General features: G+C 39.4%; 2 protein-coding genes across 5 annotated transcripts; both read right to left on the bottom strand.

Moving 5' to 3' along the window:
* Nucleotides 1-1,266: 1,266 nt before the first annotated feature.
* mnd1 (meiotic nuclear divisions 1 homolog (S. cerevisiae)) lies at nucleotides 1,267-18,394 on the bottom strand. Its single transcript, XM_028591311.1, has 8 exons — nucleotides 18,212-18,394; nucleotides 17,425-17,490; nucleotides 15,695-15,752; nucleotides 12,811-12,959; nucleotides 11,584-11,658; nucleotides 11,334-11,448; nucleotides 6,885-6,929; nucleotides 1,267-2,039 (listed from the first exon to the last, which is right to left on the bottom strand). The coding sequence occupies exons 1-8, from the start codon at nucleotides 18,212-18,214 to the stop codon at nucleotides 1,933-1,935; spliced, it is 618 nt and encodes a 205-aa protein (XP_028447112.1). The 5' UTR covers nucleotides 18,215-18,394; the 3' UTR covers nucleotides 1,267-1,932.
* Nucleotides 18,395-19,078: 684 nt separating this feature from the next.
* trim2a (tripartite motif containing 2a) lies at nucleotides 19,079-55,985 on the bottom strand. 4 transcript variants are annotated; one of them, XM_028605181.1, is made up of 12 exons: nucleotides 55,535-55,985; nucleotides 33,865-34,043; nucleotides 31,831-32,068; nucleotides 30,695-30,846; nucleotides 30,330-30,510; nucleotides 28,042-28,765; nucleotides 26,672-26,775; nucleotides 25,260-25,427; nucleotides 22,254-22,434; nucleotides 21,746-21,816; nucleotides 20,934-21,074; nucleotides 19,079-20,680 (listed from the first exon to the last, which is right to left on the bottom strand). In XM_028605181.1, exons 2-12 carry the CDS (start codon nucleotides 33,996-33,998, stop codon nucleotides 20,528-20,530), a joined length of 2,247 nt encoding a protein of 748 aa, XP_028460982.1. In that variant the 5' UTR covers nucleotides 33,999-34,043; nucleotides 55,535-55,985; the 3' UTR covers nucleotides 19,079-20,527. The 4 variants fall into 4 exon arrangements, with proteins under 4 accessions (XP_028460982.1, XP_028460999.1, XP_028460990.1 ...); XM_028605198.1 differs by having other exon boundaries at nucleotides 22,266-22,434; nucleotides 55,535-55,984; XM_028605189.1 differs by lacking the exon at nucleotides 55,535-55,985 and adding an exon at nucleotides 47,383-47,518.
* Between the last annotated feature and the right edge of the window lie 1,820 nt (nucleotides 55,986-57,805).

The following is a 57,805-nucleotide window of genomic DNA, read 5'->3' as shown; positions in this document are numbered from 1 at the left end:
ACCTGCATTTTCCATGCTTCGCTACTTACTTCTATTCCACTACTTTCAGAGGGAAATATTGTACTTTTTACACCACATTTATTGTACACTTCAGTGGTGGAGGAAATACTCATATCTTTTAATCCCTTAAATAATAGCGTGTAGTTTTTTTATTACATAGTTGTATTGGTCCCTTTACTTTTAACTTACTATTAAATTAGTACAAATTTAATAAACAAATTTTGGCATCAGTGAAAAGGATTTTGGGTGATGAGTATTATATAAGCTTTTGGACTATACTTTGAGTTAAGTGAAAGTCTTTAATCGGCCTAATTATTGCATTGTTGATCTTGTGTGAGGACAAGACACGTTTTAACCAAAGAAGTCTTTAAGTGAGAGACAGTGAGATAAAACTATGCACGGCCCTCTAGGAAAACTTTGACATTCAGCATGTCAAACTCATGAATCATGAATAGGTTGGGCAGGTACGGACTTGAATCAGGTTACTCTTCTGTGGGTGTGTCAGCCCCACCTTACAAAACTGCAACTAGGCATTTAGATTTTTTTTTTTGCTGGATTCTAATAAGGAGCTTAGGGTTGTCAAAGTCTGCTCTTACAAAATGTTAAGAACAGACATTTGCATCTGCAAATTATTTAGGAACAGATTATCCTTATCATTTGAATAACTGAACGTATGCATTGGGAAACATTATAAACAGGAAACTGACAATACTTTTGATCAGTCTACAGTAGGTTTGCAAGGATTTGTAATGTTTCACATAGCATTTGTCTCTTAATACTATCATTTTCTTTTTTAATGGCTTGGAGATAAACATTTTTCTTTTTTTTTAAATAGCATGCATTAAGAAAAATAAGCAAGTCACGAAAAAAACAGAGAACAATATGTCTGCAATGCATTCATCTACTGGAAAGAAAAGTGATGAGTAAGACCAGGCGAGTACATTTGCAATTTAAATCAACAAACCCCCGACACATTGCTTGTCAACTAGGTCATTGAGTAAAATATGGAACACACAACTACCTGTTTTGCATCTGGTTTGACAGAGAAAAAGAGAGGAAAATAAGCAGGGCAATAGTCATTCTGGACATGTCATGACAACAATGTTACTTGTTTGTTCAGCTCTGAAAAAAAGTGATTTTGTGACAGATCTTGCAATGTTTCAGTGACAATTTCTAAAGTAATGAAAGCACAAAAGATAGAAGGCCTGGTGTAAATACATTTGTACATGGCACGCTAAATTTAATAATCCATAAAATTTCAAACAATGGCTTTTTAACTCAAAGGGACATTTTATTTGCAGCACGAGAAAAGAGCTTCTGCAATAAGTAAATTTACTTTAAATATTTACAGCACTTGTACACATAACAAATCCTAAACATGTCCTCTGTAATTCAATTCTCCCGTCAGTCCCAGTGCACTTTTTGTGAAAAATAGAGGACTAGATGTTGCTCAAAAGTTTTTTTTCTTTCAGCAAAAATAAAAGGTAGGAAAAAAAAGAGCACAAGCATTTGATTCCAAACCGTCTGTTTAAACCATATGCATTAGATCATTGGCTGCACAGATGTGTTAAGTGTTAATTCCTTTCCATCATCATTTTGGGGCTCTCAGTTTTCATGCAAACAGGTGTCCCAAAACTCAGGCTGCTAAGTTGTGTTCATCACAGAACCCCCTCACCCTTCACAGCAACTAGTGATTGCATTTCTTTTCTGGTTGCACCAATGCAACATATCGGCTGATAAATTCCATCTGCCACAGCAAAATTACTAAAATCTGGCCTTATTCAAAGCCTACACCAGACCATAGATATGCCTTTCACGTTACAACACTGAACATAAACTAGAACTGCTGAGACAAGGTATACTTGCCTCAAACTGAAAGCTTAAACACTTATTTTGCACTTTGACCATGAACTCTGGTAGAGAAGCTGGCAGTCAGTCCATGTAGTCAAAGTCTTCAGGAATCCCAAAGGCTTTATTAATGTGGCTGTCATCAAAAGAGAACTTCTTCTTTGTCCATGACTTTATGGCGAAAACATTGTCTGAAAACAGAAATCAAAATCTTTGTTTAACTAGCCAAAATACACTAACGCACATGCCCCTCCAGTGTTATATATAGTATTATAGATAGCAAAGTCAGTCTGGGATTATGAGAATATTTTGGTTATTTTGGCTGGAGATTTAATAATTACTTTCTGAAAACAGAACCTTTCATTCACTAGTGACTATGTCCCACATCTGAAGATAATTTGGGCAATTAAGGTGAATCTGGTCATAGGTCTTAACAAGAGTGGAGGCTTACTATGACAAAGCTCCAATGTGTGATGCAAGTGCACCAGTATTTTTGCATAAAAATCTTGCTAAGTGGTAGGTAGAGTTAGGTAGGTAGAACTGTGCGTGAGATGGAATATTAGTGTCTAGAAATGTCCCCGATTGTGGCCGGGTTAGCTCATGGTAGAGGGGTTCAATTCCGACTTGCGGCCCTTTGCTGCATGTCAGTCCCCTCTCTCTCCCCTTTCATGTCTTCATCTGTCCTGTGAAAATAAAGATCTAAAAATGCCCCCAAAAAATTATCTTTAAAAAAAAAAAAAAAATGTTCCTGATTGAGACATAAAATTGCATTTCTTGGCAACTTCCCTCAAATATTAAGTAAAAGTGGAATATTTGCAAAATCTTACTATTATAGGCCTTCCGTTTTTGACTATGACTTGGCCAATGAATTAGCTTTACTCTAATTTTTGCTAATTCTTTGATTCAATTAATATGTATGATGAATGCATGTAATCACCACAGTCTATTTGCATTTCACTCTTACTTGAAGGCACTGTGTTGACTGCAGTATAAACTGTAAAATATTTCTTGAATTTACCTTGATAGTGAAAACGAATGCGTGTGAAATATAGAATCTGAAAATACCTTTTTGTATACAAAAGTCATAAAAGTGTAGAATTTCAACACAAATACAATAAGTACATAACCAATACACAATCTGATTTTACTTCATTCACATATCGGCTTATTAATTCTACAAATAGGCTAGATAACCTTCACCATTGCTGTAATCAGAAATTACAATTACCTTCTATTGCTGTTTATTTTACAATCTAATCTATGACTAGAAGTAAAGTTTTTAGAAGTGATATACAAGACAAGCTGAAAACTGTGGATGTGTCACCCATTTAAAGAGTAAATCAAATAGCTTTCTGTAGAGTAATGCCTGTCTTATCAAAAGCTTACATCAATAAAATCTGAATCATGTTATCAGTAATGCCTTTCACGTGAGTCCTGTAGGATCACTGGACTCCAGTTTTTGAAATGCAAGTGATTAACTGTGTCCGGGCTTGTGAGTGAGCTTTTATGTGTGGGTGTGTCTCGGTGTGACAAGGCTACAGGTAAAAGCTGCAAAACATCGTTTTTGAAAAGTAAGCAATGATGGATCTGCTTTCACAGAACAAGTTGCAGACACAGGCAATTCAATACATTAAGTGGGGTTGTTACTGAAGCCTGCAGGAGTCTGTTGTTAGAAGCTGAAATAATGCCAGCTAGTGCATGTGAAAATGCAAGAAAGTAAAAACCAAAATAAATTTGCTGATTGGCAGAACTGACAAAATTGTGCTTTTAGATGTAACAGGATAGTTGTTAACATTACAGCTTGTACCGGTAGTACTGTGAGGAAACATTTTATGCATTAGTTTAGAAGTGTCCACCCCAGATGAGGTAAGTACAAGTTATGGAAGAGGCAGATATGACTCATGAGTATAATTATATGGAAGTAAAGCAAAAATGGGCCAACGAAAACTGACAACGCAACTTTGTTGACCAGTTACAGGCGATGTTGACCCTAAAGAGTCAAAACACCGCAGGTCCAGCTGGTTACCATGATGCCCTAAAGTCAGCGGTCTCCAAGGTTACCACTTAGGTCAATGAATGCACACAGAGAGTCTAAGTCTTGACTGCACAGAGATGACGTGTAAGAAATAAAAATAATCAGTAAAGCTGGCTATGCTTTATGAGGATACAAATCATAGTTGAATTAGTTGTGTGTTTAGTGGAAGAGCACTGTGACAGCTTAGTCATGCAAAATGAGAAAAGGATACTGTTGTACGTGCAGAAAGCAGCACTGTATGACGGTGGTCAGAAAGCAACAAGAGTGCAGCAACAAAGTTAATATCAGTTTGATATCAGTTTGACCATGAGAATAAGTTACTCCTCAACCTGTGACAGGCAACAGCAGCGCATTGTTCTCTCTGACCATCAGCATAGTTAAAGTCTGCCTAAGAACTGATGAAGAGGGCGTGTGCCAAAAGACTGGGACCAGTCTGTGCACCAACCAGGGGAGGCTAAGTCTAAACCACGGTACTCCTCCAACTTTTAATAAACAAATCAAAATGCTCTTAGAGACTGATATATGAATTCATGTATAAGCCAGAAAATTCAGTCTGATGAGAGAAGCCTGTGTGCCAGCTCAATTGGACCCGAGTACACGTTTATGCTCTTATGATTTTACTTAAATAAATACTTGTTAAACTTTTAAGTCCTCTTCTTGCCTACTTAGTGGATTTTGAGACATGACACATGCTGACCACAAAGTGCTCTTACAGCTTGAGTGAGAGACCTGCCACAGTTATTTGTGTACTGAATATTTAGAGGCAACTTTCCGGAGTAACTGTATTATTGATCTGGACTAAGGCTGCAACTAATGACTAGAGCTGAGAGGATCCTTAATTAATTAGCCAATCGACAAAAAATGGTTTTGGTTATTTCTTAAACACTAATGTTAAATGTTCACTGGTTCCACCTTCTGAAATGTGAGGATTTGATGGGTTTCCTTGTCATATATCATAATAAACTTTGGGTTTTCAACTGTTGATTGAATAAAACAAGCAATCTGAAAACACATGTATTTTCCACCATTTACTGACAGTCATATTTGATAGACCAAACAATTAATCACTTACATACACAAAGAAATAATCTGCAGATTAATTGACTATGTAAATAATAGTTAGTTGCAGCATTACTAATGATTTTTTTCAATATTGATTAATCTGCCTGAATATTTTCTTGATTAATCAACTGTTTGGTCTATAAAACATCAGAAAAAAGGCCAAGGGGATGTTATCCAATGTCTTCTTTTGTATGCAAGTATGTAGTTCAAAACCCTAAATGATTCAATTTACCAAATTAATTCTCACATTTGAAAAGCTGAAACCATCACGTAGATGGCCAATACGTTTCTGTGAACAATCATCGTTCATCAGCTCTTAACTTATGCACAGGGGTACCACAAGGATCGATACTTGGCCCGCTTCTGTTTAGTTTATATAATTATTTGCCGTTAGTTTGCCCAGATATCAAAACACTAATGTATGCCAAGACTGTAGGAATGTTTTTCACAAAAAGACACAGCAACATTGTGTCAAATATAACCATTTCAGGTCAAAACATTAGTATTGTGCCACAATTTAAGTATCTGGGCATTATTATTGATTCTAATCTTTCTTTCAAAGTACATGTTAAAGTGTGCAATAGGATCAAGTTTAGCCTAGCCATGCACTAACTTGTAATGCTGCTAAATTATTTATGGATGCCATGACTTATGGCACATCTAACGTATTGTCTGACAAGCTGGGGACAAACTAACAGCTCGTCACTAAAGTCACTAGCAACTCTTTACAAGAAAAGTTTTGGACCAGAAGCCTAACCGTTCACATTATTGTATTATCCTAAATAACTGTAACCTGCTGAGCTGGGAAGATGTCATCAAATACAAAAAAATCTGTCTGGTCTACAAAATTCTGCATAACACCGCTCCTCCTCCTTTTAACTCATTCATAATCCAATAACAGTAACAGCAGCAGTCAGATCACCAGAAGCACCACATGAGGGGACCTTCCATTCATGAAAAGCACATTTGGTCAATTATCATTTTCTGTTACGCCAATACAAAACTGGAATTCACTGCCCACCAATTTCAAAGATATACATACATATTCCACCTTTACAACTAGAGGTGTGAATCTTCACTGATCTCCCAATTCGATTACAATTATCATGTCAGCGATTCAATTCGATATCTCGATGCATCACGATGCGTCAAATAAATCTTTCTATTAAAGCCATGTAGGATATTTAATTCATAGCTTTTCAAAAACAAAATTCTGCAGTGCTCTAATACTAAATAAATTGGATACATAAAACTACAGCACTGAGCACATGGTAATTCCTGAATGTGAAAAACATAACAGAATATGTAAACAGAAATGTTGTTAGGTCTACATTAAATTGTAAACAGAAATAATCGATTATGAGCCTGCCGATTATCGATGCATCGATTATTTACAACACACCTTAAAACATTCCATCTCTGCTGCCTGCCTCCACGTTATGTCTTGTATGAGCTTTTATTGTGAATTCTGTGACTATTCTCCTTTCCCTTGTCTCCTTTGAATAGTTTTTACGGCATTAACTACTTTAATGCCTTTGCCATCATCTGTGCTTGCTTGTTTATGTGCCACTTGTTTGTATGCATTAATCACTTTTGCTTAGGCCTGCTTTCATTATACAGGTAATGTAATTTATTTTAATTTGCTAACCATTGTATTTTAGGATGCCGAATGTCAGCTGGCCTGGGACTACAGCTGAAAATTAGCCGCAGAGGCTAAAGCTGCTCCTTTTACTGTGCAGTTAATTAAAGGGAACTGTCCACGGCATTATAAACTAATAAACTAAACCAAAAGAACTTAAATGACTAACCGATTAGCAAAATACTGTAGTTGGCGATTCTTTTTCTGTTGATCAACTAATTAATTTAAATTCAACACATTTTTGCATCTCGATTCCAGACTTATTGAATATGTATATATTAAAAAGATTAGATGACTCACCTGTCCATCTGGAAACAGCTTCTTTTGCTACAACATTTGACTTTCCTGCAAAACAACAATTTGTGATCAGTTTGAATACATGCAATCAATTAAAATGTTCAGGGTTTGAGACATCAGCACAGATCTGTGATTAAAACTTAAAGACACCTACTGAACAGCAAAGCCATTTCAAAACCGTAAAATTAGAAGTTTTTCTTAATTATGCTGTGTATATCTGACTAACAAAGATAAGAGAAACAGAACATCATTGTCCTTTTGTGTTGCAAATCCATACCACGTGTATGTTTTTTGACCCATGCTTATAAGCAAGACTTGCATACTGTGCAAATGTAAAATAGGCCAAACAAATAGATGCCTAATGTGAAAGCCGAGATGACAGAGAGGGAAATGTTTTCTGCAACAAATATACTGCAAGTCTATTAAATAAAAACAAAACTGCCCCAAAACACTGAACACAAGACAGAAAACATAATGGGAAAGTGGACAAAAATGAAGGTCAGCAGCAAACAATATCCTTTATGGAGGAAAGTGTGGTCAGCGATGTGATTTGGATAGCTACAGTCATACTGTACGAACAAGAGGTGATTTACTATAAAATTCAAGTGGACAGTTTAGCCTACACCTTCCCTGCAGCTGTGGATAAAGTCCATCTAGAAACCTGGCATAGAACACAACAGAGTACTAACTGGATTGCTCTCAAGTTTAAAGTGACATAAAACCAGATTCTAAAACAACAGCAGGTAACATCTAACATTAGGTTGCTAGGCACCTGGAATAACCGGTTTATAAAATAACTACTAACTATAAACAGACCCTTATTTGGCTGCTGTGCTAAGACTGGGCTGTGGCATCCTAAAATCCCACCTGAAGAGCGAACTGGCCCAAAGACTTGATCAGTGGCAATGTCATTGACTGTCAGCAACGGTCATTTTGGCGTTTTATTGAGAGTGAAAACAAGCATATATCTACATTTGATATCAACAAAAAGAAATAGCAGCGGCAAATGGGAGGGACTGAATTGAATAACTTCTGACTCATGAAGCTGTAAATGAGCCTGCGTTAGACGAGATGACTAATTTAAAAAAAAATCTGTTGTCCCTTATTAATATATACACAACATAATAAATATCGTGCACAAAACAGTACACATGGACCTATAAATGATGTCACAGTGCAACACATGGTAGTTAGCTACAATCATACGTAACAAAAGGAAGTATAAGAAAGGAAAGATAATCACAAAAATTGTTTTTCTTTGGTAAACAAGTAATTTAAGAATTCTAAATAATTCCAAAACCATCAATACATGCGTTTACTGTTGTGGTTTCCCCTCAATATAATTGTAAATAAGATATGTAAATTCATGTCCAACTTTTAAACTCTGCCTGCTCATATATTGTCATACCTGCCATGCATATGCCTGTGGCTGTGACCTGTTCGAGGCGTTTTTTAACCCCATTTTGACCTGACAAATCCGACATCAATCAAAATATTTGTCCACCACCACTAATATTTAGAGTGATAATTACAGTGAACATGTGTCACTGTGCTTCTAACAGTTTTGTCTGATCAAATATGAGGAGTAACACTTGACACACTGACTACAATCCACAAATGTATTCCAATTTTGGTTTCATTTGGATTTGCTCAAATGTTTGGTTTGTCTAACAGTGTACCAAAGGCACAGCTTTTAGAAAGTAATGCACATATTTACCTTGGAGTATATTTCTAACTATTATTGTTGAGTGTTTATTATCCGTATTTTAAAATTATTATTTATTTTTCTAAATCCCATTCCTAAAAACAAAAGGCATTAATGGTTAAAATGTACGTGTCGTAATTTTGCAGCAGTGTCTCAACCAGTGGTGGAAGAATTACTCAGATCCTTTACTTAAAAGTAGTAATACTAAGGCTGCAACTAATGATTATTTTCATTGTCAATTAACCTGTCAATTTTTTCTTGATTAAACAATTAGTTGTTTGGTCTACAAAAGGTCAAAAAATAGGGGGAAATGTCTATGTGTTTCCCAAAGCCCAAGATGACAGCCTCAGGTGTCTTGCTTGTCCACTACTCAAAGATATTCAGTTTACTGTCAAAGAGAAGTGAAGAAACCAGAAAATATTCACATTTAAGAAGAAGGAATCAGAAAATATTGACTTTTTCTTCATTAAAAAATGACTCAAACCAATTAATCAATTATCAAAATAGTTTGCGATTAATTTAATAGTTGACAACTAATCGATAAATGTTTGCAGCTCTAAGTCTAAATGTACTTTAAGCCCTTTTAGCCCTGGTCTTAACAGACATTTGCTTTAAAGATGCTCTCGGAACCTCTGAATGAGAATCACATGTGCATGAACAGGTCTGAGCCCATTCTGCAAGTTCAGTCCAAGCCCCCTCAGCAGTAGACCTAACATAATGTCATACACTCTGTGCATCTTGATTGCTCTCAGAGCACGAATCAAGTTTCACTGCGGGAGATGGCTATCTGTATCAAAGCTGTGCCTGTGTGCATGTGGTGTAGTTTAAAAAAAGAGGAAATAATACCTGTAGGCAAGTGGAGACACAGTGATGAATGTGAAAACAAAGCGAAAGAGAAAGCTTATCCTTTCTCTTTCTCACTAACTAATGAGTGTGTCTATTAAATGTGGCTGTATTAATGATCTGTAGTACATAGTATAACTTTCACTATCATACACATACAAGTTGAAGCATAACAAACAGAGAGAGAGAGCATTAACTTACTGTGGAGAAAGAGGTCAGGTAAAAAATAGGAATAGGCTTTGGATCCCACATAAACCCCCTGGAAATAATGATAATCATCTAATATGTCTGCTCCATCAGCAAATAAGATCATATGACCAGTATGGCTTAACATTTAATACTTTAATGTGTTCTACTTAAATGTTTTATCTGCATTTCAATAGGAAAAAAGTTTTTATTTCTATTTGTAAAGCTGTAGAAAAAGAAAACCAAACTTTCCTAGGGTTAGGATTGGGAATCCAACAGCTGTTGCAGTGATTAAGCCTGGCAATAAGTTCATCACAGGCCCCAGAGGCTGAGTTTCTGCAGAGGGGCTAGCAATGTGATCATGAAGTCATTTCTCTGGGACCCAAATAAAAATGTTTAAAAGCATGTGACGGCATTTGAGATTTTAGCTTGTTGTGGCACCAATCTAATACAATTTATTTTGGGTATTTTTACATATCTACCATACAGCGTAGAGAATATTTAGTCGCTACGCATGTGGCTGCAGCTGTAGTAAAACAAATCAGATCCCATTGCCTTATATTCTTTTCTGGGTTACTTAAACTCTGCCTTAATCTAAATTCACTTTCCATTTACACTAGTAGACTATAACCTAGGTTTCAACTTATTTAAAAAAAAAATCAGTGATTATCAGTAAACAAGTCCATATTTGTGTCATGTTGGAGCGGAAAGAAACCTGCAGACGTGTGTGCAGACTAAATATATGCTTGATGTAACATTGGGAGGTGCAGGTAAACAGACCATATATTTTTTATGACACCACACATGTCACATGTGTACATAAGGTAACACACCCCCTTTACCGCAGGTCAGCGGTATCATGAACTCAAGGCAGTATAGGATTTTTGTAACACTAATAATAACTGTGTGCATTGTGTGGACATACTATAGAGTACACTATAGAGTGTGAATAAGTCACGACCAGTGGCCTTGCCTTAGCCATTTGAAAAGCTTTTAACTCTAAAACCCTTTGAGCTTAGAGGTTACACAAATCATTTAGACCGTCATTACAACTGACATGCACATCTTCAGTCTGCAAACTGTACCAAGGTCTTATTTTTATCACTCCTTTGTTTGGCAAATTGTGGGAGGCAGTGCTGAAGTAGTCCAGCTCCTAATGCACAGCTCATTATTGGGTTTGAAACCACTTATTCGTGGTAGTATGAGTCATATAGACACCCCTCAAGTGGTTTGTTTGTTGGACGTTGCCCTAGTCTCTTTTCGATAAGAGATCCTAACTGGATGCAAAAATAGCGCCACCTGTGCCTTGATGAGCGAGCTGACGTTGGGATCCAGTCTACATTTCTCTCTTTGGCATCACTTTTGGGAGAAAAAAAAAAAAAGTCGCTAACTACAAGATTACTGTCAGATGATTCTATCAATTGTCAAAACCTTACACAAAATACTTGTTATATAACACATATAAGCTTTTAAATACAGTGGCAACAATTGATTCAACATTGTTAGACATGCACAAGACAAATCAGAAAATCAACAAACTCCTTATAATTTGCCCAAATCCACTTTGTACTCGAGGTGCTTTTTAGCTGCATAGCCAACGCATGACACACTCGGATGCTCAGTGAACATGGAAGCTTTTCTGCAATGTAATGCAATCCAATACAGCCGCAATAAATATAAATGTTTTGAAAAAACAGTCATGTTGCATCTGTACTCACTCATCTCCTCAATGACTTCTGGATCACATTCCCTGTACTTGTCCAACTCGGCCTGCAGCTGAGTTCGCTCCTCTTTTAGAGCCTGCAGCTCCTTCAGCAGAGAGCTTCTCTCCTTCTGCACACGGACAGAGATTGATTTTATAAGTCTGATTAACACGGCTTTGTCAATCTTTTTTATTTTTATCACTTCTCATTCAAAATAGATATTTTTTTCTCTACAAAGTGTGGAAGCATGTGAAAAGATCCTTACTGTATCTTCACGTCCTACTTTCGCTTTTTCAACCGCTTTCTCCGCAGACACTTTCCGCTGCTTTGCTTCAGAAATCTGTCAGGTAAAACAGTCTAACATTAGCCATATTCAACACCAAACTGCTGCCAAAAAAAAACCCATAGATAATAGAGATTTCCTGTACTCAACCATACAAATAAACACTACTGTTCTTGACATACTTGTTTGAAGTTAAACATGGGGAAGCCGTTACTGAGTACAACCAATGATCACCGACAAGGCAATAAATCAACACCGGTTAGCAATCTTCTAACCGAGAGAAGACGCAAACTGTTATGTATACACCCTTAAAATCTAAATTGCTAATGACTGCTCACCAGTGCTAGAGACCAATGGTCTATTGATATATATTAATAGCCAATTACAGTGCTGTAAAGCATATTAATTTGGGTGAAATAAAAAGTAAGCTGTGTTGTAATTTGTATATTACACTTCCAACTTTTTCATACAGACTCTATAGAGCCGATAGTCATAACATTAAGCATACACATTTACATCGCTGTGTTAACAGATAAGACCTGTATATTGTAATGCATATGGTATAATCACACGTCATTATGTGGTGACAGATTGCTGCTCTACATCATTTGACTTCTGTCGCAGAAATCTGGTGGCCATCATTCTCTGAGGAGTCGCCACCCTCACACCATCTGTCTGCCATGAAACAGGAGAGGGAAGTGGGACGCAACAGACACCCAGAAATCCAAAGACGGGTTACTGCTACTGCAGTGTGATAACACCTCTCACAAAAGCCACCAAGACTGTGCAACATGGGAGATTTCTGATTCTCAGTTATGAATAGGGCTCATTATTTTGCTTTGTTTTTGTATTCGGGAATTCAATAATTAAACCACCACCACTTCCCATTTTTCTCTTTGCCTTGTTATTAACAGAAGCGCTTTCTGGCCCGTGCTCGTCATATGCTGACCTCATTTACTGTCAACTATAGAGTGCAGTGTCTACCAGAAAACACAACCTTTGGTGAAATGTGAAAATCTATCTTCTCCTTTCACAAAAATATAGGTATTTTTAATAGAAAAATCTATTATCAGCTCTGGAGAGATGCTTTACATCACAGTGTATGTGCTGTATAGAGCAAAGTGTTCTGTATTCATTGGGTTTTGTTAAGTAGCACCTGCAGATTTTGACATATGAGGTCGTTTTCAGACTAAAACGGAGTGTCCTCACCTGATTTTGCAGCTCCTCCAGTTTCTTCTTGCGAGCGTGGAGGGCTTTGCTGGGAAAGGCCCAGTAGTAGTTGGACGTACCCACTCTTTCACAGTCCACCATGTTGTCATCCACCAGGCTCTGCAGAACATCCTTCACAGACATGGGAGCTAAAAGCAGCAGAGAGAGAGGAAAGAACACCACCTACATCAAAAGGTCCAAAACCCTCTCCCTCCATTTTCTATTACTGCACTGCCTTCTAAGCAGTTGATGCCATGTGTGGATTATTGATTGTGGAGTAGAGGTATGATTGCTACAAGCATAGAACATATAAATAATGATGTGAAAATGTATCTGATGTTCGGTATAATATTGCATTCTACGAAGGATTTAAAAAAAGCACAAGTCAGCATCAGGTCTCATTTTTACTGTTGGCAAGGCATACCACTCACATGTTCACACAACTAAACCCACACATCTGCAGCCTCTGTGGCTGTTGTATGCTTATCTGAGAGAACATTGCATGAGAGGATGTAATGGAGCAGGAGTTCCATCTTGAACAGTGTCAGCGGTGAAATGCGATACTCCCACACATTTGCTCAGCCGGTCCACTGTAAAACAAAGAGCGTATCTGCTCAGGGCTGAGCTGTGCTGAGTCCTGAGAGGACGTTGAACAGCAGCGTAAAAAAATAAAAAGGATTGAAAATTAAAAACACTCTGGATGGATCAACCAAACTCTGTGTGTGCATGACTTCAGGGCTGTCTTTTCCAGTCCGTTGTCTTGTTTCTGTTCACGTGATTCAAATAGATTTTTGCCCATTTTCAACTTCAAACTATTCTGCCTTTTAATTGTTACCAGTATACCACGCTTTTTTTTTTCTCAGTTTAGCTGAGATCACTCCCTTGGCCCCTTTTCTCACATGCGCTCCCCTACATGAAAATGTGCCCATAATGCAGATCTCTTGTTGCCCCCGCCCCCCCATCACTCAGTAACTTTATCATGCCCAAGTAAGGGGGACCAAAACATGTGCTTTTAATCACAGCAACACAATCCAGTTTCTCCAGATTAATGTTATGTCGATTATAAAACAAAATCCCTCTTCAGTTCACCCAAACATACAACACAGCTTTGTTCCTCTGCAGCACTTAAACATCCCAGTTTGTATTTTAAATGTTCCCTCGATACTCATAATGTTGGGCTCCATGTTGACATTAAGAGAATGTGTTTTATTTAAAACTAAAAGCTTCCAACAATACTCTGCACTATGAGATTGCTGCCATTGCTGGGTCTGGCTAGAATACAGTTAAGATGGCAACAACTAGTCCTGGTTGCCATGGTCACGTTGCAAGCATGTCACCACAATGTTTTCACGAATGCAAGAGGGTGCAATGCCTGTTGATACTGACTGAATGGTCTTTGGAAATAAACTGATGGTATTTTACGTAAAAGCGCACTAAATCATCTGCTGGTCTCACTAACATTGATGCCTATGTTTATAAGTCCTGAATGATTTAGGCTATGTATAGACGGAAACGATCTGAAGAGAAAACGCAAAAGTGGCAACATACAGACACGCGACACACACACGAGAATCTGCGTGCATATGGTGACGCAAAAGTGTGTGAAATGCGATCCACCAAGTCCGCGCGCGTGCGAAGAATCTTCGTTCTACTACTCTCCCTCTCCTCTCCCTAGTAGCGCGAAGGGAACAACAAAAGCTGACAATTTTGCCTGGACTGACGAGGAGGTGGAGTTATTGCTCCAAACAATGCACACACAGACACGCGACACACACACATACAGCGCACACAGTGCGATTTTACCCTTTAGACGGGAATGCGACAGATTTCCACTCTGGAGGGTGGTTTCACTTTTTTGCGTTTTTAAAAAGGTCCCACGTCATGAAAATTTAACTTTATGAGTTTTTTTTACATTAATATGCGTTCCCCTAGCCTGCCTATGGTCCCCCAGTGGCTTGAAATGGTGATAGGTGTAAACTGAGCCCTGGGTATCCTGCTCTGTCGATCTGGAATCTTGCTCCTTATGGAGGTCATAAGGAACAAGGTTACCTCCCCTTTCTTTGCCCTGCCCACCTAGAGAATTTGGCCCACCCATGAGAGAGAGACATCATGGCTTCCAAACGAGCAAAGTGCCCCCCCAAATCAACACAGAAATGGCACATCCTAAGGAAAGCTAATTGTGGGACTGGCTCTAGTGGCTGTAATTCTGCACCAAGGCTGAATTTCGGGAAACAGACTTCAGATAAAGTATTAGGGGACCACTAAGGCCTATATAAAAGCAACCAAAGAGCACCATGTCATGGGACCTTTATGCCCCAGAAATGCCGTCACCGTCTAAACAAAAGGCACATCTGATGAAATATTTTGTGGTTTTCACCCACGAGCGTATTCGTGTAAACAAGGCCTGAATTTAGTGCCTTTTTTGTATTATGAACAACATACACCGTTGTAAAAGTGCAACCCTTTCAGATGAAAGTGCATGTTTAACTAAAGTGTGAAGTATGCAACAATAAATAGCTCTGTTCACTTTCGATTACCATAAAAATAACTGCGGCTCGACATACAAGGTCAGTGTGGTTAATGGGCATAACTGAAACTGCAAACAAAAGTAAAACATGACAAATGTTTAAAATGTTAGTGCATTATGTTTCCCCTTTGGAAATCACAGTGTCTAGTGTTCAGACTCAGCTCCCACATTATTTTTCTTTACCAAAAATAGAGTGACGTGACATCTCTGCTAGGTAGAATCCAGTAAGGCAAACACACAAAAAAACGACTGCACCAATTTTGTGAAACAGGCAGCCAACCTGAACCTCATACAGTTCCACCATATGAGGTCCACCATTTTAAAAAATCTCTACTAAAACTGTGGATCATTACTCACTTATTCCCTTTGTCTTAGGAGCAATCTTCTCAATGTCTTTCAGCTGAAACACATCTTTCTACAAAGAGAATGAGGGAACACATTTAACGAAAAACATTTGTTTTTATTATTTTATCATACAAAAAGGAACTATTTACCATCTAAATCAGAGATCTTCAAAAGGGGGTCCCTCAGTGTCATTGCAGGGGGGCCTCCAAATTATTGTTAATTTTTGAAAGTTTTTTCAGAAATTAAAATGTCTTAACAAGAATCCAACATATTATTAGCAAATATAAATCCCCTCTGCTTACTGGCCTATCAGAGTAAGGTAGTCATTAAGGTAGCCATCCACAGATACAGTTAATAAGGATTCACTGTGCCACAGGTATGTTTAACATTAAAAGATGATATATAAAGTCATGCCAAAAATTATTATTTTAATAGCGTAGTAGATATGCAAAAAAAGGTGTGTATAAAGGCTTTAGGCCACCCTACACCCTTTCGTAGGCACAGTTTAATATGCAACTTAATTATATATATATACACACAACACATGTAGTAGGGGGTCCCTGCTCCATCTCTCTTTCAGTTAAGGGGTCCTTGGTTTAAAAAACGTTGAAGACCCCTGATCTAAATCATCTATCTCAGTCTGTATCAGAATCTAGTTTTTGGCTGCACTTTATTCAAGCTTTTTGGAAATGAAAAAAACTGATATATTCATGGATTACAGTTGTCATTGTTTTATTATAAACAATAACTCTGCCTTTCCAGGTATTTCTAGTCATAGTTTACCTATTTTGGGCAGCCAAAAACAAAAACATTATTTCTGTACTTGTTTTTGCCTAATTTTATCTCATTGTAGTGCTGAAATGTTCCATGCACAGCACTTTTAAACTTTGTTTTACTACCAGTATATTAATATTAACTAATCAAAATTACTTACTTTGCAAGGACTTAAACTGTGATTTTTTTGTTTTGTTTAGTGTCAGAAAAAGAATTATATTAAGCATTTAAAAAGAAATCTCTTTCTAAATTTTCATTTTATTGTCTAATGTGACTTTGTTGGGCCAGTTTAATTACAAATAGCATATATGTGTGCAGATGATATGTATGTGTATCAAAGAGAGAGAAAACCACATGACCAAGTGATGATTTTCTTTAAAGAACAACGTGTTCCTTATCTGTTGCAGGTTTTAAAATTGCAACACAAAACTTTCTCAGTATCACTCGAGTGTCAAGTCATTACAGTCAGGTCCATTTATGGTCTGGTAGGTAGTTTGTATGTTAGTTTTGGTCTCCTTCACATAAAGTGGGCAGCCTTAATCAAAATTAGCGACATTAAGATTAATACTCAGATTGCATTAAAGAAAATGAAACACATAACAAAACTGGCTAGTAAGTAAAGTGATTAGCTTTGAAATACATTGTGGTCACAGTGCAAGACAGCACAGAGGGGATATGGAGGCCTTAGTCTAAATTATATTGATATAGTCATAATGATTTTATTTTATTTGATTGATTATATTTGATTTAGTGCTTTATATATAATATATATATAATATACACCAATGTTTCACATAGTTGTGGGCATAATAGTGCTGTCTATACCTTTTGTCCAGCTTTATTCTTAGCGGTTATGTCAATTTCGGTGCAAGTACATTGAGCAACGAAAATACGGAGTCAAGCCATTAAAGCTGACTCTGATTCCTACTTTAAACCGTTATGTGGTCACCTGCAATAGGAGAACTCACCGTTTCAAAGAAAATTTCCATCATGCGACTTCTCTTCTCTTCCAAACTTAGTCCTTTCTTCTTTGACTGTAACAGATAGTTTAATGAAACATAAGGCCTGGATACTTTTAGTAACAGCCACTAATAGGCCACTATATTACACAGCAATAGAATCATATGCAAGTGGCAGTAAACACTGTATTAGGGATCGATATCCCAGTATTTTGCATGCAATAGGAACAAAACATGAACATGTCACAATACATGTCTACCATTTGCAGCACTTTGAAATATTTTGGTTTAATATAGGCTATAATTGCTGCCTGTGTGGCTCTTTGCTTCTACGTCAGTGTTGTTGTAGTACAGCTTTCGGTCACCAGGCAACAATGTTCTCAGTGATTTATATGGCTTGCTGCTCCATTTGAGTAGCTAGCTATGTCTAGCTTTTATTATTTTTCACCTTTCCTCCGGTGAGTTCCTGTATTAATATGTCCTCCATTATGAGGACGTAACAATAGAGCTAATTAACGTTATGCTACATAAAGTTAATGGGTCATGAAACGTAGTACGACGTTCCTAAATAAGAGTAACATACACGTACATGATGGGTAACATATTGCTAAGTGTAATGCTAGCTAGCTAGATCATTGTAATAACTTGGTGATGTAGCTAGCTAGCTAACTGCCGGGATTGTTATCGTTCGCTGGGAGCTAGCTTGGAAATGCTAGCTAGCTTGTAACGTTACTTATCTTTAAACGTCGGACTTGTCTGAAGCACTATCACATCATCATAAAGATGATCTGCTTACCATTTTATTATGTTGGCTGTACCAGCAACGTCCACTAACATTAAGGTTGTGCTTTACAAAGTGTTATAGCTATAACGCTGAGGTTATGTTTATAATCCAAATAAGAAATCGTCCGAATTTCCCGCGGAAGGCTGTGACGGGGGTTCTGCTGCCTTCATAGCTCCTCGTAAACTCCAAATAACCACAGTCCCGTGCGGAGTATTTGGATGTAAGTTATTAGCAAACTGTTGATAGGAAGTGTGCTTAGTTTATTTATTTTTAAAAGCTACTGGGCACATCGATTTATGGTGCAAAGACACGTCTGTGCGTACCGCAGAAAAACGGTCATGTTTGCCGGTTTGGGTCGTAAGGGTCTTCTTTGCTCGCTTCAGTCATGATTATTTCCGACAACAAATGAAGGCAATATTACTTTAACGGGGAGGAGCGATGTTGTTGGACGACTTCTCGTGATTTTCTGACTCCCTCTGCTGTCTAACAAAATTCATTGTTTAAATAGGAACAGGAATGTATAATAAAAAGGCCCTAATTGTCAAAATATTAAACTATTAATTTCTGTAGGTCTGCTGTCAACGACAACGACATGAGTGACAGTGTGCTGTGCAGACTTGCAGCCTTTTGTTATCACCAATCATATTGAAAACACTGATTGGAGGGAGAATTAAAATATAGGCTACCTGCAAACCTTAAGATTTTTAGAATAATGAACATGCAAATTGCATTTATGACATACTAGTGTCAGTCTTCAAACGAATAGATACTATATATTAAAAAAAAAAATGTATTTCCTCATAATGCAGAGTTATCAGATATAAGCTAATAACAAATGCCCCTTATAATGACACCACAAAATTAATTACAAACACAGTATTCTTTCCTATGGGCACTTTAATTCCAGTTGGCATTACAAATATAAACAAGAAAATGGAAAACAAATAATTTATAAGGATTGTGTAAAAAAATGGATGACTAAACTCAAATGCAAGTACTGAAAACTATGTGCTTGAGGACAAACAAATTGTGAAGGCGTTATAATAGGAGCACAGTGCTTTTTTTTTTACAACACACACCTCAGTTGTTGGAACTACATATTTCATATTTGAGGATAACAAATCGTTTTTTTACTAAAATACAACCTGTTATTAGTTCTACAGATTTTTTTAAAAACATGGTATAGGCAAAGAGCACATGGTAAGGAGTGAAGGTGATCACAGCTCTGCGTCTGATGTTTGACTAAACCTGCATTGCAACTTGAACAAACGTTTTCACTGAAGCGTCTAAGGACTGAGTTTATTTTTCACTATTTTTGCTATTTTATCAAACTTCTGCAAAAAAAAAGTTAGCAAATAATCACAGCAGATTTGTAGGTGAACATCGAGTGGCTTTTGTTTGGTACCTTAATTGATCACAACACATTCACACAATCACACTCGTCTTGCACACACACAAACTGTTTTTGTAAAAAAACAATTAAGCAGAAGTTATCAGCATACTTTAACAACTGTGTGTGTGTGCGTGTATGTGTATGTGTGTGTGTTTCAATTTAAAGCGATACAAAAATTACATAGAGATAGTATTGTGTTTGATACAGTGCTTCCATTCATAGTTTAGTTTGGTGGTATTGTTAAGTGTCAGCTTGAAACATTTATATATAGTGCACAGTAGCTTTTCTGGTGTTTAACAGTAAAAACAGCATGCACAGAGATGCCTAATCATGCTCTAAAACACCCTGCTGCTAGGTAGGTGGATTATCTTTCTGTTATAGTGAACAGGCAAAATGTGAAGTCTCAGAGCATTTAACAGGAAGCTGCAGTCACTGGAACTATAAATAGAAATCCCATTATTTTTCAGGCAACTAAGAACTCTTTACTTCAATTTCAATCTAACTTAACAGTGTCCAACCAGTATTTTAGGAACAAGTGCAATACCATTATTTTTTTTCTTCCAGTTTTTCTGCCATATCACAGCAAATCAAAAGAAGTTTAACATATGTACAATGCTTAAGTTTTCCTTTTCAAATCAGTGTAATTAAGATGGAATGTGAACAAGGTTACGAAGGACCCCTAAAAGCACCAATCAGCAGCAGCCTGTCCAGTCCGTGAATATCATAGATCCTCTCACTTCATTCAAACCACAAGTCATTCTCTCTGTAGTTTCTTCAGCTTAGGAGGTCAGACAGGATGCCACAGTCACACTGATGGCACAAAGACAGCATGATTCAAGGATGAATGGGTGAGTGCAACGCTCCCAACTAATGAGTGCATGGGTGGGATGTGTGTGTATATACACTGTACAGTTTTGTGCGTTGAGAGATAATGGCTACTGCAGGTAGCGGTAGATTTTGAAGCAGTGGTTGCCAGAATCTGCAACCACAACATGTCCGTCAGAGGTGAGAGCCAGTCCCTGTGGGCCGTACAGCGGGTCTGCTGATGTGTTGATGTAGGACAGGAACGAACCGCTGCCATCAAACACCTGAGAGAGAGAGAGAGAGAGAGAGAGAGAGAGAGAGAGAGAGAGAGAGGGGGGGAAGAAGGGAAGAAAGAGAATAAAGTTATTGTTCTGTTTATATTTGAATTTGCGTATATTTGCGTTGTCTCGTTGAGTATAGTGTGGCAAGGCAATGTTAAGAACGCCAAATAATTGACGTATACTGAAATCCTGTCTTAACTTTAAATACAGCAGGGGTAAACATCTGCTTCGGCCTGCATTTTTTCTTTTAACTGACCTGTATCCTGCTGTTGCCCCAGTCTGCTACTATGATGTTTCCATTGACATCCACTGCCACTCCAGTGGGGGCGTTGAACTGGCCGTTGCCCTCGCCGTTAGAACCAAACTTCAGCAAGAATTCTCCCTCTGTGTTGAACACCTACAATGTTGTTTTTTTTTTTTTTTTTTTTTAAAAGGGGGTAATCGCATGGAGACAATAATCTTAACCAGTGAGCCATTGTTTGCCAACACAGTAATCAATATCTAAATGCATCAACTAAAGAACAGTTTAGAAGGGGAAAAACTAGACTTTGCAATAGAGGAGAGTCTAAAAAGTCAGTGGTGTAGTCTACGTGATACACAGGTATACGCAGTATACCCACTAAGAAAGCTCCAGGATTTCCATACACCCACTTAAAAATGCCCAATGACACGCAACAACATACTTTCCATTATATTTTTGATATATTTTGAATTGTCATCTGTGTTTTTCTTCTTCGCATAGGCTAAATAAAGGCATTTCCACCGTAAATTGGTGCATAAAAGTGCATCCGAATACAGGAAATTAAGTCTTTGCTCAAAACTTCCCTGGGGGAGGACACCCAGATCCCCCAATATGATATGCCCCACCCTTCCCCAAAGGCAGATTCTGGCCAATATACAGTACAGTATACCCACTACAATACATTAGACTACATCACTGTAAAAAGTATATCATACAAACAAACAAGTCATCATTTCTAGTACTAAAATCTGGACTAGTCATCATTATTTTATAATATTAGACTTTGTATACGTGTAATACTTCCACCAGTCTGACATTGCACTTACCTTGACTGAGTGGTTGTGGAAATCTGTCACAATGATTTCATTGTTGTTGTTGACAGCCGCAAAGTGAGGCCCTTAAGAAAACAGACAACAAAGTCTCAGATATGTGCCGTTTATCAAAATCAAACAGTTCGCTTTAGAAAATGACAAATGTGTTTTTTTTGAGGACATGCAAATGAATAAGTAGTTAAATGAATTTAATGACAAAACAAGATTGTTCAAACTTATTTATTCCATGATCAGTGGTGCTACATGCTGTTTTGGGGACAGTTGAGTAAATAATGTAATGATCATTTAGGGCTATCCTATGTTCTTTTTTTTTTTAATCAGTGAGAAATGATGTGTCTTCTGGCTCCTGTCTAATCTATTTATTTAAAAAAAAATAAAAACAACTCCGAAGTCAAAAGGATGATGGGATCTTTATGGTTCCTGGTTTGGCATTCGTCTTCATTCCACATGCAGGTGTGAGCTGGTCGGAGAAAGACTGTAAGGGGGGCAGTGCACATATTACCATTGAGTGTACCTGCAAACTGCCTGTCACCGTTGCCACGGTTCCCGAACTTGGTGACCAGCTTGCCGTTGATCTGAAAGATGAAGACGCAGCAGGCCTTGTTGTCGACCACGATGATGTGGCCGTTCCTGTCCACCGACACGCCTTTAGGGCCCATTAGCTTCCCCGAGCCAATCTTGTTCTGGAGAAGTCGTGGATTTGACATTTCTGTTAGATGTTTCTAATCACATAGTTCATGATAGTGAACTTCAGGGAGTATGGTCAAAGTTTGTTTCACATATAGTTAAGAGTGAGTGTTTGTCTGGCATAAAGCCTGATCTATGCTTCGGTGTTAAATCTACGGCGTAGCTACGTACGTAGACACGGACCCTACGCCGGACCCTACGCCGTAGCCTGACTGCACCTCTCAAAAAATGTAACTACACGTCGTGGCACATCGCTCGGCCGTTGCTTGGTAGCGTTGCATTTCCTCATTTCCTGGTTTTCTTTCTCCATAAACAACATGAAATCAAGGAGAGGGTTAACTTTTCATGCTACACATTTCTCACCGTGGTCAGAAAGCACAGGGGAGACACTTTGTTTCTCTCACTATGACTCTAGAGTCGCTACTCGCTCCGAAGCTAATCATCACTCTCTCACTTGCTCAACCACACACTCCCCACACACACACGCCAGCCCTGCTATTCTCCTAAAGAGATCGACGCACACACCAGCGCACAAGTATAAACTTCAGGCTACTTACATAGGCCACAGCGAAAGCTGTGCATGCAGCCTCCGCAGAATCATAAATCACGCTTTATGCTCACAGGAGTCCCTTTTTGTTTTAATAATGACTTGAAGTTAAACAGGCCACAAAATTAACCATCCCACAAATGTACATACACTACAGATGGACAGGGTTAAGAGAAGGGCTGCATTCAGTGAATAAACCACAGGCTGACCTAAATGGAACATGGCAGTAGTTTACATTTAGCTATTACAGCATTGCTGTAACTATAAGTAGGAAAATAATAATACAAGTTCTATCAAACTATCCAAAGCACAAGGCTAGAAGTGCTGAAGTGAAGAAGAACTTTAATGTAAAATCTGCACTGTGTGATTCAGTATTAAAGGTCCAATATGTAATATTTGTACTGTAATAAATCCAAAAATGACACCAATGCCTCATCAGATATTAAGGAAACATGTTAAACTGAAATACTATCTTTTCTGACAACAATGCTAATGTCAGTACTTTTTCTTTTTGAAATTTACATTCCGTGACGGAATTTATGTTTATGTTTTGATCTGTGTGTTGTTATCAACGGCCCAGTTTGACAGCCAGGCCGGGTTGCCAGATATACCTGTAAAAACGTAAACCCAGCGCGCTACAGCTGTAACGGTAGTACAGCCATGAAAGCAGCAAACAAACAAACAGGATCAACGGAGATAGATTCTACATGACATAAAAAAAAAAAATAATACAGCATGTTTCTAACAGTTGCGTGACCAGAGACGAACAACCCCTGGTAAATATTGGAGATGTATTTGAAAGATGGAGACAGCTTAGAGCCCAAAAGGACACAGAGTTGGCTTATTTTCTCCTGAACCGGTAAGCATTAGCTCCACGCTAATTTATCACAGCTACTAGGGATGGGCATTTTTTGTCATTTCAACATTTGTGTACTCACATTGAATTATATAGCTAGAGTAACCAAGTTGGTTACTACAAAAAAACAATTGAGACATAGCCAGTAAAGTGATCCCGACTGGTCCTGGCTAACGCCGCCATGCTAACCCTGCTAACTGTTAACGTTACCGGGAGGACCAGGCATGCAGCCCATGGCTCTTTACAGCGTGTAGCCTCTTCAGCGGCTGGAGCCGACAACGGTGAGTTATTTTAAGCCACGAGAGGGGGGCTGTAAATCGGAAAGAGGGGACTATGAGTTTGCAGTGTGTTTAGCGATTGTTGCCGTAATTCTAAGCCAATGAAGTGTGTTCCGTCGGCAAGGTAGTGGTATTTTTAGCGTTTCGTATTGTAATTCTAAGCCGAGGAAGTGTGCCTGACTGGCGTGTGGAGAGAACAGTGAGGTTGTTGTGTTTTTAGCGGTTCATACTGTAATTTTAAGCCGAAAAAGTGTGTCTGTTAGTTGGTTACAGAGCTCCACGTGAGCACGGGCTTTTATGACTGTCAATATAGCCAGCATCTAACGTTAGCTACTCGGCTGTGCTGTGGAGTAATGTCTGGCTATGTGAGACTAGCATCTAACGTTAGCTACTCGGCTGTGCTGTGGAGTAATGTCTGGCTATGTGAGACTAGCATCTAACGTTAGCTACTCGGCTGTGCTGTGGAGTAATGTCTGGCTATGTGAGACTAGCATCTAACGTTAGCTACTCCGCTGTGCTGTGGAGTAATAACTGGCTATGTGAGAAAAGCGTCCAGCTACATTGTTGTGAATGCTGCGGTCTCAGCCTGGCAACCCCCGTGAACTTCGAGTCTGGGCAGGAGGGGGCGGGGGAGACGACTCTCCAGTATTTTGAATTGGTAGTGCAGTAACTATTTTAACCGCTAGCTGCCAGTATTACACACAATATTACATATTGCACCTTTAACATTTCTGAAATAGACTTAAAAGGGAAGTGAAAATCTGCACGTGTGCATCTCTTACTGTAACCCTCTAGAAATTGGCGAACGAGGTGTGAAAATTGCAAATGACTAACAGATGTTAATTGCAGTGTGACATCTACAATAAAGCACTTGTTTTTCTATTTGTAACATTGAAAAGTGTAATTGCAAAGAGTCCATTATTGTAAAGGTAGAGGGGGATTTGAAGGGACAATATACAGTAACATTTGATTCCAGTATTTATGGCAGCAACATCTGTGGTAATCCGGCCATTATTGTGCTCCCTTTGGCAAAACACTAATATGGTGGTGAGAGGTGCACAATTAAGATCTAACATAGTTAATTTGCTCTTCTAACAGTCTTAGTATCAAATGAACATCAAACATTAAATCCTGACTTACCTTAAACTTGCCTTCACTTGAAAAGATGCTGACCCATTTGTTGTCGTAGTCTGCAATGATGATGTCACCGTTTGGGTGGATGGCAACTCCCGTCGGCCGCTGCAGTTGACCCGGAGTCCTGCCCCGCACGCCAAAACGACTTTTGAACTGGCCTTCATTGGAGAAAATCTGCAAAACACATATATCATATCTTTCACATCTGGCTACTCGAGTTTTAAAAATGGGCAGTTGACAACAACACACAGACCAAAACAAAAACAGACATTCCGAACCGCAATGGAAATGTCAAAGGAGAACATACTGTATAGCATTGTATGTTTCCTTGATATCTCTTTTTTTGATTTAATACAGTTACTGACAGTAAGGTCCCACTAGTTCGTACAGAGCTTGGCAAAAAAGGCTTTCTCCTTTTCTGCTCCCTCAAATTGGAATACACTGCAGCAGGATCTAAAACTGTCCAGCTTGATTCCACTAGGGGATTTTAAACTCATTTTAAGGGTACTGGGAAAAAAAAATCTTTGGAGTCTTGTTCTTGTTTTTAGTACTTTAGTGTTTTAAGTCTACTTGGCACTTTAATTTAAATATTGTATATAGTAAATAGTGTGTATACTATTGTCTGTAACTAGTCTCGCATTGCCAGACCTTCCTTCACACATTGCCGAGCTGCGGAGGAGGGTCTGGCTAGTCCACACAGCATTCCAGGATGGGAGAAAAACGTGCTCTGGTTTATTGGCATTTCTTTAAACCAATCACAATCGTCTTGGCCGGTGCTAAGCGCTGCAGGGAGCCCCGGTGTCGCTGGAAAATAGCCTCAGGAAGGAACTTGTTTTGGTGGAACGTGTGTACGTTCAAAAGTTGTTGAAAAACTCAGATTGGACAGATAGTCTGGATTTACCCTGCAGAGATCTGAGGATCTGTTAGTCCACATAAATCCACCGGGGTTTAGAATTCCAACAGAAAAAAACGGACATCCGGTCGAAAAAAAGGACATATGCCGGACTTTCCGGTGGCAACGGGGCAATCCCAGAAGTGGAAGGTCGTGGATATGGACTAGTCGGTAACTGATGTTGTGTATTGCCCCTAACAACTCTCTTGAGAATAAGACCCTGTGTCTCAATGAGATTACCTGTATAAATAAAGGTTAAATAAAATAAAATAAAACTATGTCACATATTGCTCCTTTAATTAAAATTAACAGAACTTAAATGCATCATTTTGGTGTTCAGTAGCCTACAAAGGCATACTACATACACAGTATATTTCCATGGAGATGACAAAGCGCATAGGCAGCACTGTTCAAGATAACTAAAAGAGAAGTTATAGTGTTCCAGCAATGACCTCTCCCCACACCCCGTAACATACTGCTCTATCTGGCTGAGGGCAGCATCTTCGGCACAGGAAGTTGTTTTCACCTGGACACACTGGTTGTTGCTGTCTGCTATCAGCACCTTTCCCACAGTTGAGGCAGCCACTCCTTGCAGATTAGTGAACTCCCCTTTGTTTCTTCCTTTTGTACCTGAAAAAAAACATGAAATACATAATTAGACTTCTGGTAAATAAAAGCCTCATACTTTATATGGATTACAGACTAAAATATTTTCATGAACTGAATCAGGGTACAATGAATTGGTGCATAGACATGTTTATATTGGCATTTAGGTGAGACTGTATGTATGCATTTATTTAAATTGCTGGATATCTCCTTTGACACTATCTGTATAAGCTGTTCAAAACTGTCTGTGGTCAACCTATTGGTCATCGTCATGTAAATGACAGAAGTATGCATACAGTACATTCATTCATCAGACTGGAAATATGACTTGTTGGTTTAGAACTTAAAGTCAAGCTTATATTTTAATATGTTATGTAAAGAGGTGACACTTGTAATACAAGATAATACTGGCTCCATTTTGGCACTAGCATCTTTTAGTCAATAACAAACTAAAACTGGCTGGCATTGAGTCTGTTAATGTCAAACTTCTAGTGTAAAGGTTATGAAAAACATGTATTTATTACTGAAATATTGTATAGTGCAAAGCTGCAACAAATTATTATTTTTATCATCAAGTAATATTTCGATTTATTTTTATGAAGGATTTGTGAAATCTACAAAATAGCAGAAAATGGTGGAAAAGATTACATCTTGAAATTGCTAATTTTGTCTGGCCAAGAGTCCAAAACCCAAAGATATTCAATTTACAATGATATAAAACAGAGAAAGGCAGCCAATCCTCCAATTTCAGAAGCTAGAAATCAAGAAATGTTTGGCATTTTTCCTTGACTAATGACTTAAATGAATAATGAATTGTCAAAATAAGTTATCGAGTCATATTTTGACTTTACTTTAGGCACTGATAAAGTGAAAACAAGATTAGTAAGTTTGGCAAAAATGTTTGATGTCATGGCTTTTAAAAAAAGATTTTACACATATTTTAGTGAATATTTGACGTTAAAGGGATGGTTCGGAGTAATTTACCCTAGGGTCCTTTGCACCATGACCTCGAGCCAAACACCCCCCCAGAAGCTTTTTTCACCTGGGTCTAACATTGGGCGAGTTAGCGTAGAGTAGCGTTAGCAGCTGAATAGCTTAGCGCAGGGGCTAATGGACCCACGTTTGTATCTCGTAAATGACCCCACTAATAATGCCCGAAATGATACCAAAGGACTACACTAGTACGTATAGGTTATGCACTCAAAAAAGGTGGATTGGAAAGTTTGTAAGTAAATTACTCCGAACCATCACTTTAAGCGCAGCTAGGCTGGTCTGTTACAGCGTTCTTACCGATTCTGAAGATAAGGTCATCCTCGATGGGGTTCTCCTTCCTCCTCCCTGTGCTGTACATACTGGCCGGCCTCTTGATAGCCTTCTGTTTGATGTGACCACTGCCCGGAGACTTCAGCCTCTTCTTAATGCTGTCTGAACTTGCTGACACATCTATGGATTTGGTGGTCTTTATCTTAAAGGGGCTTCCTTTGATATGTTGGTCATATAAACGCAGCGATAAATTAAAAGTCCCCTCTTTAGGAGCTGCGAACAGGTACTCGTAAGTGCCGTTCTTGTTGTCCAGTATCTCCCCTTCACTTTTGCTACCATCAGGTGAGGACATTTCAGCAGTGATGACTGCGTTGCCCATCTTACACAGCTCTCCATCTTTGTCTTTAGTGGTTATGGTGATGGAAGTGGGGACACCCACCACACAGTGGCGTAACCCTTCGCCTGTCGCCACAGTCTCAGAGGCCACCGCGTTAGTGGTTACAATGGTGCCCAGGTTGTGGATGGATTTCTTTAGTCCCTCCGTCTCGACGATGAAGTCCAGCTGGTCGTTCTCTCCGGGCTGCAGAGGAAGCTCCTGGCTGGCCAGCTCAATGAGACGCTCGCTCATCTGCTTCTTCACCAGCAGCACCTCGGCCTCGGTGCCGTGGCTCAGGGCCTGCTCTGTGAAGTTACAGCTGCTGTTGATACCATCCTGGCCCTGCAGCAGGGTATCCAGCTGGGCTTGAAGCACCTAGTACACACACCAGGGGGCAGCAAGTTAACATTGTGGTTAGAGAGACTGTCCTGTCCACATGGACCAAATAACTGCAGTGAAAGTAGACAGATCCAGTACGGAGGGCAAGTGAAATCAGAATTCCCCTATGAGATCAACAACTGTATAAAAATAAAGCTTACCGCATGACTTGTCACCATTAAAGGGGTGGGTTCTTAGCTTATTTGGTGCATGTTGGCATAAACATACCTTCTTGTGATTCTAAAACTTACAGCTTTTAGACATACGCAGTGACTTACAATGAAAACAGATGAATATCTGTCAGATATGGCTTTGCCATCCTGTGTTGACTTGCAGAGATTTGTCCATGACATTACTGTTACTGGTATAGTTTACATATGCATCAAGTAACGTATTATCTGATGATCCATTAAGTGTTAACTGAACACATACGCTCATAATGAACTGCTAATTTCTTAATGCTGAACAAAAGGATTTCATGATACATGCTGCAGTAATTCATGCATTAAATCGTCACGAGTCATGCATTACTTAAGGATGTTTTTTTGGAACATAAAGTGTTTTCATTTTAGCTAATCACAAGCTAACGCATGTCACATTAAGATGATGAAATCTATCAGTATGCTTTACTTTGCGTGGTATAAAAAGAAGTTCTAATGCAGTTTACGCAGATTTCCACTGTTTCTTCTTATTAATGGGACATCACCACACTCATTAAAGTAGACAGACTCACCCGCATCTGACCATCACCCTCCTCTTCTTCTCCAACAAGAGAGGCCATTAAGCCATTTATCCGTGGAGTTTCCCCCTCTACTGCCTCTACTTTCTCTTTATACCAATTCACACTCTGGAGCTCTGAAAACTAACGTACATACTGTAAGAATAGAGATTAAGCTTCAGACGAAGAGGATAAAGTGTTTGCTGCATGAAGAGCAGAGCTGTACGGTGTTCCCTCGCTGCACATGACACACCCAAAGGGTGCACATGCAGTACACTGGCTCCATCTAGCTACCAGCAACAACACAGCTGAAAGTCACATAATCTGACTTTCCCCTGGGCTCCAGTGTTTTGACTGCACACCACCCAGTGAATTGTAAATCATTAGTGAATCATGTGAGCTCCGTGAGGGGCCGGTGGCAGGCTCCTAACGCTTGTCTGGATTGGGGTGGTTCCCCAGCTCCCTGGCCCCCCTCTTTCTGCCTCTTAATCGCCGATCAGACCAGCTGAGCCCCTGACACAGATCAGCAAAAACAACCCGACGAGTAGCCTGTCATAGGTTTAATGCTTTCCGAAAATAGATCATAATTAGGTCAATGTTCATTTGGTCTTTCTGTATTATATACTCTTCATAAGAATAAATCAGAGCCTCCTGTTAATACAGCCCCTTTAAGAGGTAGATAATGACCATTACGTACTTTACGCTGATTACTAAAAGCTCAAACATCACTTATCTTTATTGTGACAAAGTCTAAACCAAACATCTGAGCACATAAACACATGAACTACACTCTGCACGCATCAGCTGAATTAGAGTACTTTGTTTCAGACCGTGTTACTTCACCTTCTGCTTGAGGCCGTAGTTGACCTCCAGCTCCATCAGTAAAACGCTCTTGCGGACATTCAGAGTCTTCTGCAACTCATCAAAGGTAGTATGGATACCATCCTCAATGGAGCTCTTTTGATTGGTCAGCTGCTGCAGGATCTCTGACAGCGTCTGCAGGGCTGAGTCGATCTCTGGCAACCTGCGAGCCACGGAGGAATGAGGAGACATTTTTAATATAATGACTCAACAGTCACACGACTGGGAGTGTGCACATATAAAAGGAAAAGTGTTGGTTTAATTGGTGCCATCGTGGCTGTTATTTCGGGTTAATATGCATACAGTATGTAGTGCAGTATGAAGTCTACATAATGCTGCCGTTGTACCTCTTCTTGACAGCGTCTAACTGGTCCTGTAACGAGGCCTTGTGTTGTTCCACTACGTCTTTAAGAGGCACAGTTGGGTGTTCTCCATGTTCACCACTCGTACACTCCTGACACATGGCCGTCTCACAAGGCGGACAGTAAAACTCCATGACCTAAGCAACAGGGAAAAAGTAGAGATTTGACATAAATATGGGGTTATGGCTAAGTTCAACATTTCTTAGCCACATTTGCCGCGTGGCTGACGCTGGTGAGTCCACCACTTTTGGTCTAGACGGATTACCATGAACCAGTGGTGGAATGTAACTAAGTGCATTTACTCAAGTGCAAATTTGAGGTACCTGTACTTTACTTGAGTCTTTTCTTTTCATGCCACTTTCTACTTCTACTCCACTACATTTCAGAGGGAAATATTGTACTTTCTACTCCACTCCACTCATCTCATCTGACAGCTTTAGTTGCTTTACAAATTAAGATTTTTGCACACAAACACATGTTGCCAATAAAATACAATGTTTTATTATAAAATTTAACTACGCCACAATGTATGAGCCTACAAGTCATGCTGAAATGATTAGCCGATTAAACAAAGAACAGTTTGGATCGTTTCCAGTTTCTAAAATGTGAGGATTTTTCTGCATTGAGTACTTTTACAATTAAGTTTTAAAAGTAAAACTACTCAATGCTGAAAAATCCTCACATTTTACTATAATTTTAAGTAAAATTATGTGAGTAATGATACTTACATAATTTTACTTAAGTAACATTTTCAATGCAGGACTTTTACTTGTAACAAAGTATTTCTACAGTGTGGTATTAGTACTTTCACTTAAGTAAAAAGATCTGACTTCTTCTTCCACCACTGCCATGAAAAAGACATTCATGTTCCCCAGAGGATGAAGCCTACTGACTGTGTTGATTGCCTGACTTTTTTTCTCTGGCGCCACCAGCATGTTAACATTTTTGGTTCAGAGAGTGAAATGTCTCAGCCCACTCCGCAGCGCTGTGGAGATAGGTCTGGCCAGCGAGACCACGTTGAGGTCTATCTAATTTTTGTGTGGGTGTGAGAGAGAGGAGGTAAAAATGAAAACGCAGAAACAGGCAGAGAAACCGACAGTGTGTACGACTATCTGACTTACGTTGCCTCCATGGTTGGGGCAGGAGAGCAGTTGGCCTGTAGCCACAGTGGCGATGTTGTTGAGAGCGGCGGCCTCCTGGCTGCAGCTGTCAGGCGCCCGCTGCAGCACGTCCATCAGGTTGGTGATGAAGAAGTTATTCTGCAATGCCGCCACACCCTTCTCCGGCAGGATCGAGGTCTGGCGGCACACGGGGCACGACAGTGTGAGGCTGTGCGCCGGGATGTAATTCTGCAGGCACCTGGAGGAGGAGAACAGAGGGGGGAAATTAAAGAGTGAGAGCATCCTGTAAAATGTTATATGAAAGAAACTGTCTGGAGAATGGCGTGGGTGCTGTTGTGTGGGTTGCATTGAGAAGACATAGGAAAGACTAAGCATTCAGCTGTACTGTATAAAGAGAGCAATGATTCACAGTAGATATGCACACTACAGCAAGTTTTTATTTATTTATTTATTTATATAATTTTTTTTTTTAATGAGGAAGTCTCCTTTTTTTATTGCAGCTATGCTAAGTTTTAAAGTAATATGTTTACACAACTACCCTTAAATGAAAAAGCATTCAATAAAAACATTTAAAAAAAATCTACCTGTTCATTATTGGTTATTTGGCCTAATAAACACAGGGGGGGGGGAATGTTGCTTTGCTGTCATCTAGTGGTTGGAGTATTTACATGCCAAAAGCGATTAACAGTAGATTACTACAAATTGAGTTATTTAGTAAACAGTTTATTATCTACACCTGTACAGTCTGGTACAATCGCATACATTAGCTATGAAATAAAGTCAGCTTAGAATGTCCAGTGTGTGACATGTTGACAAGGTGTCAGAGAAGGTGTTGTGTTGGACTAGATAGATAGATAGATAGATAGATAGATAGATTTGACTATTGCAGTGCCGTTGTATTGGACTGAAGGATTGTATGGATTATTGTACGTCATAAACTCAATGTAGAGCAACATCACATTAATGACCAGTGTGGTCACAAATGCATATCATCATCTTCATCACGTTCAATGTGGTCAGAAATATGGAGGATGGGGCACCTTTGTAGCGTATCTGGTAGAGTTTGCATCCCCATGTACCAAGGCTCAGTCCTTACCGCAGTGGCCACTGGCTTGATTCCGACCCATGGCCCTTTGCTGCATATAATCCCCTTCTCTCTCCCACCTTCCTGCCTTAATCTGTTTTATCAAATAAAAGGCAATAAAAGGCCAAAAAATACTTAAAAAATAATAATATATACAGTAGCCTATATAAGAGGAAGCGTCAGGTCAGTACAATAATGCTTTTCTGTCATAGAGGACTTAACGTTATATTACACTTTATACATTCATTTAAATAATCTCTCTTTTACAATTATAAATCATGGTTAAATATAGTTGTAGGTATAGCTGCTATCTGGCAGATAAGATAAATCCAAGCCCAGAACAGAAAAAAAGATGCATAATGCTTTAACACTTCAACTTTAACTTCACAACTTTAACTTCACAACAAATGGGATCTGTTTGGATCTAAATAACTCAAATGTGAGGTATTGTATTCTATTTTCCTCCAACCACTTCAGAAAAATTCCCTTATACCGCAGGCATGCATGTGTGAAATACATATACCAGAAGAGAAATTTCTGTAGCCATTGTTCAATCTGAAAGTTTATCGACTCTCCAGAAGCAACCAGAGTATAAGGGACAGACAGGCACAGTTCTCAGTTTCTCTTTTGTGTCAGAAACAAAGGCTAGTTGTCAGAGAGGATGGCACCAACACACCCAAGTTAACAGCAGAGATGTAAAACAAGACTCTCATTAAGAAAAGCACTACACAATTAAGTATAATTGCTGCATCTCCCACTTACTGTCATGCAGCATCTCTTTTTCGCAGAAAACATGGAAATCCTACATCTGAATTTGAGTTAGTTATTTGCCCACTTTTTTCACTCCTTTTTTTCTCTTTGATTTTAACATCAGAAACACATATTCCCTGTCCAGTATACACACTTCACAGGATTAAAACATGTAATCTCTACTCTAAAGCAACACTCACCTCTCACAGAAGGTATGTAGGCAGGGCAGTACTTTGGGGTTTTCGTAGCGGTCCAGACATATGCTGCAGATCAAGAACTGCTTGTCAATCTGGCGGACCACGGGGCTGGGAATAGTGGAGCCTTCACTGGCCATCCTAAAACTCTGACATAGGAGTCCCTCTTCCTCTTACCCAGCACCCTGCAGAGAGAAACAGAGGGAGGACGAGACAAGTGAGGACAAAGCAAAAAGACGACAAAGTAGGATCAAACGCACAGTGATGACCCATGGAGGCGAGTGGAAATCTGTAGGTGGTAAAGATCAAAGTTTAAAGCAAAATGCCTTCTTCCTTCCATCCTCTCACTGAAGGAGAGGAAATGCCAAATGCACAAACAGAAACACAAATCAGCGGCTGTGGCTACAGGCTTCAAAATGTTGGGCTTTTGTAAATTGTAGAGTGTGGTCTAGACCTACTCTATCTCTAGTGTCCTGAGATAACTCCAGTTGTGATTTGACAATAGAAATACAATTTAATTGAACACTCATAAACACAGAAGTATTTAAATTAGACTGTAAACATCTCCTCCAAGACAAAACCAACTTCTAGATGATCTTCCTTTTCCTCAGTGGGATAAACTTATTTTTTTTCACTTTTTGTCTTTTCGATATTTTGAAAGAGTTATACATGCTTTTATCTCGACCCGACGTGACTATAATAATAATGTCCTTTATGTTGGTAAACCAGGCCTCCCTCGCACGCTTGCAGTTGGTCCAGAACGCTGCAGCTCGTCTTTTAACAGAACCACGCAGGCGAGAGCAGATTTCCCTCATACTGGCCTCCCAGCACTGGCTCCCTGTACGTTTTAGGAGATTGATTTTAAGATTTTATTGTTTACATCATTCAAAATCATTAAATGTGCTAGCTCCAACCTCTCCAACCTTTTACAACCATACGTCCCCCCTGGTCACTCAGATCAGCTGATCAGGCGCGCTCCTTGTGGTCACAAGATCAACGCTCAAAGCTTTTAACACACTATGATAGTTGCCTTTCTATACTGTTGTCATTTTGTCTTTTAAACTGGTCTTTGTGTTTTATTGTGGGTTTTTTGTGTTTTGTCATCTTTGATTGTACAGCACTTTGGTCAACTGTTGTTTTTAAAATCTGCTTTATTAAAATCAGGGATTGGATTTCGCCTACATATAGTCACTTTTACTCACTGATTCAGTGGGACTAACAGCCTGGGATACAGATACAACAGCTGAGAGGTTGTGAAGAGGGAGGTCAAACTGTGCTCATGGCTTCAACATCAAATGTTCGCAAAAGCGCCAACTAACTCTTGTATTCTAACTTGTAATCTATCCTATTTATATTTTCTTGTATATTCTGTATGCGTCTTATATTTCCTGCTGTGGCAGTGAAATTTCCCAATTTGGGATCAATAAAGTCTATCTGATCTAATCCAATCTAATTTAGTATTTAAAACATGTGCACCATTGTAGATGCAAGTTTCAAATCTCTAGCTCCAATTAAAAAAAAAAAAAAAAAAAGAGATTGAAAGTTATTTCTTGACATTTGGAAACAGCCACTAAAAAAAGACCTTGTGGTGTGATTAAACTGCTGTTCCTGGAGCTTCTGATCAAGTCACAAAATCTTCCTCAGCAGATGGAGTATGTTTGTCATTGTAATGTAGATGTTCAAATTCCCATTCCTCTGAGAACTTTAAGGACTTCTAGAGACTTGAAAGTTCAGACTGAAACTACGGCTATGTAGTGAGTCCAGAGATGGAGCTCTTCTGACAGAGAATGCAGTAGAACAGTTGTTCCCAAACTTTTTGGCTCATGACCCCCAAAAGAGATGTCTGCCTCCACGGTGACCTCTTGTTCCCCACAGACTACCATTATAAAAGAGACGTCTGTAAAACTGTTGACACCTCCAACTGCAAAGAAGGTCAATTAATACTCCATTATGAATTTTGGATGGAGGGACATTGAGGTTTATATTAAAACTTCCCTAGAGCAGATAAAAGGCCATCTTTGAGTCTGGTATCCAATTCCTACAATATATCCATGCATGCCTCAGGTTGTTCCCATCCAGTTGAGAGAATTCAAACCAAACTGACAGCTAGATTACAAACCAGGCAAAGCAGGCAACTGCCCCAGGGCATCAAAAAAAACCAGAGTCAAGTGTCAGCCTGTTTATGGTAACTCATTTAGTTTTACTACAAATTTGCACATTTGTGCCCTTGAGGATCTGTATTAGCACTTGTACTGATGAGAAGATGATCAGGTATCTGCCAGATGTGACAGATCCAAATGAGACACAGTTTCTTTGTAGATGATATCATTATTTAATTCAGAGTTTCAGCTGTCAGACGCAGTCATTCACTCATGACTGGCTGCCACAATCATGAGGTATATACAGATTTTAGATTCAGGAGGAACAAGTTCATTGGTGTTGGATCAGTACTCGATATCAGCAGATACTGTTCAGGTATCAAAAGTGGTATTGGGTGAGAAAAAGTCATTGCAAAGTTAACATTGCATTTTTAGTTGTTCTATTCTACATGATAAGAGGAAAGTCAGAGAAATGAACACAGCAGAATTTGTGTTGCTTGGCTCTTGACCCCCCATGTTTTTGGGAACCAGTGCAGTTGCAAAAAGTCAGAGAGCGGGAGCTTGAATGAGAGCTGTAGCTCTGGCTGAGTGTTTGTCATAAAAGGCACTTGATAAATATTTGATTATAAAATTGAAAGCAAGGCACTTTGAGGTTCAGCACTCATCCGCGAGAGACAGAACACTGAACCTACAGAAAATATACACGATTCTTCTTAATTGCGGAGAACTTGCTCTCCAGTATCTGAAACATCCATTTACTGCTTCCTTTACTTTAATGTCGGACTTCACTGTAACGTTATCTGGCAGCTAACTCGGACACAGAAAGTGTGTCAGTGCTTTTATTGTCTCTTCACATTCAAGACAGGCACAGAAACAGGCCACTTCTGCTGCTGAGAGGAAACCCTCGGGGACTGTACTTCTTTGTACGGTGTATGCTCTCCATCTCCTCTTCTTTTTTCTCTTAATCTCTCTCTTATATATCCACGGGCCGGATTAAACAGATTAACAGAACATCAAATATGGCACGGATTATAAAAGTCAGATTCCTAAATCCTGCAGACAGCCACAACAGAAGCGGTGCACAGGGTTGCAGCAGCCTCACATCGCTCCACTCTTACATAATCAGATCTGCACCAGCTAAGCGGAATAATTCCTGCTGGATTGAGCGGTCATCTAACACGCAGCAGAGGGTACACATGAAAAAGGCAAATATTACTGGAGTTGAATTCATGCATGATGATTGGAATTTTACCTTTTTGCATATAATGACGCCAAGAGAAAATAATTATAATCAAAATACAAAACCAGTTATTCTAAAGGTTTGGCTCATAGCATCATTAATAGGAACACTTACTGTGCTGCATCTATAGGCCGATCAACAGGCGTCACCCACTCCAGTACACATACAGAAACACTGGCTCGGTGTGAGTAAAGCAGGCACTAAAATCCCTCCAAACCTGCCTTCATGTCAGCTCTGACATGAAATGATGCGTCCCTCCAGGTAGCAGCAACGAGGCAAACAGAAGACGTCAGGATGTGTGTGTGAGCGACACAGCTCCTCCGTGTGTTTATGGGTGTGTGCGCACACGTGAGCGAAGTTGAGGAGGGGCGATTTAGCCAGATTGTCTTTCAGTTTTAACATCATCTCTTCCCCCTCCCTCCTTTACTCTCCCTGACCACTTCCTCTCCTCCCATCACGTGAATTCTTGGCTCAGTCTGTCTCATCCATTCATGTACCTTCTACCTTCCTCACTCTCTTTCTCTCTGTCTGTCTGAAGTAAATGCTGGCTCACTGCAGTGCAGTGAGCGTGTGCAGCATCAGGAGTATGCGAGCGAGCACTGGCTGACGTATGGTGATCTAACAAATGGAAGAAAAAGAAAAAAGGGGTGGCAGTTACGGGTCCCCTCCGCAGCCAATAGAGTTAAAGCCAAAGTGATCTTTCGGAGTGTGTATGTGTGTGTGTGTGTGTGTGTGTGTGTGTGTGTGTGTGTGTGTGTGTGTGTGTGTGTGTGTGTGTGTGTGTGTAAGGAAGGGGTGAGTCAGCATGCTGCTGACTCACTGTTTATGAGAAAGACAAAAAAGGTAAGTGAGGAAAAGTCAGATGCAAAATATTAAAGGTGAAATAGATTATTAGATTGTTCTGATTATCAAGTATAAGGTAATAAAAGTATGACAGGAAAGATAGATAGATAGATAGATAGATGCACTGCTGTCTGTGTGATAAAATGAACTCTATGAAGGTTTCTATAGTTACTAGAAAAGATCACCTAAAGCTGGCCTATCAATTGCCAGCCCACGGGCCACATCCGGCCTGCGGCCCAGAAGCAACCCCTGAGTGGACGAGCAGAACCAGATCATTTATATCACATTTTGAATTTGTAATTGAATAAAGCTTTACCTTCAGAAAAGAGTAAACACTGAGCTTCTGAATAAAGCCAATACTGCATCATGGCTGCACACTGTGTACAAGTGTTTTAGTCAAGACCACCTAAACCAAGGCCACGTCATCACCAAGACCAGAGTGTATCAACACCGAGACAAGACCAAGACCAGATCAGTGTGATAGAGTCCCATACTGCATGACACAAAAAAATGTGGAAAATGCTAACTGTAGGCCTTCCTCAAATCAATCTACATTCGCAAAAAAATAGCCACAGAAAACCAATTCTTCTTCATTGTTCTTCACCTCTTTTATTGCCAAAAGTGTATCATGAAAATGCCTTGATAGAATAATAGTTGTGGTCATGACCGGTCTTAATAATACATAATAAAATCCAGAGTCCTCTTTATCTGGGACCGAGACAAGACCGAGTAAAAATACGGTCGATTCCCAGACGAGCGCAAGCAGACCTTCAAAAAGTGGACTTACCAAGACAGATCTCGAGTACTACAACAACACTGCTGTGTACTGTATGCACATGTGTATGTGGTGAACGTGCCACAGGGAGGAAGAAGAGATGGGTGTGTGTTTAGTAAAAAAAAAAATGGCTTTAAGTTTCTACAATTTAACGACCTGTCTGCTAATTGTTTTTAGCGCGTTTCCTGACTGGCTGAGAAACAGTCAACCAATCGTAGTAGATCTCAGAATGTCAGGATTAAGAACGGGAGCGTTATCATCGCTCAATGGTGTTTTTTCCCCCCCAACTGCTCCTTCAAGGCACCTAACCCTAACCTTAAAGGAACACGCCGACTTATTGGGAGTTTAGCTTATTCACCGTAACTCCCAGAGTTAGACAAGTCGATACATATGGACTTGTCTAACTCTGGGGGTTACGGTGAATAAGCTAAATTCCCAATAAGTCGGCATGTTCCTTTAACCTTAACCCTAACCCTAACCAGTGCCTCCCAACGGTGCCTTCCAGGTAACGCTGCCTGGAAGGCACCGTTGGGGGCTAAAAACACTGATAAACCTTATCGTCCTGCATAGCTAACTAGCTACTTAGCAGCATTCCTGATAAACAGTGACTGAGTGAGATCAACTAAGCTGTACATCTTATCGTTCGAGCACATACAGAAATAACAACTCTTAAATTTACAGATTTCTTTGATCAATGTGAAAAAGGCAACCGCTTCTGACAACTGCTTTAGCCACAGCTTCTGTGTCAACTGAAAATGACATCTTATTGGTTAAGGCTAAATAAAAATAACCCTCTCTCTTAAGAAATTGTTTAACACAAATACAAATGTCAGGCTGAATGGATGAATTGAAACTAAATTAAAATATGATTATCCAGATAAATCGTCTCCATTGTTTGCATCAAGTATCTTCATTTAAGAACATTGAAGGCAGGTTTACCCTTGGTGGCAAGAATGGGAGTCTATTGAAGAAATGAATGGCTTCAATAGTTGAAAAACAAATAAAACTAAAATGTCCTTTTATTTCTTGGATAGGTCTTCAAATAATAACACACATACTTTGAAGTCAGTTCAAGATCAAGATCTGTCTGCTAAGAATATAATTTTGTCTTGAGGAAAGACTAGAACAGTAAAAACACAGTGAAGGGGGATTTCTGCTGTTCTTCTGTATTTCTTTCATCAGTAACATGCTGACATTTTATAATAATGGGCATTTTGACTTCTAGTTTCTTTCTTAGAGGCTGGGATTTGTTGCTGGATTTGAATGATAGTTTTATATGCTGAGAAAATGCTGTTTTTCATCTACCAGTGAATAAGAAGTTCTCAATTTTTTTTGTAGCTTTTCTACCTTTCCATTTGAAAACAAACTCAGTTGATCTTGACTGAGCTGTTTCACACATTTCATTATGCCTGGCAGCTTCAAAGCTGTTCCAGTGATCTCATCTCAGCCTCTGCCAAACTCAGTGAGTCAGTCAGAGGAGTGGGACACAGAAAAAGAGAAACTAATCTAATGCAACGTCACATCATTTGCGTGTGTGTGTGTGTGTGTGTGTGTGTGTGTGTGTGTGTGTGTGTGTGTGTGTGTGTGTGTGTGTGTGTGTGTGTGTGTAGCATTAACTTGCAGCTGCACAATCAACTTGGATTCAGTACTCTAAAGGATAAAGCTGAAAGCATAGCGAGGTGGATTATCACATTGTTGGAACAGGAAAAAAATGTAATATTACCAGCCTTGTGGTTCGAAGGTTCCCCATATGAACAAAAACATTGCTTCAAATCCCACATGATGCTCCAAAGCTCTACCTTTAATGAGTGGTTGCAGAGGCTGCCTTCAATTTGGATAATGCAAACTTTGTTCCTACACTCACATCCTCACAGCCATAAGCTTCCATGACACTTTTTTCATCACTTTGTTTCTGATTTGTTAAAGGCACAGTCTGCAATCTGAACATAAAGTAAAGAGTCAACCACTAGAAACCAAACCACAAAACAAACAGAAACACAAAACTGTGTTTTATGGCGATCCATCCAGCAGTTGTTGAGATATTTGAGTCAGGACTTAAGTGGTGGACCAACTAACCAACAGATTGACATAGCCATTCGTAGAGCCACGACACAAGCATGGCTTAAAATGTAGGGTCCCCTACTTTCCCAGAAGCCAGCAGGACCCTTTACATCACTGAAAGGCCTGTATGAAAATAACAAAGTAAAGACACTAATAGCTCAGGGGCACAAACACATTAACACACACTGAAGAGTCAACACTTTACTCAACCTGTTTGTGTTGCTTCGCTGTTCACACCCACATCCCCATGAAGCAAAAACAGCATTTCCAACTGACTTAGTCGCGGTAATAAAACAACAGCTCTCTCAACTCATCCTCCAACAAAGAAAACACAACTTTGACCAACGATTAACTTTAAATGTTGTATGTAGAGGGTCTAGGGCAAGCTGTAATTTTGAACCCAGCTCATTTTCACTCACCAGTATGAAGAGGAAACCGTTATCAAACGGTTCTTTTAGGTTTATTCGAGGTTTGGATTGACATAGTGGCTGCGGTGGCTTGTATGTTACTCTGAGTCTCCCTCTGGTGTCCATCCCACCGCTCTTTCCAAAGCACTGACCTCAGCTGTTTTTACCATCTCTCTGTTTCTAGACGCAGTGACACACATAATGCCATGTCACCCTGCACAATAATGACCCTGCACAGTCAGAGGACCGCTTTCAAAATGTATACAACCAAAGACAAACAGGTGGATCTGTCACATGTTACACATCATGTTCATTCAGATAATGAGGGGTTTCTGTTTGGCAGTGGTGGAAGAAGTATTCAAATCCTTTACTTAAGTAAAAGTACTAATACCGCACTGTAAAAATACTCTGTTAAAAGTAAAGCCATGCATTGGACATGTTATCAGTAAAATGTACTTAAAGTATTAAAAGTAAAAAGTACTCAATGCAGACAAATCCTCACATTTTAGAAAGTGGAAACGATTTAAACAGTTCTATTTGTACTTAAGTACAGTACTTGAGTAAATGTAGTATTTACATTCCACCACAGCTGTTTGGTAGTACGTATGGAAACCTGATTGTTTGTCTCACTTCGCCTGAACATTATTGAAAGTAAGACTCCGTAGTTTGTCAGGTCAAAAGTCCAAGAGTTCAGTCACATGCAGGTTCACTGCTGTGCTAGCATGTTGTAGCCTGGAAATCCAGACCCAAATCCGAAAGATTAAGGGTCTGGCAATGAGTAATGAAAATAGCCCAACTCGAGGGGCGGCACCAAGTATGCCTTTGAAAATCTCACTGCACGCAATTGGATAACACTACGACCAATCACAACAATACACAGGGTGATGTATCCAGAGCCCCATACGTTTAGCTACCAGAGGAGCTAATTGGTAGATTAAACTCTTGCCGTATCCGGTCGGCAAAACAGCAAAAACGTCCTTCTTGCAAAGGAACGATTCGAGTGCCGTCTTCTGTTCCTCTTTTAGATAAAAAACCAAGTCTAACTCGTTCATTGTAGCGGCCAAAGCCGTTTCAAACAACTGGTGTTCATCCGTAGCCATCTTTGCAATATTTACTAATGACTTCGACGTTGCAGCGCTGTCGTCATCTGTTTAGCTCGACTCTGGTCTGCCTATATCAGATACACCGATGTAATTGGTGCAGCTCGGCTACAAGGGCATAGTTAATGAGCATCATTACTGAATGCCAGAGTGACTCGCCGAGCAAATTTTATTGCTGCTCTTTTCATGCACAACCACTTTATTTTACATCAGCAATATAAACTGAGATTTCATTGTCGTGCAAGTGTTTTTTGATTATTTTGATTGCACTATATACATTGATATGTTCCTCACACCTTAACATTTGTTCTCCTCTGAAGGTAAAACTATCTTAAAACTCTTAAAGAGAGAACTGTTTTGGGATTGAAGAGCTTGTGTAAAGTCAAACATTTGTTATGTTGCTGCAATCTAAGTAACCACAATAAAAGAGTTAAAAAGACTGATGCACTGAATCGTTTTCAGGAAATACGCTTATTCAAGTTAGATGACAAAATCCATAGCGCTCAATTGTCTGCATTAAATACAGAGCTAGAACACATATCTCATTTGTTTAATCCGTAAACAAACAGTAATGCAAGACTCAGAGTCAAATCACCAATGTTTAGTTTAGCATTTTAGCATGCTAATGCTAATTAGCACTACACACAAACTACAGCTGAGGGTAATGGTATTTGGTCATAAACCAAAGATTTGGACAATTGGGAGTTTTGACTTGATGGTGGCACTAACGAAAACTTAAGGGATCACCAAATTTACATTTTAAAAAAAACATTCTGAGGGGAACCTGAATGTGTGTACCAAATGTCCTTTAGTTGTGTAAACATTTAATTCAAAACCACAAACATGAACCTCAGGATGGGAAAGTCAGAGGATCACCAAAGTCACTAAGATTTATCCCCTGGGGACCATGAATGTCTGTACAAAATTCCATCTCAATCCATCCAGTAGGTGTTGGCATAGTTCAGTGTGGTGGACTAACCAACAGACTGACATGTTGCTTTCATAGCTAAAAACTACAATGTGTTTCAGGGGAGGTTGCATGCCGTTTCCTCCTGCTTCCAGTCGTTATCCTAAGCTAGGCTAACTGCATCTTCCATACTTAACGCACAAACATGAGAGTGCTTTCAAATCTTCTCATCTAACTGTCTGATCACATCTTACATGCTTCAGAGAAAAAGGATGTTCTCTGAATGAAGGATGTAAATGGGTCACTTGCTGTATATCTGCCAACTGTGCATTCTGGGAACACAATATAAGACTATAGTGAAAAAAAGTAACCTTCTAAACCTTATAAGGTTACTTTTATAGTTAGGCAACAGTTCTGAATGGCTGAATGCTACATGTACTGTGTTGACACTACAGACTCAAAACACACTATATCATCATAATAACTGATGTTTATGTGTGAGCTGACAGTTACAGATTGTTTGTTGTCAGCATGTATTGTACTTTAAATCCTCTCAGCACCAGATGGTTTGTCAATAAGGCTTACAGTCCATGGTGACCCTGGTAATCGCACCATTTCATCAACACTAGTTTCACAACAGAATACTTAAATTCTAAGACTACCGTACTTCAGATGCAGTAATGATTTAGCAGCAGCTGCAGGGAGCTGTTGCAAAAAAAATTAAACCACACCTTTATATAGTGCAATTTATATTGTTGTAGTGGTTTCGAGCTTTCAGTGGAATCAGGGGCTTTAAATGCCTTGAGTGCTGGAGAGGTTGACATAACCCTCTCCTCTGAATTAAAAGAACTCTCTTGTGCTAATCTAAAGCAACCACTGGAGACAGGATAATGAGAGATTACAGCAGCAGAGCATGCCTTTAGCCTGAATATCCCTTCTTTAATTTAGTTTAATTTCACATCCTCCCTCCTCCCCGGTTTGAAAAGTCTCAACGAAGAGCAGCATCTTTAAAAACCATAGATGAAAGACTACTGGTCGATTGGGGTATTGATAGCGATACATGAACACTATTTTATGGGTTTACTTCAGGCAGCTTCAAGACATTTTTGCGAACTTTCGCAAACTTTGTTGAGTGCTAATCCCACTGAAGAACTGAATTCTCTCCCATTGTTTGTCTCCCATGTTTCCTGGGTCAAATTGACATGTTTCAGAGAAAAGGAGCTGCACTAAGGGCTGCAGTAAATAGGGAAATAATGTCACTGCGTCACTGGGCTGTATACAGTATCTGTCAACCGTGCATTCTGGTGACACAAGATAAGACAATGCCCCTGTCTGGGTGTCTGGGTGTGTTAGCGCATGTATGCTTACTACTGACCTCTAATTAAGGCCTACAGATGTGCTAGCGTAGTGCCATTGGAAACTGTCCATGTTGCACATCTGTCAACCAGAATTCAATGAAGCTAAAAACTGTGACTCAATGCCCAGACAAAATGCACCATGACTGGTTTTTAATTTAGTTGATCTTTAATCCTCCTGCATCGCACTTGTCAACACAGAGTGATATTAAAAATTGTTTTAAAATCCATTAAGAGTTTAAAGTAGACAAATTAAATTGTAATGACAAATTGTTATAATATGCCTACCAGCACCTCTTAAATTCACTAACTCCATCCATCCCTTTCAAATTTCCTTCCTTATGTGTTTAGCTAGGAACTACATTAACACTTTGCACATTGCCTTTAGTGTTAGCAGTCGTTTAGCCTGCCGGTGCCTTAAATGAGAAGAAAAGTGATGCATCATGTTTGTTGTCAGAGTTCTGTTTTCCAACTTTCGTGGCAGTCATTAAAGTGGACCAAGTTCCAGTGAAAAAAGGTGTCACTGTGCTTTTTACTTATACCTCCATCCTGAAATGTTTTAATGCAGTAAACAGTAAAAGAGTTACCAGTGTTACAATAGGATGACTGCGTCAAATATTTTAAGCCTAGACAGCTTAATGATGCAGCTACAGACGTCATATTTCAGCTTATCAGCTGATACACAGCCTGCATTTTTCATTGTTGTTTATTCTCTCTGGATGTCATCCTGCTGCTTCTCCCACACTGATAAATAACACTTACAAACACTTTTGGTTATACTGTATGTAATGTAAGCGCTTTTTAACCACATTGAGGTGGTATATACAACACATATGTGTTAAAGTGCTAATATTATGCTTTTTGGCTTTTTCCCTTTCCTTTGGTAGGTTATATATCTTTTTTGTGCTTGTTATAGGTTTACAAAGTGAAAAAGCCCAAAGTCCACCCCAAAGGGACTTACCATCTCCAACAGAAAACACTGTTCACAAACTGCTCCAAACAGCTCTATTGTAGTCCAGCCTTTACTTCCGTGACAAACATGCATCACTTTGTAACACACGTTATAATGCTCGCCTAGCTGCCATGTGCGACTCCCAACAAAGATGGAACAGAAGTGTGATGCCTCACTCTGTAGCTAAAACAGAGAGCTCAATACACAGGGTGAAAAGAGGGGCTGCAGCAATGTGCGGTACAACAAAAATATGGTGTTTTTTGAAAATTAAACCATGGAAACCTATTATGATATAACCTCTTAATACAATTATGAACCTGAAAATGAGCATAATATGAGCACTTCAAGGAAAAACTCGAGAGCAGTACAACTCATTTCACATATGTGAAGAATGTTCTGGGGACCTTGATGAACTACACTGGAACATTTAACGAACACTCAATTGAGGAGACGATTAAGCAAACAGTACAGTATAACCACAATGTGTTATTGTGCAGTGCAGTGTTTCTGGAAATATGTTGTGAAGCTCTTGGAGACAAACTTTATTATAATAAGATTGACTTGAGTTTTTCCCAACACATGTACAGTACAGTTAGGGCTGGGCGATATATCGATATTATATCGATATCGTGATATGAGACTAGATATCGTCTAAGATTTTGGATATCGTAATATCGTGATATGACATAAGTGTCTTTTCCTGGTTTTAAAGGCTGCATTACAGTGAAGTGATGTACTTTTCTGAACTTACCAGACTGTTCTAGCTGTTTTATTATTGATTATTTATCTAAAATCTAAGTGTGAAGATATTTTGCGAGAGAACTGTCAACTCTAGAATATATCGCCGCAATATTGATATCGAGGTATTTGGTCAAGAATATCATGATATCTGATTTTCTCTATATCGCCCAGCCCTATATTAGAAAATATTTGGGACGTAGAAATAAGTGCTGAAAATGTGTAGAAGAAAAATTTAACAATTTAAAACGTTGGAAAAAAACTAAAACAAACCTTATGGCGCTTTGATTTCATAAAAGGTACTCCTGTTGTTATACTGTATTTATGTTCACATTTTATTGTTATTTGAACAGCTGAGCATTGAACCAGGTGAAGAAACATGTTTATTATTTATTCATTTGATTTTGCAACTGTTCACTGAAATAGCCGGTTTCTATGAAACTACATGTGACATGTCATATTTGGCTTTGACTGAACATTTGCTCTCACTTTGCGGAAAAAATATCGGGATATATATCGTATATCGATATTCAGCCAAAATATATCGGGATATGACTTTTGGTCCATATCGCCCAGCCCTAAGTACAGTGCACCTTCTTGGTTTGAAGACAGACCAGCTGAGGCCACTGAGCATGACAAACAGGAACAAGGAAATGAGAATAAAAGCAAATATTTTGTTGCAAGCATACAGTGCAGTATACACCTGCATGGAAAAGCCACTTAAGGCACATCTGCTCAAAATAAACACTATGTAAAGTTCACTACAGCATGCGAAAACCTGAAACTATGTGAGCTAACCTGTATTTCTAGTATTAGCTCCATCTTTTAATAATAATCTTTTCCAGCTACAGAAGCCAAACAGACTGACATACAAGCAATTCATCAACGGTCTGCATAACTTTTCCCAAAACAACATTGGTACAGTTCCCCCATTTCCTTTAATCACAACAATCTTTACTTTTACTCTTTCCTCATGTCATTTTTCCATCTATTACTCACTCTTTCCAAACCTCCTCTCCATCTTTAAACCCCAAACACCCCACTTACTTCAACTCCATGGTTGCTTTCCTTTCTTCTTCTCTTCTCTGAGGTGAAAACAAACGCTGCTCTCTGTCACCTAATCCTTCATCTCTAATATATACCGTAGTGTGTGCAGTGGGCAGAGAGGGGAGGGCATGTGAGAGGCCTGAGCTGTTACAATAATCCAAACAGACTGACCGGGAGCCACTGGGTAAGCACAGACCGAGGGGGAGGGCCAGCCGGTGGCGTAGAGGGAAAGAATGGACCAATCAGAGGGTTTAGTGAGGCTGGAGGAGGCAGGGCTTAAAGCTTGTGCCACTCTTTAACCCCAGTGAGGGCAGAGTCCCAGAGGCATGACCAGCATGGAGGAGAAACTGATAAGGAGTGACAGAAGACCTGACAGAAAGAGAAGTGGAAGGTAAACCAAGCTGTCCAACAGGAGACAAATTATTTGTCCAAGAACTGACCCTAGTACAATAAACAAAGCATGTTTTTTTTTGTAATAAAATAAACAATTGAACCCTGATGTCATGTGCACAATTTTATCTTAATTTCCAAAAAAGGCCCCAAGTGCACGTCATCTTTTCTCTGTAGCCAGCTGCAAGGAGATAAGCCCAACTTGTCAAATCTTAAAACACATATGTCCCTAAAGAGTTGAACATTTGCATAATCTACAGCAGACTGTAAAACAAATAGTTTTAACATTGCCATTCTGGAAAGTTGAAGCTGACGTGAGAATTCAAGCGTAACAGCTGGCCAAAGTCACAGTAATTGAAACAAGATGGTCCACAAATTAAAAATCCACAATAACCATAACCATAATCCTCTGAATAAGGATCACTGCGCAGTCATACACAGAACGTGATAGTTTAGTGTGTGAGTGAAAGTGCAGTTATTCACCAGCTGAACAAGCATGTTAGTATCTGTCCTGTTTGCCTCGAGGGACTCCGTGCACTGAAGCAAGGCCGGTAAACAAGACGGAGATGATGCAACAGAACCAAAGACTACAACTCAGCAGAGAGACAAGAGGAAGAAGAGGACTACTTTACCCACAAATCACTTGAATAAACTAATACAATATTCTTTTTCTTATCACTCAGAGAAATATAAACATGTTTTTTTACTATTAGCAGCGTGTCTCTATGGACACTATCTCTATCTATCTCTATGGAGAGGTCGGTCGGTCAGTCCAACAACAAGCAAATGTTAGCGTGCTAAACATCATCTGCTTAAAATCAACCATTGCCATGGGAGCATGTTAGCTTGCTGACGTTAGCTTGCTGGTGTTATGCCTATGTACAACCTCACCGAGCCTCCAGCATGGCTGCAGACTCCTGGTCTTGCTTTAATTTAACAAATTTCTCCAACGTTAATTGCAGTCTAAAAGGCAAGAACTTTGCCATCGTAAAACAGTCTTAGCAAAATGGTGTCCAAGGTCTGAGTAAGTTCTTGACCTTGAAAACAGCAGCTGAGCAAACAATCAATAGTTGTTCAAGTGATTTTAATCATATAACATGGAGATTTTATCGGAGCAAAAGGACTTTAAGTGCTAAAAGAAAATAAAGAGATTTGAACATCTGCAACTGGGTGAACAGTTTGCTGATGAAGATACTGTGAAATGATCAAAAGCTCCCGAACTTTCTAAACTGGCAAAATGGTAATTAAACTGCAGAAACATCAAATCAAAGAATAAGTAAACAAGACAACTTATCGGATTTGAAATGTCAATACTCTGCGCTACAGACAGATTTTGCTTGATGCCTGTGCCTTTTTGCAAAATGTAACACACACACACACACACACACACACACACACACACACACACACACACACACACACACACACACACACACACACACACACACACACACACACACACACACACACACACACACACACACACACACACACACACACACACACACACACACACACACACACACACACACACACACACACACGTCACAAACACACACACACACACACACACACACACGTCTTGAAAGCTCAATCTTATTGGCAGGCCACAAACTGTGTTTGTAGTAATTATCCAAATGCATCTGTTCCCCTGTACATCCACTCCCACTTAACTAGATTACATAGGACATGGCTCTGTGCATACACAGGGATATGATTCAATTCTCTTTCAACTTAGCTGTATATGAAGAAGACTGACTGTTATTTGTGTAACAAAGTAAAGGACACCAGCTGAATATATCTCCTAAAGATCCAGAATTTAAATCCACAACCAACCACACATTTAGGAGCTCCAACAATATACTGTACACACAATTTACAACACAACTATAGAACAAATTAATAATGCCATTTTGATCCCTGAGAGCATGAATAAAAGAATAAGACGAATAAGAAAAAAACGTGAAAAATATAGAAAACAGAAAAAAATGAATACAAATGTTGAATTGTTTCTACAGTGCCTAAATCCTACATGGCTTGTGACATTTTATGCTAAAACAACAACAAACCAGTTGCTCAGGACATCGTGTATCAGTACCAGTTTGAATGTCGAAAGATAACTAAAGGGAGTCCAACGATCAACTGTAGCCCAGTGTGTAGAACATTAGATTTTAAGCAACAAAGACAAAACAAGAGTATACCAGATTGTTGGTGTTATTTGACTACTGCGTCTCTCGTTCCCTGGAGCAGAGAAAACAAAGACAAACTGCTCGACCAAGATGCAAAAGAACAGACGGAGCGAGAACACAGAATAATCTGAAATGCAAACAGTCAGTCTGAATGACAAACAGAGGGGAGCGTGGACACAAACACACCGTGCACTGGTGGCTATGAACTACCCGTTTTTGTCTTCCTGTTTTTTAACTCTACCTTTTCATCTCAAATAAAATCAAGTAGCTGGAACAAGTCATAAAAAAAACTGGCTTTATTTAAGAGGCACCATCAGTACATTTGTTATGCTTATGGTAATCGTTTGGGTGGATCATGTTCTTTTTGTGCAGCGCTGATATCCCCTGCTGGCTGGAGCATGACATCCACTTTCACATTAGGATGGTTCTTGTTAGAGAAAGCAGAATACAGCACAAGTTCACACAGCCAGAGCGGTGATTGTGAGCATAGGAAGTGTTTGTAGCTACAGGAAAAGGAAGTCTGAAGGTTGTTTCCACTTAAAGATATCACAACTCTTAGGCCCCCTGCATACTGCCTGTGTCGCGTGAGCGTGTCAGCTGCGTGGCGTGTCCGTGTCCCATGTTAAAGGTGCAGTAGGTAAGATTTATAAAACTAACTTTCTGGTATATTTGCTGAAACTGACCCTAAGTTTGAGTAGAACTACATGAATCAGGTAATAAAAAATAAAAATAATAATCAGGCTCCTCTGGCACCACCTACAGCCTGTAGTGTGATTTGGGGAAGGTGGGGGGGTGTCTAACTGCGTGTCAATCACTGCTCATGCACACGCATTCATTCTCCCTTGTGGGGGGAAGGGCTTAGGAGACTGTTTTGGGCTTTAGCGGAAAGGGGGGAGGGACAAAGAAGTTATTGATGTTCAAATTTTTTGGCTAAGTCCTGGATCTTCGCAATCCTATCTACGGCACCTTTAACAGGTTAGAGCTTGCACACTGCCTGCGTGACACGCACGTCTCAGGCGTGGCTCGAGTCGCGCTGAAAACGCGTGCATGCTAGAAATAGGACCTATTTTTCACACGACATGCAAGCGTGTTGCAAGGCGTTTCTAGGCAAAATAGAATACAGAATGACGTTTTATATGTCATTTTGACACAAATACATTTAATAAATGACATTTTGATGTTGTTTGAAAGTCTCTAGGTTTTTACATAAATGCAGATATAAATGTAATTTACAAAAATAATAATAAATAATGATACATTTTCAAATATTGCACCCGTCAATACCGAACGAAATATTCTGTAGCCTATTGTGCCGTCAATACTGCGGATGTTGTCTTTGCTGTAATTAAAATCAGTATATATTTATGCTTATGGGAAACATACATGTGTACAGACAAGGCTAGCAGCAGCAGCGCCGCATCAGACACGTTCTGGTGTGCAAAGACATAGAAAACGCCACGCAGCCGCCACGCAACAGAAACGCCACGCATGCAGTGTGCAAGAGGGCTAACAGCTAAAAACAGCAATGAAGACAAAAAGTAAAACAAGAGAGAATAAACACTAACATTGTAAATATAATGCAAGTGACCTTTTGGCTTAATACCACATGCATTGTGGCACTCTAGTGTTTTTATGAGACTTGGCTACAGTTTGTACAGCATCCACTGATTAAACAGCTGTCTCAGTAATGACGTGACCAGTCCTGAAGTGCCTCTTGTTACGGTTGTCTTTTGCTGTAAACTTAGAAACCCTTCACACACAAACACACTGTGACTGCTCCAAATCCTTTACACTTAGAGCTACTACTCAGTCAAGGGTCACTAAACTGGCTGATGACCAATGCTAATCAATTAGCTCTAACCAGGCATAGGTACAAGCCCATTGACCCTAAGAGGTTAAAGGGTAACAAGGCAGTAAGCCTGCAGGGCCAACAGTCCCTGTACAAGCTGAAGGAAAACATCAATACCACCACCAGTCGACATTCGCAATGGAAAACGACGTCTGTCTTTATCTGGGCAATCAAATGCTCATGGCAACCAAATCTTCATTACATCATACACGCAGTTAGCAGTTTGTTTGGTACATTTGTACAATCTTATACAACAGTAGTCCTGGAATAAATCTGACCTGGGACTATAGCATTGCTTGACATTTTGTGCTGATATACAGTAGTCTCGTTTTGCCAGACCATTTACACACTGCGGAGCAGAGGAGGGTCTGGCTAGTCCACATAGCATTCCGGGATGGGAGAAAAACATGCTCTGGTTTATTAGCATTTCTTTAAACCTATCACAATTGTCATGGGCGGCGCTAAGCTCCACACGGAGCTGCTGTAAAATAATCGTGCGAGAGAAAACTCAGATTGGACAGATAGTCTAGCTAGCTGTCTGGATTTACCCTGCTGTTCTCCTGGAGTTTCAATTGACCCATTGTTTTAAATAATGAAAAATCAAACCTGCCCATTCACTTTATTTATTTAGCGGCACAGGATGGGACAGGACAGACAGACAGACAAACAGACAGAAAGAGTGTATTGCGTGTGGCTCCAATATATTTTTGAAAGGGCAATGGCCAATGGGGAAACAACAACCCTTATGTCATCACACTCCGACCAATAGTGGAACTTCATCACTTAGTCACAGAGCGACAAAGTTTTCGAGGTCCTAGGGCTGGTCCCTGCGGTCCACCCAAAAACTGATAACTCAGTGTATACATTTGCAATCAACTAACAGTGTCGATCTACTGTAAAAGCAGTTAGTCTTCAGCCTTGATGTATGACATGTAATGCATTGTGACAAATCAGCCAACTATTACATGCAACAGTGAGGTTAGGTTCACATGCATTACTCCAGTGCACCGAGTCATCTCGGTTAGGATGAGAATAGCCCCACAGTTGCAGCGCTGCAGCTACAGCGCAGTGTACTGCAGTGGTGGGAGAGTTATGCAGCCTGTATTGCATCACTCTCTACTCCCGGTTCCCAAAATCACTTACTGCATTCAAGCAACGCTAATGTCACAAAGACTAAAACAACTAGGGATCAGACATCAAAAGGAGGAGAAACACACTCTCACACACAGAGATAGAGGCAGACAGAGAGAGCAGGCAAATGTAACGGGACGTTAATCCACTTTTAGTTTATCTACGAGGATCCATGGAGCCATCTAATGACATGAATATGGCTCGGTGAAGTGCTGCTGAAACAATGTTATATAAAGACACAGTGATGTAACAGTGGTGCAGTTAAACAATATCTTTATCGAGTAATGTATAAAGAATTGTTCCTGTCAATTAATCACTGTAATTGAATACTTATCCAGTCTAAAATGATTTCAAATTAATTTCAAATTTTTACAGTTTAGATCTTTTCACTTGATAAATGTGTTCAAGTAGAATGTTAAAAAGGAACATTTTGGGTAATGTGTTAGAAGTTAGATGATAAGGTAAAGTACCACTCTCATATCGAACTATGGAGCTAGAACTAGGAGTTGATTAGTCTACCGTAGCAGAAAGACTGAAAGGGAAAAAGCACTTAATCCACAAATTTGTCATTTTTACATTACTGTTTATGTACAAATTAAACAAACAAGATACAAAGTGTTAGCTGGTGACCTTAAAGCGGAACTCTCGCCAAAATGCAACCTTTTTGTGAATGTACCGGAGTCAAACTTTCTTTTAAAAGCATAATTAGGACAGAAACGCCACTTTTAAGATTGACCGTATTTTCGTTTTTCGGTCAAATGTCCTTTTGGATGGGAGTGCTAGGGGCACTACTATGATCTCATCAAAATCGCTATTTTTAAAACACTAAGAAGGCTCGACACAACATGTAACTTTGCTCCAAGTATCACCAGGGTCTCTACACATGAACTTCAGCACTGAGAACATTGTTCGTGTACACAGAGTTTACTAAAGAGAAAGGTTTTGAGCAAGCATGAACAAAAAAAAAACCTAGGTTGCATTTTGGCGAGAGTTACGCTTTAAGAGTTGCTGGTAGGAAGATTCTTGAATGTCTGACAGAGGCAAACTGTTTCTAGCTTGATGCTAAGTTAAGCTAGTCTGGTTCTCTCCCAAGTTAAAAAAAAGAAGAAAAAAGCACTTCTAAATCTTAGACATCTTGCCTGTACAGGCATACAGATATGACAGTGGTATTGATCTTAAGTGTATTCCGCAAATTTCTAATTATTCCGTTAAACAGCTTTTTAAAGCAGAGGTTCCCAAACTATGCTCTCTTTTTTAGAAGCTGAAACAATTTCATGCCCAGATGAACTGGATTCTTATCAACAGCAACAATACTGCAGAAACTAACAACAAAACGAGATGAAAGTCACTGAATTAACATCAACTGCATGCTGCTTTTGAGGAATGTTTCTGGCTTGCAAATGAAAAAAGTTAAACTGCCCGAGTTCTTACACACAAACACTGTCGACCGTGATATTGAAGGAAGGTGGACCTTTACATGTTTGATTCATGAGCATCACCTGCTTTTCTTCTCTTCCCTGTCAAGTCTGTTCATCTGTTTTTTTTTACATGTTTTTCTTTCTGAATAAATCTTGTTCAGCCTGAATATTGCTAGCCTTGCTAGCATCAGATCACTCTTGTTTCTATATTGTTCCCAAATAAATCAGATATTTTGACTGGTCGTACCAGGGAAAAGCACAGGTGGTAACAAACAGTAATAATTACGCCTCTTTTCCAGCAATTATTGCAGCTGAAATGAACAAATTATCATCCATTATTTGTGCTGTGGAGAAGCTGTATTCAACTTTAGTATCAAATCTAATTGCACATACTGTAGGCTACTCATAAGTTCAACTACAACATTAAATCATCACTAAGAGCTAAATATGCAACAAAACATACAATGGCAGCTACTTCCACCTAATGCAGAACTGAAGTCTTCTAATATTCGGATAGTAAACCTAAATATTTATCAATACTGAGTCTATGCACACGAAACTATGTAGGCTAAATAAAACCACTAAGCCATGTTAGATACACAAGATCATGCTTGAGTATAACTCAGCAAGTGCATCAGTAGGCACAGAATTACAAGTTTTAACAGATTTAAGATGCTCACACACACACAGTGAAATGATCAAAAGCTCCCGAACTTTCTAAACTGGCAAAATGGTAATTAAACTGCAGAAACACCAAATCAAAGAATAAGTAAACAAGACAGTATGTAAACGCGCGCACACACACACACACACACACAAACACACACACAACACACACACACACACACACACACACACACACACACACACACACACACACACACACACACACACACACACACACACACACACACACGAACCTGCTGTTGCTGTAAATGGATTATTGAACTCATAAATTAGCACACCACACAGGCAGTGTTGCACTTTACATTCGATGCATATTCAATGTTAATCCAAAAATTGAATTCTGCATTTTGTAAAAGCTTTGTCTTCTCCTTCTACTTTTGGATTAATGCACGTCTCACATAGAATCAAGTGGGACAACATGTGGACAAATCTCAGCTCAGGTTTTCTAAAGAAAGACTTGGTAGTGATTTAAGTTCCGATTCACTCACCTAAATGTTATCGCTCCTACGGGACGGCGTGGAAACTAATAACGCATGCGGATGTAGAATGACAGCCGGGGATCCTTAACTGGACTTTTCAGTTGAAGTGCTGTGTTTGTCCCTCTCTTCTCCTCCACCTCCAGCTAAACTAAAAGCCGCTTCCACTCTCTTCCAACTCACTTATTAAAGGGATCCATCCGCCGACAATAAAAGCGAAAGGCAACCGCTGCCGGATGCAGTCAGTACTCAGAGCTAATCCAGTCCCGGAAAAAAAAGAAAAAAAAACTTCATCAATATTACATTCACGTGTTAAAATAGCCTTGTATCCATGCATTATTTCGGGTTTTCCCTTCAGTGGTTATAACAGGCAGTTTGTGTCCTGTCATATGTGAGCTATAGGCTACTAGGAAAAAAATAGCAATTCATATCAAGTTATATTATTGTTTCTCTGGATCATTATTTTGAGTAGGACTACGTGTCTGAAATGTTGTATGGGTTTTTTTTTTCCAATAAAGTTGTGAAAAATAAAAAAGAATTTAAGGAATAGGCGAATTATGTTTCCTTATTATATCCTACAGCCTATAGAGATTTTAATTGATTATTAAATGACAAGTGTGTCGGTTTGTGTGAATATATATATATTCTTAGGACAAAAAAAGATAATTTATTTATGCCTTGTGACTACTAAACAGATGTTTAAAAAATAAGTGGGAGTTCACTGATGAGGACATATGAATAATTTATATTTGTGTTAAACCATGCACTGTGTTAAACACTCATAGCCAACACACACTAACACAATATAGCTTCACTGGATTCCACTGCAGTCAGATACAACTATACAGAAATGTATGTTCTGTGTTCATTTCTTCATCATTTAGATCAAGGGCGTAACCTTGGGTTCAGTGTGTGTGTGTGTGTGTGTGTGTGTGTGTGTGGGGGGGGGGTTTGAGATCTCCACTTTTAAAGATTTTTTTCACCTTTATTGGATAGGACAGCTTAAGACAGGAAAGTGGGAGATACAGGGGGATGATATGTAGCAAAGGGCCTGCGGGTCAGAATCGAACCTGGACCGCTGCGGTAAGGACTGAGCCTTAGTACATGGGGCGCACGCTCTACCAGGTGAGCTACCGAGAACAAATTCAGTGAATCGTTTGTTTTTATTTCCCAACATGACCATGTCATATGCAAATCTTTTTATCATAATCATCGTATTTAATAACATTACAATCAAGAGGCTTTTTGTGTGAGAATTTTGAGAACATAGGACTTTCTGAGGCTTTGCCTAATTTTGCTGTTACGATAGGTAGCATGCTTAGTCACATGAGATCTTTTATCCATTTCTCACCACTGATGATCGGCCTGTTCGGCCTTTTGTTCACCTCTGACCTCTGTCTGTTGATCTTTACCTCTCTTTAGCCAGGTTAGCTGTTTCCAGTCTTTGTGCTAAGCTAACCCACTGCCAGCTGTGACCTAATATCTAACAGACAAATGTAGTCTTATCTAATTCTTATTAGAGACTGCTATTATCAATCTGTGTATCTATGATAACCAAGAACTAAAAAGAAGAGAAGTAGAGCAGCACCGGCTCTACCTCTGATGGGACATCCCAGCACCAGTATAGTAACTGTGGTTTCCAGTCAAGCCCCATCCTTTCTTATAAGGGAGGCTGTTGCCATGACAACCCTACATTATGCAGCAGTCCATGAAAGACTCTTTTCAGATAAAAAAAAAGAAAGAAAAGAAAGACAGAAACAAGTTATTTGCATTCCTTTTCCATTAAAGATTTTGTGTGATAGAAAAAAGGCGGTATGAGGTTCATTGTCTGGATGTGTGGGGGAGGGAGGGAGGGGGTGATCTTGATGCATTTGAACGCCTCACAACTATTTTACAAAAACCAATGCGCTGTGTGTGTCTCAGTCAAAGGCCACCTGCTTAGCATGCAGTGCACAATCGCAGGCTCGCTGCAAATATTTCTGTTTGTTTCAGCATCCCACCTCTGTGGTTTTATTTTTTTTTATTTTTATAACTTATAACTTATAACAGGTAGCCTACAATAACTGCTTTAAAACTCACACTTCAAGTCCATTCAAACAGTGTAGATCCACACCAGCAGATTGCACAAACACAAGAAATTAAACTGTGAAATACTCATTCTTTAACTTTGAATGTGAGGGTGAAAATAATCCACTTTCTTGCCTCGAGTGATTTTGATAAAGAATCAAATCGTAGCACCAAGGAGCAACATGTAACAGTCAATGCATCTTGCGGCACAATGTT

Source organism: Perca flavescens, chromosome 2 (genome assembly GCF_004354835.1).
Source record: "Perca flavescens isolate YP-PL-M2 chromosome 2, PFLA_1.0, whole genome shotgun sequence".
In the NCBI taxonomy this organism is placed as follows: Eukaryota; Metazoa; Chordata; class Actinopteri; order Perciformes; family Percidae; genus Perca; species Perca flavescens.
Note: the sequence above shows the minus strand (reverse complement) of the source record. Positions and strands in the feature narration are given on the sequence as shown.

Bases quoted from the DNA above. Each gene is read 5' to 3' on its own strand.
- mnd1 (XM_028591311.1), bottom strand. The intron at 11,659-12,810 runs GTGAGGACACTC...TTTACCTGACAG, and splicing joins TGGAGGAGCTGCAAAATCAG to ATTTCTGAAGCAAAGCAGCG. The intron at 11,449-11,583 runs GTAAGGATCTTT...GTCCGTGTGCAG, and splicing joins AAGTAGGACGTGAAGATACA to AAGGAGAGAAGCTCTCTGCT.
- trim2a (XM_028605181.1), bottom strand. From the start codon at position 33,998: ATGGCCAGTGAAGGCTCCACTATTCCCAGCCCCGTGGTCCGCCAGATT. The intron at 32,069-33,864 runs GTGAGTGTTGCT...CTCCTCCTCCAG, and splicing joins CTACATACCTTCTGTGAGAG to GTGCCTGCAGAATTACATCC. The intron at 30,511-30,694 runs GTACAACGGCAG...CGTGGCTCGCAG, and splicing joins TTAGACGCTGTCAAGAAGAG to GTTGCCAGAGATCGACTCAG.